Source organism: Simochromis diagramma, unplaced genomic scaffold (genome assembly GCF_900408965.1).
Source record: "Simochromis diagramma unplaced genomic scaffold, fSimDia1.1 OVJJ01000802.1, whole genome shotgun sequence".
Taxonomy (NCBI): Eukaryota; Metazoa; Chordata; class Actinopteri; order Cichliformes; family Cichlidae; genus Simochromis; species Simochromis diagramma.
In genome coordinates, this window is record NW_024387492.1 from 13,659,295 (window position 1) to 13,731,383 (window position 72,089).

Sequence of the window (72,089 nt, forward strand, 5' to 3'; positions counted from 1 at the left end):
AAATAAATAAAGATTTTTAACTGAAAACAAAAATAGTAAAGCTCTTCTATTATTGTCAATACTGTTTACTTCAAGGATTGGCCAGTAGAGGGTGACTCCTCTGGTGTTAAAGAAAGAAAGAGTAGATTGACATCTTTGCAGTAGCCCGCAGTATGAAATTTTTGCGACCGCTGAAAAAAAACACAAAACGAAACAAAACATTTTCTGCCATTCTTAAGTCATAAATCAGGTTTTTATTTGCTTATGAGCTATTGCTTCTTAAATTTACACAGCCTCCTGCAGCTTGTTGCACACCTTCCTGACTGAAGAATTATAAAGTATCATTATGTATAGTTATGTTTTTCTAAGGTTTTTTTTTAAACTTTTTAGAACCATTACTTTAGTATAAGTAGCAATAAAACACCTCATCTTACTAACATAAAACTGTAGATTATCAAAAACAAAAGTAATTACTCTGCATAGAAATGTTCCCTATTGGTATGATATAGATCAACATTATAATTGCAGATTTAAAGAAGTAAAAACATTTTTAAAATAAATCACAGCTGAATTTAAAGTCTTTGAGCCTTGTGATATGGGTAATTGTCAATATCTACAGGAGAACTGATATAGATTCCAATGTAAACACAGTGAAGCAGACTTAATTCTACTTCCAGAGACCGTAGCCAGATGCGGCCACAAGATGGCAGTGATTTAAAGAATGGATGCCAACAAGAAACTCGGTGCGTTCCATCTGAAATTGGAAGTCAGAAGCTGTGTCCCAATTCCGAGGCTGCATTTGAAGGCCGATTACGTCACAGTCAGGCTGTCCAAATTCGAAGGCTGCTCTAAATGTGGCCAACAAATGTGTCCTTCATTTCCCCGGATTTGAAGGATGGGTCGGGTGTATCCTTCGTGGGCAAACCTATCCCAGAATTCAAAGCGTAGCTCAGCCAATTCCAGTTTCTAACAATGGCGTCAGCTACTTAGTTTTAATATTATCTTTCTGCGTCAAAAAATAAACTTTTAAGATATTTTCAGGCGAGAATGTAGCTGTGTAAACCTCAAATATCTGCTCAATTTATCAAGACATCACATATTTGCAAAAGTGCTCAGACGTTTTCAGAGAAGTCTGTTACCCACCAACTCGATAGCTTACTGGGAGTTCAAGGCTCACTAGAGCCGGAGAGGACAGCGAACTCCCGGCACATCGTTTTCAGACCCCCACCCTGCGGTCTTTCGCTACTCAGATTAAACATGATATGTAAGTCACTCAGATAACTTAAAAATGTTATTGTTTGACTTTTTTCAGTGTTTTATTTGTTCTTGAGTAAATTGGTTTGGCTGAGATTATAGTTTCCACAAAGCTGAATAAACGTCAAACAGAAAATTGATTAAACAGAAGTGTGAGATGGTAGAGAATTTACTCCAGTCTCCTGTTATATTTTATGGAGCAAGGAGCAGAAGGCTGAGTTTATTAAACTCCACCGAGACAGCTGGTGACGCAAATCTGTGGGCTAGACCGTCCAATTTCACAGCCTCGCACTTCCGGCCTTCTCAGTCTTCAGAGGACCCGGCCCTAATAGACTGCGAAGGCCTGGTCCTTTGAAGGATGCAGCCTAGGAATTAGGACACAGCTAGAATTTCACATTCCTAGTTGCCTTCACAATCCAAGATGGCAGTAGTACACCCCAACCTTTTGTACCCCACCTTTTAATCTGTGCAGCCATTGTTGTGCCACTGGAGTCCTGTGCGACAAGAGAATGCCAATCTACCTCAAGGCGAAAGTCTACAAGTCGATCGTGCGCTCAGTGGCGCTGCACGGGTCAGAGTGCTAACCAGCGATGAGCAAGCACGAGCAAGTTCTTCACACCATGGAGATGAAGATGCTGAGGTGGCCCCTGGGTCTCACACGACTCGACCGAGTGATGAATGAAGATGTCAGGAAACTTTATGAACCGCTAGGAAAGAAGAAGTCATTGTTGTGTATTTGTGACTCATTAAATAAACCATACACAGAGAAATGACCAGTCACTGTCTGTGAATGGGATGCAGTGATGTTTTGAAGCACAAAAAACAACAAGAAAACCCCAAGCATTACGCTGTATTACCAGTGATATAATGGCTCTATCTTGCTAAGGAGCAAAAAAATTTTCCGACATATTACTCGACAACACTCAGCTCCAACACGCTCTGAGGTATATAGAATGCATTTGAGGCAGAACCTTTTCTTTGTTATTTTTTAACTGAGGTATAGAAAAGTACTGCTTTCCTTGCTTGCACTAATGGAACACAGCTACATCCTCCTGATAATGTCCCTGCTTTTCACCTAATTTTGTTTAACCTACCTAGTGTACACAGTCAGCCAGAACATTAAAACTCCCCACAGATGCAATGAATGACACTGATTGTTTGGTTGCAGTGCAATGTTTGCTCATCTAAAAGATTTTACTAGTTCATAGACTAAGAGGGAAATCCTGTCAAAGTCAAGATGAGGTTTGCCAACTTTTTTAGAAGGTCATGGCACTTCTTCCTGTTCAGATGGAGTCACGCACAGCTGCCTGCTTACCTACCTACATCTATTGTTTCTCCTACTTAACTTTGAGTGAGTGCTCTAAGATCATCAGAGTGCCTTTGCACATCACAGAGGACACATTTCAGAGAGGATCTCCTCTAACTGAAGACCTGTTTGAGTGAGAGGGGATGACTCACAGGTAAATCAGTTTAAAGATGCACAGCAAATATGGTGTGACTCATTATATCTGGTGTTTTCCCCTCTGTCTCCTTGACTTACTAAGTTGTGCAATTAGTAAATAGCATTTTGCAGTATAACATCATTTACTGTGCGCAGTCGGGAGATTCCGTTTAAAGCTGAGTCATTAAAAAGTGTTTACAATTTAGACATTGGCATTAAAGACCCAGAGCCTAGAATAAATAAAACAGCTGTGAGTCCAAGTCTAATGACCTTTAAATCTGTTTTTCTTGGTTGATATTTGCCATTAGGAGCTGAACCAGTGTGGTTTTTAACATTTCTGAAAATCCATGATGTTCAAAGTACATCAAAGCTCTGACTTCTGTGTGGAGCCTCTTCAAGATCACAGTAATGAGGGTTCAGTTTCGATGCCCTGCTTAAACTGCCGCAGGTCAAATCCTAACACGGGAAAACTTTTTATGACGGGCCCATAGCTGCAGGAAGTGCTCAGACTCATGAAGATGTATTGGTGATTAAACAGCGGAGGGAGAAAAAAAACCTGATCAGCCTGCAGCAGGTCTGCAGGACTTTGCAGCTGAGGCCAGTTCTCAGCTTAAACATAATAAAATACAAAATAAAGAACACCAACCAAACAAGCCTCACATTAAAACTGTTAGTGTTCTTAATGAATTGTCAAATCTGATTACATCCATAATTTTTTTCTTTAGAAAACCCTCAAACCTAGTAGGTTTTATTTTAACTCTATTGTTAGATGTTCGTTTTTCTAATCTTTTAAAGCATCAAATTAATGTATAGCTAAAATCAGTTTAGTAGTAGAGGGAAAGAAAAAAGTTCATATTATATGTCAGTGTGATATTTAATAGTACAAGACTATAGCATCTGTGTGTTTTTATAGAATATTTTATTATTTAACCCTGAAATAGATAAGTGGAAGAAAAAGGATGCATTTAGCAAAAGTTATTATGTAGACCCAAAATGCCGGACACCCTAGAGGCACATCGGCAAAGCATAAATAAAGGAGGAAAAGGGCATTCTAGATAGAGAACAACAAATCTCCAAAAGACAATGAATTGCACAGAAGACCTCGGTAAGAGCATAAGGTAAAATTCACAGGAGGGTTTGTGTATGGTGTTTGTTTATTTGCTCATTTGCAGAAAATCTAAAAAGGTTTAAAAACAATGTGAAAAGACAATCGGACAAAGAGAAAGGCAGTGGGTGCAGTTAAAGTGTCAGTTGTGCTTATGAAGGTTCCTGAGTGATAAGACCAAGAAATATCTGCATGGCAGCCATAATAAACTATTCAAATTCTCTCCGCTCTTGGAAAATGTCACCTGCAAGCCATCATCTGTAGCAACAAGCCAGCATTTAAGGGCGAGCCCAAGCCTACTCCTTGCCAGATTTTCTGCTACCTTATCCTGGTGAGTCAGGGCCCAAGCACTGTTAGACCTGTCTAAATTTCTCCTCGTGTTAACGTAGTCTCTCTCCTTGTTTCCCCAGTATCCACACCCTGGTTCAGCATTGGACCCCCACCCCCCGAACACACACACACACACACACCACCACCTTTTATTGCGTTTACATTATTTTAATTATCTTGCATTCTTTATCGAACAGGTGTCTCCATAGTGTAGTGGTTAACAGATTTACTTGGTCACAAATATCCTCTGGTGTTGTATCAGGATGAAGAATAGTTGAAAGTAGATGATTGGTCTTTTTTTGTCAATGTTCTAAATACTGACTATAATAGGCTACATCAATATAAAATATAATCCTTTCAACTATTAGTTTCCCAAACCCATCAGTTTGCAACATTTATTTTGCAATTAAAGATTTTGAGAGGGATAGAAACCCTGTTACAAGATTTTACATTGTGTTAATCATTCTTCTTGTGTACACATGATTAAAATATTATAATACAATAATATAAAGCATTGCTATTCACAAAAAATATATATATTTACTTATTCTGTTAAAGTGCAGGTACTTTTAATCATGTAATGAGTCTCTACCTTTCAAAGAGCATTATTTAAAATAAAAAGTCACAGGTTTGATCAAAGTGTCATGGATTAATTGACGTATTGATCGGCTGAGGCAGCACTTCGGTTTGTGAAGGGAGGATTTATTCAGGCTCAGTCACGGTTGACTTGACTGACCTGTTTATTGAAGCCAGAGCTATTTTTAGCCTGGCTCACGGTGTGGAACTTAAGATTGGCCAGAATCTATCAGTCAGTAATCGAGGCAGCGACGTGCAGTACAGATGTCATCGTCTGTCACAGGCTGGCAGAGATAAAGTTAGAGATACAGAAAGGTCGTCGAGTTCCTGACATGCTGTGTGTTATTTCTCAGAAATGGCTCACTGGGGAGTTAACAACTAGTCTCACATTCACACAGAAATAGGCTTTATATAGCTAAAAATCAGAAGAAATACAACCACTTTGTTCCCTGAGAAAAAAAAGCTATTCCTCTTGCTCGGTATGTCTGTGTTCCTGTGTTAAAACATTTATTTGAGGCAGTGACGTGCAGTACAGTAATTTGTAAGTAAAAATGAGCATTAACTAAATAACTGAAAGCAGCAAAATCAAGATTGCTCGATATCCCTAAACAGTGGCTGCATCTCCCGCTGACGTACAACATGTCAGAGAACCACTTACTGGAAACCAGTGACTCTGGAGGTCATCAAATTTGGCCCAAGTGGACTTTTCACTTGACATTTTGTCCGTTTGTGTTTGCGTTATTGCCGTCATGACTTCTGTCTCAGCTTAAACATTATTTACTTCTCGCACACCTCTTGCGGCTAAATTACCCCTCAGTCTAAACATGGAATATTTCAGTAATGCTGAAAACTCTGAGGAGCAGCTTCTGGTTTTGCCTTGGCGAGCTGGGAAAAGCTGGGGTCAAAGAGCAGACTTTTGAGTTTTTATTGGAGCCGAAGAAACAGCTGGATACTGTGGAAATGTATTGGTGAGTCATGTTGAAAGCATCGCTTATAGATGGACATGAATCCTCGATGCAATAAAACCATCTCACAGCTCCCAGCAGCGAATGTGAATGAAAAAGTTTGTTTGGTTTTTTTTAAACCCCCAGCTGCTCTGCTGAAGTAGGTCAGTAGTCACCAAAAGCAGCTGTGGTCTGTCAGGAATTCACCTGATTCCATCTTAAAAGAAAATGGGCTGCACTATGTTTCTATGTCCGATGTCTTTTTTCTGGAATTGAAATGTTTTTTTTTTCAAATTGTAGTTTGAGCGTGGAACTTCATTATATGGCTAAACTAACAATTATTGTCCATTATTAATGAACCTGATCATTACTGCCTGTATAATTCAGGTAATAGATGATACAATTGTGATACGTGTTCATCAAAGCTGAAAACTGAACAAAAAAAAAAGTTTGCTGAAGAAAACAGCTTGGATTTTCTTTTAATGCTCTCCATGGTTCCCCCCTTTTAAATCTTGCCTGCTTAAAATTTAAGTTTCTACACAACTTTAATACCCACCCCCCCCTTTAAAAAATGCAGTGGAGTAGTTTTACATACAATATTTTAAGCCAGGCCTCTGCAGCAGCCTTCAGGTATGTGGGTCCAGTGAGATATACCATTTCTTGGTTACTTTTTAGAGTGACATAATTAGCAAGGAGACAGGCAAAAAGATGTTGGCACTGAAGTACTGCTTTTATAATCTGTATTTTTTCCATGAATAGTTAGTGTAGCTATGAAACCTGGAGGCAGAGTACTTGCAAGATTACAAAAACAGAGAGAGAGGCGATACGTTGCAATGAGTGCACAGCATGCTGCTACAAGTGCACGAGATAGAATTAGTTCTTTATTGTTTTATGCAATAAAGATAACTTCCCTTTTACTTTTGGCCTAAACCAGCCAAGCAGAGGTTTTAAAAATAAAAACAATAAAATAAAACGACACTCTTTTTGTTCGTGTTCAGAGGATATTATGACTTGTATCCTAAAAGTTTTGCAGGGGTAAGGGGTTGCTTTAGGTAACAAAACCCACATTGTTTAAAGATCATTATATGGTACTTTCAGCTTCTCTGGTATTTCCCAATTGGTTGCGCCAGCGGATGGATCAGCATGTTGATTTTTGATCAGGACTTGGAACTGGCACAAGGAGTACACTAGCTTGTGGCTCCTGAGGCTGTGTTTGCGTATTCCTCTCTGTCACATTTAAGGTGAAAGTGCAAATAAACAAACTCATCTCAAGCCAATGCAGAGCTTTTCAGTATTCATCACAAATTCACTGGCTGACGTTTTAAATCCTTCATATATGCTTTTGTGGTTAGAGTTCAGCATGTACAGGGAGATTTTCAGATTTATAGTAAATCAGGTAATAGATCATACTATACATTTCTTCTTTTAGCTGCTCTCTTTAGAAGTTGCCTGAGTTATTCATTCACCCTATCCCAAACATCCTCTGTCCAGCCAATGCTCTGCATGTCCTCCTTTACTACATCCATGAACCTTCTCTGTGGTTTTCCTCTTTTCCTCCTTATTTTGCAGCTTCATCTTAAACACCCTTTGTCCAATATTTCCATCATCCCTCAACTGTGCATGACCAAGCCACCTTAGGCCTGCCTCTCTAACTTCGTCTCTAATCCGTTCGACCTGAGCTGTCCCCCTGGTATGTTCATTTCTAATCTTGTCATTCCTAGTCACTCCCACTGAAAATCTTAGTATCTTCAGCGCTGCCTCCTGTCTTTGTGTCGGTGCCGCTACTTCCAAACTATACATCATAGCAGGTCTCACGTCCATCTTGTAAACCTTTCCTTTCACTCTCGCTGCTGTCCTTCTGTCACAGATCCCCCCCTAACACTCGTCTCCTCTGGCTCCACAAGGCAAACAGATAATTCTGTAAATATTTCCAAACTGTTATTGATTGTTAAGTATCATTTTTTTTTACATTTCATTTGTATCTCATTAAAAATTATTTTCTACAAGAGGTTTTTCTTTACTGAGAAGTAAACTCTTCACCTCTCTACTAGTGCCTGTAAATCCTGTAAAAACATTTTGCATGCGGATGTCTTGGGTTATTCATATTTTTTATGATAAATAAAGTAAAAGGAAAAATTAAATAGTCAAAATCAAGTTTTTTTTCGTTTTTCGTTTTTTCTTGGTTCGCATGTAACGTTTTTTTTCTTGTAACTTAAATACCTGAAAGTTTTTTTTTTAAAGTGAGATTATTTATCCTCCATTTCTTTTTCCCTAATGTGGGCATACATTTTTTCGCTGTGCTTCATTAAAGGCTGACGATTTTTTTTTGTAGCATTGGGGCACAGTGTTCTCAGTTTCTCAGTGAGTCCACAGTATTTCATAAGGAGAATTAAAATGGGATTCATGCAGTCGGAGAGAGAGTGTGTGTGAGAGAGAGGTGGGATGGATGCGTGGAGGGGGGTGGGTTGGTGGGTGAGGGAGGCGTGGTGCTGAATGAACAGCTCCTCGGCTCATAAAGTAATCAGAGAGCTCCTCTGCTCCGTCAGAGCAGCACAGCCATGAGCCAGCCGAGTTCCCCGTCCTCAAGACCCGCTCTGACACTCCGCCTGTCCCCCTAACACACACCACACCACCATGAAGAGGCAAAACGTGAGGACCCTCGCTCTCATCATCTGCACCTTCACCTACCTGCTCGTGGGAGCCGCGATCTTCGACGCCCTGGAATCTCAGGAGGAGACGGCCCAGAGGATGGAGCTGCACCTGAAGAAAGGGGAGCTGCTCCAGACATTCAACTTGTCCTCGAAGGACTTTGACGAGCTGGAAAAAGTGGTGCTGCAGCTGAAGCCGCACAAAGCCGGCATGCAGTGGAAATTCGCCGGCTCCTTTTACTTCGCCATCACTGTGATCACGACAATAGGTAAGAGAGCAACTTCTTAGATCCTCTGCGGAAACTCGGACTTTAGTTTGACTCTCGGTTATTGCACAAAACGAAGAAAATTCGTCTCGACTATCAAATAAACCTGTGGAGCACAGTTTTAGATTATTGGGAGTATAAAGACAAAACGCGATTGAATATGAGGGAGGAGGTACCCCGATTTAAGTAATTTTTGTCCAACACTGCTGATCACATTAAAATATGATCACTGCACAATGTCCTGGTCTAATCAGTGATAGCACAGATGAAAGAAACAGAGCATAAAATATCATGTTATTTAAAAACATATCAATGCAACAGGTTTATAATAAAATAGATACAGCCAAATCTGCCAGGAGACATGAAAACCGAGTATTTTAAGAGTATATGAAGGTAGTATGTGTGTGTGTGTGTGTGTGTGTGTGTGTGTGTGGGGGGGGGGGTCTTTAACCATAAGGGTTTAAATAATTTATATTTGTTTTATTCATAGTTAGGGAAATATACTTAATGTGATTGCTACATTTCTGGAAGACTACTGAGGGGCAGGCTCATCCGAGAGTTGTGCCTCAGTATCACCAGTCCTTATGAATACGTGTGTGAGGAAGGTGGGAGAACATTTGGAAAACTTCTGCTGTCAGGAAATACCAAAGGTAACGTAGGAGTGCTGTGCCTGAATCAAGAAAACAAAAACAAAAAAGTAACCAAAAAGTCAGGTTAGAGCTCACTGGGAAAGCAAGCTTTGAATGTTACATCAGCTGAAAGTGGCCACATTTATTTTGAGTTCCAGCATTATAGAGGATCATTTAAAAGTCAGATTTGAAGCCAATGAGTGCGTAAACGTTAAGTGCAAACTTCTCTCCAAAGAATTCTTTTGCTCACAACTTTGTCATTAGACATGAGCTTCAAAAGTCTGAAAATCTCTCTGTACATGTTGAGACACAATATGAAGGATTTAAAACTTCAGCCAGTGAATTTGTGATGAATACTGAAAAGCTCTGCATTATTGGGACCTTCATTTGCCTCTTCATTTGTGCTCAAAAGCATTTCTCCTGTTCCGAAGGGTCCAAGGACAACACCACAAGCCTGGCAGCTCTTTACTCAATTTTTATCAGGCTTGAAAATTAGCCTGTTTGCTTTAGTGGTTTCACTGGAGGTCAGCTTTACTCATTTTCCTCCATAGCACTCTCCGTGCTTTACTCAGTCTGACATCATATCAGAAAAATGGAACTCAAAAAAAAACTTTAATTACTGTAATGAATCAAATTGTCTTGTGATCTGTGGCCAGGTTTACATCAGCTCATTTTGCTTTTAAAAGAGTTATAACCATTTGTTTTATCATTATGCTCAAAATAGCCATGAGAAAGTGCATCAGAGTGAAAGGAGGGGTGGTATTGATGCAAATACAGAGAATTATCACCAAATTTGCAGCTCCCTGCAGCTTTAGCACATCCTTCACTGTAAATCTGTCCATACAGTAGATTACGGCTGCAACAGGTAGCTCTACTCAGTGTAGGTTCTTTAAAATGCAATTATATCCATTGAGAATGATTGAATTCCCATTGAGATCACAATGACATCTTTTACAGGAGAGAAAAGTCGAGGTGGAAGTTGCATACAATCACAATCACTCTACAAAGTCTGGATTTTCAGGTTGTCAGTTCAGACAAAATATCCTCTGTACAAAGGGGAAAGTGAGAAAATGCTGGTTTCCCCACATAATTCACACCATAAAACACACAGTTAGTAACTTGTGGATGACTATGGTAGGTCATTTAGCAGCTGATGAGCCACATACTTCCCCAGTGATTTGGTAGAGACATAAAACAACGATAAAAAGCAGCGAATGTTAAATAAGTTAAATATTTAGAAAAGTTAAAGCACTGTGCAACAAATTGTTGATCTTTTTTGATATTGCCTGAATTTTCAAAGAGTCTTTAAACAGTCCACTGTTCACAGACTTAATGCTTTTCCCTGACATACTGAAATAGCAGAAGTAATGGAGCAATTGATTAGCTTCTGTGTGAACCATGCGTGCACTTAAAGGCTGTTTTAAAACTGCACATTTTGCAATTAAGAAAAATAATTGTACTACCATAGTAAAAAAAATGGTTTGCATATGAATATATAGCAATAAAATGTTTCATTAGATACTAATAATTCAAAAACCATATCCAATATAAGTCATAAACCATAGTTCTTAAACAGATAAGCTACCTCTGTTACTAGACAGCCAAAGTGGCAAATTCAGATTGTTTGCTCATAAAGTCATATTTTTATAGATTACACCACCTCATTTATTTCTATACATTTTTTAAAAAGGCTTCACTGTCTCCCTACATCACATTGTCCTTATCTGTCAGAAGCTGTTCTTATCTTCATCTCCTATCTGAGTCTTCCTCCTGTATTTAGTGGCCGGGGCAGCAATGACTATTGATCTGTGACTTGTAACCCTATCAGATGCAGGCAACTAATTGCACACTACCCCAGCCCCCGGGTGGCTGTAACTGCATTCTGTAATTGCGAGCCTCGAGGCTGCTACAAATACAGTGATTGGCGTTTCAGTCTGCCATTAAGTATTAATGACAACACCAGAGCCTCGCTGTTCCACTGGACTCCTGGCACATGAAATCAACAGTACGGACACTGTACTGTACACATAATATCACGCAGCCGTGGCTTATAGCAAAGTCCAAATATTGCTTCAGGATATGAGAATGGAACGCCTAATTTGTTAAGCTGAAGCGTAAAAATAGACAAGAACCTCTTAATTCCTCGCTTATTCTTTGAATCTATAATTAAAGTCATTTTCAGAATGAGGCCTCAGGACTTTCCGCTCCAATGCAGGACACCCCCAAGGACCAGAGAGCTCAGTATGATGTGCAAACAGCTCAGTATCAAGAATAAAATGGGGAATTTTCCATGTCAACTGCCAGCTAGCACATGACAGAATCAGTCCCTGCAAGCCATAATGATAATTTAAGATAAATCAATGAGCCACAATATTAAAATCACTGAAAGGAGAAGGTAATAACAGGGATCATCTTGATACAATGTAATGTTGTGCTAAATACCCCAAATGACTTAAAAACATTTCAAAGACTTTGAGTAATTGACTCGTCTGTGAGATACACCTTTAAAAGCCCAGTACATTAAGTTCCCACCCTGACCTTCAGGAACAAAAGGCCCTACAGTCAGAACACTCTTCGAGGTCCTACATCCAAGCCACGATTTAGCATCACAAGGGGGAATTGCACAGTATTAGACAGGTGGTTTTAATGTTTTGGCCGATCCATGTAACTGACAAAGGCAGGGGAAGCTACAGCCAGTAAGCACACATCGTTTTCTAAAAGAGAAAAGGGAAGGAAGAGGTTGGGGTGTATATTTACTAACCCAACTGTGGGAGTAATATGGAATCAATGTGGGATACACCTCTAAGGAAAAAAATAAATGAGCTTTGGGCAAGAAAATTGCTCTCTAAATGCCACCTGGGGAGCGCCTCTGCACGATTTCGAACTGAGTATTATAAAATGTGGGGGTTCGCGGGGATCTGAAACAGAGTCATCTTCCCTGTATCCTCACCCCAGGGGTGAACTTCTTATCACTGCCACACCACAGGGCAAACCTTGAACTCTACCAGGCAGAGGACTGTTACATAACAGAAAGAAGGACAGGGGCATACAATTGGAGGTCATGAGAAGCAGTCGTGGGCAGATGGCCATCATATAATATGTTGACTTACACTACAGAAGTCTTTGTGTAACAAGCAATATGATATCACTGTATGATTACACAAGCCAAATTAAACGGTCGGTTCCCCGGAATTACGCTCACACATTCACTGAATTGACTTTCACTGAATTCAGACAGAATTCTGCAGAAAGAAAACAAATGATATTTATTGTTCTCACAAGTTTGAAAAACACATTTAAAAAGCAAAAATAAAAAACTAAGAATTTTTCTATTAGTGTTGTATGGAAGGCCATTTCCGCCACAAAAAAAAAAGTATCCATAACTCGAAATTTTGACTTACTAATTAAAAATTTTGAGAAAAGTAACTAGACATTTTGAGTTAGCTCTGCCAATCAGTAATCTACGTGAATGACGTCATTTTCCTGGTATGGTGCAGAGGAATGCACACTCAAAACCAGATCGCAACAAGTTGGCCCTTTCAAGAGTACATTTGCTGATAGTAACACCATGTGATTCAGCTAATAACACAAGGATTTCATTATTTGTGAAGCCCCGCTGAAAATACTCAGCAATTTGTGCATTCATGACTGGCTATAATACTGGTAGCTTAGCTGTAGCATTTGTAGATGAGGGCTTCAGCTTCCAGGTAACAAGGAAATGACATCATTCACGTAGATTACTGATTGGCAGCGCTGAATCGAAATTTCAAGTTATTTTTCTCAACATTGATGTTTTTGGATGTTTGATAGAAATCACATTTGGTGTCACATATACAGTGAAAGCTGCTCACATCGCAGATGCACAAGATGTTCTTTAACACTGGTCCTGTGATGCACAGCAACAGACAGAGACCAATTTCTGCAAACTACAATCTTTTAATCAGCCTAATCAGGATGTTGTAGTGTCTAAATGGAACAGAAATGAAATCATCTGGCACCAAACCACAACTGCAGTCGCATCAAGGCACTTCATTCTGTAAGATAGTGATCCTACAATAATAGAGAGAAAACCCAACAATCAGACAACCCACTTTGAGCAAACACCAGGCGACAGTGGGAATGAAAAAATACTTTTTAACAGAAAGAAATCTCCAGCAAAACCAGGTCCAGGTAGGTACTTTGCTGTGACTGGTCGTGGTAAAAAAGACAGCAAAAGTAAACAAAAAATCAACTGACCACACAGCTGAACAGGCAGAGCTGTGAGTAAAACAGGACGCATCTGACCCGTCACTAGGTTCAGATTTTGTGACATCACTGGCACCTCACCCCCCTACTTATATGGTCTTTGAAACACCGTAATAAACTTTATAATAACTTCCCAAATAATGTTTATAGGTGCACAAAATACCATTAAGCTGCAATTTTTTTAAGTTTTAGAAGATTTTGTTTTTGTAAATTTGTAGCTTTACAAAGATCTAATATTTTCATGCAAACTAAATATTAACCAACTGATCAACATTATTTACCACAATTCCTTTTTAACACTATAAAACAAGCTGGTGCATTTTAATTTAATGCAGTTCTGAGTGTCAAGACAAACCTACAATTGAAATGAGAGTTTTTTTTTCTTTGTTTTAACCTGGAAACCCATCAGGCCCAGCTTTAAGGGCTTTCATTGCAGGAAGTAGTCATGCTGCTCTGTGCACCAGTCAGTGTTTATAAATCCAGACACCTTCACAAAAGCTAACACAAAGCTGGATAGCATAGTGGCGTGGACTGGGTTTAACTGGGGCCTTTCTGTGTGGAGTTTGCCCCATGACAGCTGGGATAGACCCTGATAAGGATAAGTGGAAGAGAATGAATGGATAATACAAGGCTAAATTGTAATTAGATTACATCCAAGGGATTACAAAACTGCATTTTTTCACCTTCTTGTTCAGTTACATCCACCTAAAGCCTGCATAAAAGTGACTGGTCAGTGGAAGTGGAGCTACAGGCGAACTGCAAGGCTTCTTTTACCTCTACTTCCTGTCCTTTAAAATCTTGTCTCCTACCTACATATTCACGTGCATGACTTTATAGAGATTAACGGTATTGTTAATTCACCATTAACAATAACTTTTCTCTAACCACACTTTAACTACATGAGCAGATACTGAAAAGAAAAATGTTGTTTTATATGTTCATAAAATAATTATTACAATATATTTAGATTAGCCGTCTTAAACACTTGGACCACCTAAAAGAAAAAGAAACAAGCCTTTTCTAAAACATGTCCTATAATGGTGTGCCTTCTCTGACCCAATGACAGCTTGGACAAGCTCAAGCCTTCTCATAAGCCTGAATTTAATCAGCAATCAGTGGAAGAAATCTTTCTTTGCAGTTGCTGCTTCCTCTCTCCAACACCATCATATAAATAACTACAATTTTCTGAGGTGATTTAATCATGCAAAAAGTCTCATAAAAGACGGAAAATTCAACAGGAACATGTCCCAGTAACTCTGAATAAACCGCAGACCTCACTGTGAGTTATGGAGCTGGTTCCTACAGATGGAATACTCTCATTAAAAACACACTCTTCAGTAGATCACTCACTAGAATGAGGAAAACATAACTGGAAAGAGAAGAAAAAAATATGCAGGACAGAAGAAAAATGCATGAACGAGCTAATTGAAAATGAATAAATAAAAACCATTTCAACTTCAAATTCTTGTTGATTGAAGTTTTTTTCCTCCCACATGTGTAATATCATATCATGTACCTCAAAAAAATAAAATAAAATAAAAAATCAAGACCTTGGTTGTACTGCTATAACTCACTTGGTCAAGCAGGCGACCCATACACCGTAAGGCTGGGTTTGAATCTCCACTGTCCTATCCCAAAAATAGTTAAAAAGACCCCCAAAAATCAACATCTGTATTTTCTTTTCATGTCTTTCATTGGGCTATGTCCAGTTCGGTCTGCAAACTATTTTCTGCAACTGTATTATTTAGGTGAATGATGCAAAAAGTTAGTTTTTATTTTGCATTTTCAGCAAAAAATTCAATATTTCAAAAGAGGAAAAAAACAAATAAAAAAAATAAGCATTTCTTTTCCTTAGGATCATCTAATATCTAATCCCTGATGTCATTAACCTTCGCTTTGGGCTCATAAAAACATTTTTCTTTTGAATAGGATCTAAACCCACATGGTTATAGTTAGAAAACCATTACTTCAAAAAAAAAAAAAGAGCATGTTTTGCTTGGATTTTTATGACAGTGAATCACCTCTTGTTAAATAGTTCTTGTATAAAGATCATTTGGCTGTTTGCCTATTGTTGATTCAGTAGACGTGAGCTCATTGTCTCAATAGAGACACATCATCATCTGTATTCTTTAAATCTTTAATCTTCTGAGGAGAAAGAAACTGAATCCAAATGTGTGCGGGACATGCTGTCTCTACTAGTCATTATAATCCCAAGATAAAGCCTTGGAGTGTTAAGGAGAATCCCCTAGTTTGTTTGCAGGACATACTCTGCCATCACATTAAAAGTGGCTTGGATCACAGTGCTGAAAGCCCTTCCAGCGCTGGTTTAGTTACTCTGTCACCAGCAGTACATCAGTTCTTGATGTGCTGGGCAGTTACCAAGTGCGTAAGCACATTAGTGTATGCATGTGACGTATGCTGCTGCTTAAAATGAGCAGGCGTGCTCAGCAAATCCTCTCTGGGTCAATGACTCTAATGTTTCTATATGTGGGCTGGCACTGAATAAAATATCTGATCATTTCTCTATCTCCATTGCTGGCAGCAGTTTGATTTGGCAGCAGGCATGAACCCGTCTTTTAGCTGTTGCATAATTACGCACGAGGGCACGTGTTGAATTATTAATGCAATTAATTACTCACATTAGAATCACCATTATTATTCAGTCAGCTTAAGAGGTTAGTGCAGTAAGTGGTTGAGTGCACAAAGAACGTAACTCTCCGTGGATGTTCCTCGTGGGCGCACCGAGACGAATACTTCAGCTCTTCTCAGAGGAGAGCGGAGAAAGTGTCGGCTCTGGGAAGATAAAAGAAGGTGAAGAGACAAGTGAAAAGACATCAGCAAAGATAAAAACAATTATTTATGTATTTATTTATTTATTTTTGTTTGACAAATAGTGAACTTTGAAAAAAATTGTTTTTATTAATTTTGAATTTTACTCCACATGTTTCAGTCCAGAGGTGTTACCAGAAAATCCTTATCCACCTGTTTTCTTCCGGTTTTCTTATTCAGTGACAGTGGCTGGAGCCTGCCTACATGAGGCGCACAAATACCTACAACTTAAAAAAAATGATTGTACCATCTGCAAGGCTAATGACTCAAAAAGTCATTGGTGTTATGGCCGATGTGATCCCATCTTGGTGTTTGACATGTGCAGTTCCCACTCATTTTGTAGTGAAAGTTTTTACTGAATTCCTAAAACATCAATATGAGAAAAGAAAACTGGATGCATATCTCCGTCCACTAGTGTTATGCAAGCTCCTTAAGGTCCAAACTCTCTGTGGGTGCCACTCATGGATGAATTAAGGAGAACTGGATACTAAAAATGGTGTCTGCTTGCTTGAATGAAAATTGTTCGCCTGGAGCCCAAAAAGTTTCCAGCTTTGAGGTTTGCTTGTGCAGCAAACTGCACATATGCATTAGTGTTTTCCCTCAGTGGCCCTGAGTGTGGCTTTCTGCTTCCTCCGCTGGCTTTACGTTATGACGCACTAGCATTTATATAGTGCTTTTGTAGTCTTACTGCTCACTAAAAGTGCTTTAGAATACAGGCCACATTTAGTCATACATTTCATTCATACTTTATTCTATAGTCGTTAATGACTTCATCTACCTCACGAACTTAATGAAGTTACTACGTGAGCTAATGATATCATGTAAGAAACAACGTTTATGGGGGGAGAAAAAAAAAAGAGTAAAGATGCATACTGTATGAGTGTGAGGGAGGCTATACGGTAGTTGCCACATTACACCCTTCTGGTGTTTTCACTGGCCACAATTTTTACCCATGTCAACTAAACCAAGTCATAGTAATTCCTGGCCTGCATCTGCACATACCTGCAGATTTAGACATAGACAAAATTCAGGCGTTTCAGTCCTGCTGCAGCAGATGTATAACATCCAACACCATGCAGGCTTTCTTTACGAACATTTGTGAAAGAAACGCTCATTCTAAACAACAACTAACTTCCAGTGTAGTACTGTAATAGGATGCCACCAGTGCAACAAGTCAGTTTGTGAAATTTCTTCCATATCAGACATGAGTTTCCGACCTCCTTTGGCATTAACATCAGCACAAAAACTGTGCATCAGGAGCTTCATGGCATGGGCCGAGCAGCTGCTGTAGATGGCAACCATAGAAAATGGTTTGTGCAATTAAAAATAGGATGAATGATGAGTAATAACTTAATGACAAATATGCACAAGATGAGTATCCGCTATGCTTTTCTAGCACATGTGCATGTCGCACCAATTTACCAGATGCCCATGACAAACTAACAAAATAACTCAATGACAAAATAAAGAATTTATTTTAAGTGTCAAAATTTATGCAAAATTCATTTTCATATGGATTTATATGCACAAACTGAATGCGTGACAGAAACACAATAAACATGTAGAGCACACAGTCTGACACAAGTAACGTGTCTAATCAGATTCAAGAAATCCTTTTTTAATCACATTAAAAAGGGAACAAGCTTTATTTTGGTTTGCAGCCTTTTTCATCCTTCAGGTCGCTTTGCACTTTATTAATAACTAATCAAGATCATGTGTTTTCTCTAAATTAAGGGGAAGAAGACACGTAAGATGACAGCTGTATTCCATATTAACACTTGAATTATTTTTAATGCTGTTGATACATAAATGATTTTTAATGAATCCTTGTTTTTTTTTATTATTTCAAAATATCAGCGTTGCTCTTATAATGAGAACTCCCGAAACACAGTTTTCAAATGAAAAATAGTCAAATATTATAAAACTCATTTACAGCAAATAAATAAAGAATAGTTATAATCAACCAGAGTGGTTTTAGTTTACAGTTTAATTGAATTAGCGGTGAACTGATCCCGATGCTGCTGGGGAACAGCTGCTATCTTTTCGGAGATTTCGGGGATAAGGTAACTTTAACTCGTCTGTGCTTCTACAGAAGGTCCCCCAAACAGAACAAATTACCTTACATAACCCAGTGTTGCACTCTGAATGTTGGGCTCTGCCCTCCAAACCTATCATGCAGACACACTTGGATGTAATGTGACATACAGCTTGAAAAAAAAAACACAACCCTTTCCACTTCTCATTTTTACAGGAGTGACATAATACCAGTGTATTTCCATAGCACATACAAGTTCCAAGCCATAAAGATCACAGCAAAAAGTGTGTATATGCATGTTAGTAATAAAACAAATGATTAGACTGAGAGTCAGTCAGACAGTGTGTTCACAGGGTCGTCTTTGAAAGCCTGAAGAGTTGAACGGATGACTAAGCTTTCTTTGTTTTATTCGTCCAGCTCTGTGTCACTGAGGTTACAAGCAGATCACAAATCTGGAAAGGAAGACAGTCATAAGTGTGCAGCTGAATAAGGCACACTGGTTAATGCAGATGATGGGGTCACTGAGGGAAACATCATCAAAAAAGGAGAAATATTACACAGAAGCCTCTGTGTAGGTTTTCAAATTGATATAATGTCAACTTTTGAGTCCTCCCACCTGATGCGTCTTTGTTTTCCAGTTTGTTTCAAGCAAAATCAGTTAAATAATCTCTATCATCTTAATTGGCCATGTTCTGATGCCTCCGTAAAGTCCCAATCACTGTGAACAGTGAGTTTAGCTGAAAAATACATTTTACTCTCACTTCCAGTCAAGCAGAGTTATGTAATATACTCCCAGACTCATACTTCCAGTAGTCTTAGTATGAACATATGATTAGAAACTGTAGTATCTCATTGAGCGGATGTGGCTCACTAATGCCGAGCTCATGTGACATACTGCAATGCACATAAAAATCCCACCGACAGAGAGATAGCTCCTTTTAAATCCCCTTGTCTCCTTGTGGTGATGCTAAATATTGTTGTATTGATCTATAATGGACTTATGGTAATGATCTATGTTTTTCCTCAGGAAGCCGCAAACAATTGTGAGCTATAATAACATAAAGCTTGACTTCACTTTGTGGTGGCTGCTAATTATCTGCAATTACACGGTTATAAGTAAAGGGGTAGCTTCCCAAACAGGTTTTCTAAATAGAGATGAATGTAATGTTTTCCCTTTTGTCATGTGCTGGTGGAAGTGATGAATTGGCTGAACTCCCACAGAGTTGGTGTTCTTTTGGTTTACATCTGATGCCACCCATTGTTTGGATGGAAAGCTTTTAGAAGCCAGAGTGGCGGGCTGGTATTTATAATTCCGTTTCAATGATTTCATGTTGTTCTTTGCGTTACCATGTGACTTTTCCCCAAAATTCGCCCTGTAATTTATGATAGTGTATTTTGCATCCATGTTTAAAGCAAATCTGTCCTAACATTCTGCAGATTAAAGTGCACACTTTCTACTCATTTTCAGTTCCATGTTTTTTATTTGTGGACTCTACTGGAGTACAGTCAAGCGCTGTTCAGCATCTGTTTGTAACAAACTGTTTAACCTGTTCTCCTTCTAAGCCAACCTTCTTCTGATTTGTTACCCTTTCAAACAAAACATTTAAGCAGGATGTGGGTGGGGCTTCTGTGCTTACAGAAAGGACTGTGTTCCTCAGCCATGTGCCTGAAATCCATAATAGGAATACATACATATATATTATATATAATATAATATATAATATATACGTTTTAGAGGAGCCTGAAGCCTGAGCCCTTTGGCTCACAGGGGCTTCTTGCACATATGTGTTTTGACCCACTCTTCTTCACAAGACTGCTTCAGCTCATTGAGGTTTGTGGCTAGTTTTTTTATGCACAGTGCTCTTAAGGTCACACTACAGAATTTCAGTCAGGTCGAATTCTTTGACTTGGGCTAATGATATTGCAAAATCTATTGCTTCTTTTCTGTTTTTAGCCATTCTCTTGTACATTTGCTGTTGTGTTCGGGATCATTCTGATTTTCCATGACTCACTACTGGCTAAGTTTTGGCTGTGCGAAAGATGGCCTTTTTGACTCTTGAATACTTTGGTATACAGAGGAGTTTGTGGTTCCTTCAATGACTGCAAGGTGCCCTGGTCCTGCGGCTGCTATGCTATGTTTGGTTTTCCCAACATGTGATGCTGTGCATTATGGCCAACTATCTCCACTTTGGCTTGGTCTGTCTAAAGGACCTTTTTCCAGAAGTACTGTGATTTGTCTAGATGAGACTTTGGAAACTTAAGATGTGTTGCCATGTTCTTTTCAGAGAGGCAATCCTTCCAAACAAGCCGTACTTGTTCAGTCTTTTTCTAATTGTGCTGTTATGAACTTAAACATTTAAAATGCTAACTGCCTGTGGAGTCTGAGATGTAGCTTGTGGAGTTGTTGAAGAGTCTCTGAGCTTTGTAAAGTAAGACCTTGGGGTGAATTTACAGCAGTCCACTCCTGGGAAGAGTGGACTGCTGATACCAGCAAAGTCCGCAAAACTTCTGCCTTTATAAAGGTTATTAACTGCATCTGATTCGCAGCACCTGTCTGCTACTTGCCCACTTAATTCCTGTGGTCACAGTAAGTTTTCACTCGACTCTATATACTCTCTTCTTTTTCATATGACTGTAGGTCTGTTTGACTGTTAGCTGACTTCTTTACTATTAAAGGTAGACCAACAATCAGTTGTCAGTCAGAGATCTCTTTTCTGCCTTCGCGATATTATTGGCTGATGTAACTTTAAATTAAATACGAAATCTTCAGAAATTTTAGTCAAAGTGTTTGAAAGTTGGCCAAACTTTCTCTGTTATGAATTGGGTTAAGCAAGTAACCAGCTTTTTAATTATGATGGCAGCACGCCACATAAACAAACTTTTACAAGACATTTTGCATCTAAATTTCAATGTTTCAAATTAAAAATACAGCGCTGTATAATCTTTGCATTAGTAATGAAGATGCAAACCTTTACACTCAGCCACAGGCACAAACTAAGTGCATAAATACTGAAAGATGCACAGCTGTTACTGGCTGAGGCAGGTTGTTGCTGGTTTGGATGTGAAGGAGTTAGGTCTGAGAAAGTTGATAGAAGTCACTCTCATTGCTGCTGCTGCTGCTTCGTTCACATGACCAGCCAATGTTTACCTATTGTGCGTCTGCTTTATGCTCCGCTGCCTCTATGGAAAGTTGAGTACTTGCCTGACTCACTAAACAAAACATGACATTGTATTTTTTAGACTTTATATCCCAGCAGGAGCTGGCTGGAGTTTAACCAAATAAAATAGTACACAGTAGTGAGATCTCCCACTGATTCTGTTCCAGAGTATAAATATACAGGATACAGCATGAAATCTTTTCTATATTGGGGCAAACTGGCTGTGTTATGGTTTATTTGATCAGAAATATGAACTCTTTCCTGTGTTTTTTCTCCAAATGTAAGAATGCCTATAATCTCATATCCTGCAATATTGAATTATGAGCCTCTTTCACAACCCAGAGCTTTTAGTGAGCGCTGGGCACTGCTGCTCGATTAATGTCCTAATCCTTCCATTGGAAATTTGAGATTAACTGAGATGTGTCCTAGCTTCATCAGACACTAAATATGTATTACAACTCAACACTGTAACAATGTAAAGAAATATTTCAGGGTGCATTGGAAAGAATTTGTGGGATTATACCGTTTGTCTGCGACAGTTTTTAAAATAAATTCTAAATGTAAAATATTGTTGTTAGATTTGCTAATTAACTCTGTTGGGAATGTGATTTATTTTAGTTTGTCTGTTTTTTTGTCTCTTAAAGTCAGGGACATGAGAAAAGCCTAATTCAGACCTTTGTGGGGAAATCTACATTATAACTTAGGATGTCACCGGAAAACCCTCCAACCTTATGCTTTAATCTTCCACGTAGTCAGATCTGTACCTTCTCAGAACTCTAACTATACATCGGGTCGACGCAAGCCACAATGACTAAATGGCATGGAAGGTAACAGCGTAGGGTTAAAAAGCGTTTCGACTTATGTTGTAAGATATAATATGGATTTCCTTCAGAAGTCTAAATCAGGCTAAATGCCTGGAGTCAGTCTTGATCCAGATTTGCTCTGAATTCAGGGTTTTATTTACCATTGTGGGATAGAGCAAAAGTGGGCATGTGTATGTACCATATATCTTCAAATACACATGAAATTAAAATGAGAACTATAAGCAGAAATTTGTGTTTAATTAGTTTAAATCAAACTGTGATTTATTAGAGCCTCCATGTGGTTATGAATGTAATAATCGGGTGAGGATCAAAACAACCGCACCAAGACTATTTTGAGATTCCAGAGACACTCCAAAGCTGTTTGTTTATGGTAAGAATGCCATCTGACCTCAGTCAAACCCAACTATTAGCTGTACGCAGGAAGTTTGAGCTAAACACCTTCCCATAGCCAGGTGTGCTTAGCACGTGTGCTGCCTCCTCTGCACTTCACTGTCTTAGACTCAGTGTATCACAGTTTCTTAAATTTCATATCAAATTCATTGTCCACAACACATCACCTGGTTTCTAGGCTTTCATTAAGCTGAAGGACACAACAGCACTTTAGTCTTTGTCAGATTTGTTATCCCAACCTCTGGTCAGGCCCATGGCGCATCTGTTTATTGAAAACATATATCTGTGTTCCTGCGAGTCAGCTGTCTTCAAAAAGTGATGCACTTGTGTTATAATATTTCCTCTGAATGTCTTAAATATACCCCTGACAAATACTCTCCATATTAGAATAATTAAGGAAAGTAAAGCTAACGGTGAAATCAATAAAAACTAGAACGAAACGAAATCATTTCAAACCACAGAAACTAAACTGAACTAAAAACAAAACTGAAAGTCAAAACAACATAAAAATAAAAAGTAATTAGGAACTATAAAACCATAATAACTCTGGTTTTGCCAATGTTTGAATTCAATTACAGCCCATAATGACTTCTAGGAACAAGATACATCAGGCTTTGAATACACAGTCTGTGTTTGTCAGCTGGACCAATTCATTTTTTTGTCTTTTGGTCTTTCATGTTACTTAATGACAGTATTAAGAACTTGTCTTTTTTTCGTTATAAAAGACAGGGCTGCTGTTGGAAGATGAGACGTGTGAATCTCTGCACAAAGCAGACTGACTGCTTGTTAAAACTGTCACTGGGCTGCGTTCGCCGTGTTTCTCTCCTCGTGACCTGAAAAGGAAAGGTATTGGGAACTTGTGCAGACAGTTGGGTCGTAACTCCAGGTGCAATGCTGGCAATAATGCTGTGAATATTACACCTCTTTGTTTTTCTGACTGGGTATGCAATGTACAGTAGAGGCAAAATGTGTGTATTACAGTGTGCCCCCCACCCACCCAGCTGGGCTGGTTTTATTTGACCGATTGATTTGGTTTTAGGTTGTAGCACAACGTGATAGGATGCCTCTGCTTCTCTAACTTCTGTAACTGAATGCAATCATTTCAGCCAAGAAGACATCTCTGTGGTTTACTTTCTATACAACAGACAGCTGTTTATACATTTTTACTTTTGGGACATCTCAGCCTGTCTCAACTTTGTCTGTTCTGTTCATCGAAGTTTGTGGATTTTTTGTTTTTGTAATCACTGATGTCCAAAAGCCATTAAAACGTTCAGTCACATATTTCCAGGTGGTATAACAGACATGTCTGAGCTAGCTGCAACCATACTCACTCATCGCTTCTGCCAGAACATGATAACGGTCCTTACATGACATAGAGATGGATGCACACTGCATACTGTTGAAAGAATCTGCATTTCTAGGTATCCGTGCAGTTATATAGACTTCATAAAAATTACTTGTAGGACAAATCTGCTATGTTCTGGCAGCATAATTTGTGCCATTTGGGCAGTTTAAACTTCAGATTTTTTTATTTGCTCTGCTACCCTTCTCTTAATGGTTCTATAAGTGAGATTTTAAATTTTAATATCGCAGCACAGATCTATTGGGTATTAAAAAATAAAGCGGAGTAATGGGGTCTTTAGCAGAGAATGAATTCGTACTCCCTTTGTGTTTATAGTTATCCACAACATCATGCCAGGTTTATTCACATAAGTCTCTCAGTTTGAGCCTGTTTATAAAAAGTGTGAACATAAAACTGAACGCTTGATGAAAGGCTCCAGCCAAGAGAGTTTAGATTGCAATATAAAAAAAGAACAAAAACAGTATTTTATTTGTGTCATTTACCTCATTTATATGAAATCTTTTCATGTAGCTCTGTCTCTGCAGCTGTTCCACTGCTTTTTGTTTCTCCATCCGAGCTACTAAAAGCTATAAGCGAAGGGCAAAATATGGAGATTGTAGAAGACTTATAAGAAAAGCAAATGTATTTAAGAACAAAAGAAATGAGATACATAATCAGCAAATCGGTGATGCAGTTAGTTTGTAGACTTACGTATGCTGTATAAGTAAACCAAGAAATAGAGTTCAAACAAAAAGTACATGGAACAGAGAGAGTAGTTGAATGCTTAGGACAGGATGTACTGGCGGTAAACCAGTGACAAAATTTACTCTCAACCAGGGGTGGGGCAACTCCAGATCTCAAGGGCTGGTGTCCTGCAGTTTTTAGATGTGTACTTGATCCAACACAGCTGATTTAAATGGCTAAATGACCTCATCAACATGTCTTGAAGTTCTTCAGAGGCCTGCTAATCATTTGATTCAGGTGTGTTGACCCAGGGTGAGATCTAAAACCTGCAGGACACCGGCCCTTGATGCCTGGAGTTCCCCAGCCCTGCTCTAATCCATCCACTCCCCTCATCTAGCCACAAAACTTAGGTTAATCTAGAGGCCTGGGAGCCATGCACAGTTAAACAAAGAGCAGAGGAGCGCAGCAAAACAGCCATAAATACATATGATGATGGTTTGCTCAAGAATTAAATTTTAACCTTGCATGTGAAAGTAATGATAAGCAGGGAGCTAGTAGAAGAGAACCTGGAGAGGTGGAGGTATGATCTGGAGAGTAGATTGAAAGTTAGTAGAAATAAACGCATATATGTGAATGAGAGGGATACGGGCATAACAGTCACAAGGAGTAGAGGTAGTGAAAATAGATAAGTTTAAAATACACTATATTGCCAAAAGTATTTGGGTGTACTTGAGTAACGTCCATCCATCCATCCATCCATCCATCCATCCATCTTTTTCCGCTCTATCCGGGGCCGGGTTGCGGGGGCAGCAGCCTAAGCAGTCTTAGCAGAGAAGCCCAGACCTCCCTCTCCCCAGCCACCTCCTCTAGCTTATCCGGGGGAACACCTCGGCGTTCCCAGGCCATCCGAGAGATATAATCTCTCCAGCGTGTCCTGGGTCTGCCCCGGGGCCTCCTCCCGGTGGGACATGTCCGGAACACCTCACCCAGGAGCCGCCAAGGAGGCATCCTTGTCAGATGCCCGAACCACCTCAACCTGCTCCTTTCGATGTGGAGGAGTAGCGGCTCTACTCCGAGCCCCTCCCGGATGGCTGAACTTCTCACCCTATCTCTAAGGGAGAGGCCAGCCACCCTTCAGAGGAAACTCATTTCCGCCGCTTGTATCAGTGATCTCGTTCTTTTGGTCACTACCCACAGCTCGTGACCATAGGTGAGGTTAGGGACGTAGATCGACCGGTAAATCTCTTCACCACGACGGGCTGGTGCAGCGTCCGCATCACTGCGGCTGCAGCACCAATCCATCTGTTGATCTCCGGCTCCCTTCTCCCATAACTCATGAACAAGACCCCGAGATACTTGAACTCCTCCCCTTGGGGCAGGAACTCATCCCCGACCCGGAGTGGGCGCTCCACCCTTTCCCATTCTTAATCCATAAGGTTTAATACGATGTTGGCCCAGCCTTTACAGCTACATCAGCTTCAACTTTTGTGGGAAAGTTTTCCACAAGGTTTAGCAGTGTGTTTATGGGAATTTTTGAGCATTCTTCCAAAAGCACATTTGTGAGATGAGGTCAGATACTGATGTTGAACAAGAAAGTCTCTGCTCTAATTCATCCCAAAAGTGTTCTATTTGGTTAAAGTCAGGACGTTATTTCTTGACTGGACTTGTTGTGCAGGTGGCATCCTGTCACGGTACCACCCTGGAATTCATTGAGCTCCAGAGAGCAACCCAAGCACCGCTCCATTTTTCTAACCTGCCGCATCGCATTGAAGACACAAGTGTATGATTGTGTTGGTTTTTTAACACCATTTTAATTATATTCCAGCACAAACTTTGCAAAAAACACTTGAAAAAGTCTTGGCTTCTGATTTTGACGACATCTCTTCCTGTGTCAGCGCTTATGCGGCAATATTGTCTGAGTGGCGATACCTATTGTTGAGGAGAATACCGCAGCAGCGGGTATAAATACAAGTGACTGTGAGATCGAGGTTGCGGTGGTGAGCGAAGCGAACATTTGTGAGTATATTGGCACCTTAATAAGAAGACAGGACAAGATTTGAAATGAGCACATCAGAGGAACAGCTCAGGTTGAGCAGTCTGGAGAAAAAGGTCAGAGAGGCAAGATAGTAGGTTCATGGATGTAGTGAAGGAGGACATGTGGAGGGTGTGTGTAACAGAGGATGTTGCTCGGGTTAGGGTGAGATGTAGGCAGATGATCTGCTGTGGAGATCTATGATGGAAGCAGCTGAAAGAAGACGATGATGGGAAAGTGGTGGCAAAAGCTGAGCTGATGTTATTGTCTTCAATTAATATAACCTTTCTAGCTGTTAATGAAATACAAAGGGAGGGAAAGATGCAGCTCGTTTGGTTTGAAACGCCAGAACTCTGTGGTGGCTGCTCTCTGCACCTTTAAATCTACTGTCATGTCGTTCAAAAGGGGCACTCATTCATAAATTATGTAATGGGCACACAGAAAAAAATGGATGGATGTTATGTTTATTGTCTCTGTCACATGGTTAAATTCAAGGACAAAAATTATCTGATGCAATTGTAACCATAGATTTGGATTAAAAATGCATCGCAAAGAGCATGTCTGCCAACTCTCAAGCACATTACAAACAAATGTTCCCTTTTCATTCCCACATCTGTAACGTAAAAACAAGCCTGGATACACACATCTGGAAGACGGTTTTTACAAAATCAGATATTAGCTCTACGGCATATTTTCAACCAAGCTACATGTTCATTATTTTAAGGGACCTTAAAAATAAAGATTTGTTGTTGTTGACTATTTTAATTGGTGAGTTCTAGCAGGAGTCCCCACAGGCTACAAATTCAATTCAACAATACTGTATATCTTACAAAAGATTTGACCTCTCAGAAATTTGAATGCGGATGACGTCCAAGCTTTTGCAGTTCATAGGTTATGAGCATTAATTTCAGAAATCCATGCAAACCATTTCACATGAGTTGTCTGATAGGACTTGCATTGTGTTTATTAAATTTTGCAGAAATGTGGTGGATAGCACTGACAAAACGTTTGGACAGACACTTTCTCTCAACCATGCAGAAGAAGCCAAATATTACAGCTCGCGTTCGGCTGCAAATTGCCTGTTTATTTAGGACAGAAATGACTAAAATGCTGATGAGAAAATTTCATCCCATAGCTCATAATGGCCACTCTGGTATGAGTGTGCTGTGCGTGAACCCTCTATAACCCATTCCATAAACATTACTGTACAGAGCCATAGCTAGATGTAGGATATGATGCATGCAAAGCTAATTCAATCAAGAAATCAGGAGCAAAACAACATCAGAAAACCAGAAATGATCTACATTTAAACAAATATTTCACCATATCATTTGTAATTACCCTCTATAGCTCTAAAAAGTCTACATCACTATCACACGACCGCACTATAAATCTCCCAGAGAAACACAGTGTCATAAAATGCACCCCTCACACAGATTTCTCTGTGTAATGGTGGGAGTGTTCATGCCAGCTGAGCCCCGATTGTGTGCCCAAAGCAGTGAGCTGTCTCTCCCGGCACCCAGCGATGGTGGAGCCCAAGTAGCCTTAGCTATTTCCCCCCCCCTGGCCTCAGAACATACATGTGGCAAAAAAAGAAAGCTCTGTCCATATCACACATAGTAGGCTTCTCAGCTGTGCGCAGTGCGTCCAAACATTGATGTGAGCGCTGAGAAGTTAATACTGCATGTTTATGGTTCACACTAAAAATGAGAGCCGTCCACGCCGTTCTTATCATAACAACCTGAAGTGATTTTTCTCACAATTCACTGGCTCCTGACGGCTCCAACTTCTCTGCATCCAGAGAGGGGGATTGTGTTGAACGCTTTGGTAACCCGGGTGTTGTATTAGTTTTACGCTACTCCAACTGGCTTTGAGCGCTGGAATGATTCAGTCCGACAGAGCCGAGCGACTGGAGCTCGCCTGGCTTATATACCGTCTCCCAGGGGAATTTGTTTTCCAATTTGTTTCCAGCATCTGTTTAATCTCTCAACAAGCCAACCTGGATGAAGTGGACTGTCACACACCGGGGCGTAATGATAATAACAATAACAGTGATAGGTGAGTCATGTTTACCCCCGAGGGCTGCGAATGAAACATGAGAATATGAGTACACATTTAATTTCCATTCGAACAAAAAAAACCAACGAGAAAAGAAAAAAAAAAACCACAAAAGAAAACAAGTGTCCTGTGAGAACCGTGGGCTAAAACAACAGACTGCTATTTTCTCTGGAATAATCCTAATATCACAGCTGTCAGAGTGTTTGCTCCTTATCTACATGCTGGTTTGTGCTGGTGGAAAATGGTGCCAGGGCATTTACACCTTTGAACTATCAAGTTACCTGATTGGTGGACGACATGCACACTGACAACAGCGACATTCATACCAGCTTCTTAGCAGGTTGCTGTTCACCTGTCACAGTTTTCAGGCATTTTCACACCTATAGTTTGATAGCTCTGGTCTGGATCAGTTGATGAATTTCTAAAGCTTTTCCTATGGTTTGGTTTGTTTTCACAAAAGCCAAGTGAAGTCCCTTCAAACCAATATGGCGCTAAAAAACCACATGAGAATAATCTGTCCGCTTATTGACCAAAGCGTGTCTGGAGCAGGAGCAACAAAAGTAAACACAATAAGAAGGTGCTGTGTTCTGGACTATTGGAGAACATGGAGAATTTACATTCATTTCAATGCTAGTTGTTATAACTTCTGCGCTTCTATTCTACTTCTGTCAGTGCGCCCCAGGGCAGCTGTGGCTACAATGTAGCTTGCCATCCCCAGTGTGTGAATGGGTGGATGACTGAAAGTGTAAAGCGCTTTGGGTTCCTTAGGGACCAAGTAAAGCGCTATACAAATACAGGCCATTTACCATATATAGTCTGGGATACCTTGCTGCATCCCAGAATACAAACCAAAGTTGTTTTTGTTTAGCTCAAACCCCTGACAGTTGGTCTGGACTGCGGTCAGACCACAAATGAAACACTCTGCAGTTTATTTGAAACCACACTTAAAGCACCTCCTCCAAAGAGCCTCTGTGTGGTCGTCTTGGTATGCGCCCAATCAAATATGGTGTTCACATCTGCGCAAACGAATCACACCAAGGGGGAAAATGAGCCAGAGTTTGGGTTAAACGGACTAAACACATCCTTAGACTGTTTTTGAGTCATCGCTTGTAGAATAACAAACACGAAAAGGTTTCAAATAAAGTATAAATAAATAAAATATAATAAATTGTTATTTAAAAAATGCATTTTGGCAGCACAGTTCTTCTGTTAAAAACAGTTTCAGAAGTATATCAAATAAGTGAAAATTCCTACACGTAATCCTAATCCTTGATAACTGTCTATATTATAATATTAATACAATATATTATAATATAGATAGCACAAACAGTGACGTTTTTTTTTTTTCATTTGCTGCTGAATTAGGATTTTTTTGCAGTCTATTTTGCAATCATGTCTACAGGGTTTGGTTTTTGTATTTCTTTTTGAGCCTCTGCTTTAGTTTTATTACTTGGGTATTTCTTATCAGTTGCGATCACCTTTAGGTTGTTTCCAGTCTTGCCTCTCCAGTGTTTCCTGTGTATTACATTGGGGTTTCTTTGCCTCTGTGTTTAGGGGCTTCCCTTTTATTTCTTGTTTTATTTTGATAGTCTGTCATGCTTGAGGTTTACTTCTTCTTTGTGATTGTCCTGATTAGTTTCAGCTGTGTCTTGTTTCCCTTCTGTTTCCAGTTGCCAATGAGGCATCAGTATATTTCAAGATAACTCTCTAACCAATTTTGAGACAATAACCTGAAATTTTGACTTATGGACAGCAAAAAAATAAAAGATTTTAGTGGTGTTAACAGCTTTCATATTCGCCTATGTGCTACCTGTTCATTTCTGGAGTTTTGGTTTTCAATTAACTTGCATTATGGCTTTCAGTGATGTGGACTTTGCAGTCAGTCTAAGTGAAGTTCAGTTTTGTGTGACCAGTCTGTCTTTAAATTTGCAAACTCTGACAGCTTCTTTATTTTTGTTTCAGTATTGGACATGACTGCATTCTCAGTTTCTCATGGCTGCAGGGCACAGAAAAGTTGATAACAAATATTTTGTCATATTGTGTGGCACAAATCAAAAACAGAAGCTGCTGTGTAGGTGCAGCGCTCACTGATCTTTTGTTCTAATAGAGAAGAAGCACGATAGACACATACCTGGGAGTTTATCACTACATTCAAAACAACAGTCTACTACAAAGCAAGTTTAACATTGTCAGAGTTTCTTTGTGTTAGCTTGCTTGACAGAATCCCAGTCAGAGATAACAGGTATCAAGTTGGTGGTTATCAACTTTCTTTGTTAACCCAGGTTTCCTGCTCGGGCTCTGTGTGCCCTCACATAAAATGACGCATTCTCCTTTTAAGCAAAATGCCAGAGGTGACAAAATTACAGACATTCTGTGCTTAAGTAGAAGTACAGATACCAGTGTTGAAAAATACTCCAGTGAAAGTTGAAGTGCTGATTCAAATTTTTTACTAAAGTAAACGTGAAAAAGTACAAGTTCTGAAATGTACTCACAGCAAGAAAGTAAAAAGTATCTCTTTGGAGGATGTTTCTACCAGCTATTTTTGTGCAAAGCTTGCTGAACCTTGTTCTATGTTAATGTAATAATTAAATAATATCAGTAGAAGGGCATAAAGAATTTGAATACATTTGCTTAGCTTGAATTATTTATGTTGAACATGAGCAGAGAAAAAGAAGGAAAATAAAAAAGCTGTATTTTCTTTGCCCCTAAACAGGAAAATAAGTACAGTCAGGAGTTAGAGTGGAATTCAGGGAGTGGGGGAACCCTAAAAACAGTTTTAATGGCTCAGCGTGGGGGAAGGAAGCACAGCTCACAATAATTTCTATTGAGAGCTCCAGTAGATTTTCTTAAGGTACAGACCTGCTGCCCTTTGCAGATTTAAACACCTGAATTCAACCAGATGTAAACAGATGTTTCATGAGTTGTCCTGGCTGGTTTCCATTCTCGATACCGACAGTACACTGTTTATGCTGTCTTTATACTAGATGGCCACTGTGCACCAGTCACACACTGGCCTTTACTTTAAATCCATCACAGTACCGCAATCTGTTTATCCTTCACTAACCTGCAGAGGATTTTTATGCATCCTTATAATAACACAGTTAGTCTACCTCAATTTGTTTTGCAGCACATTTCACAATATGAAAAAGACATGTCACATGTTTAGACCCAAGATCTGATTTAAAAACCTCAAGCTTTAAATTTCCAGTTTATCAAATACGAGTCCTCACCACCTCTTCTTCCTTTACTGCCCTGTCTTTCTTATCTTTCTCCATCTCTGAATGAATTTAGCTGTTTCTTTTCTCTCCCTGTGAAATACAGCTAGCAACACACTGTGCGACAATCTTCACACAAGCAGTTTGTGTGTTTGCTGATGTTTGTTAAACTGGTAGAAACGTTGCATTTGAAATTACCTGCCAGTTAAAAAATATTACTCCCTTTATCTTTGCAGCTCTTATTTCTTGCAAGATACTGAAGTACCTGAAACATAACTTAAAGACATTTGCCGTTTTTCTGCTGTGGTGCCAAATAAATAAAAGGAAAGAAAGCGGGTCTAATGGTAATTAATTAATATTAATAATTTTAATTTGATTAAATTTGATCATCACTGCTAAGTGGTGAAATAAATATATTTACACAAGGCAGTAAAACATATGAATGCATTTATATGATCGCTCAGTGCAGTCTGTTTATTTCTAAACTCTAAACTGCATACACATTGACATTAAAAATTACTCAGTGTTCAGCTCTTATGCTGTTGGATGGATAGCTATTCTTGGTGATAAATAACAAAGACTTGGGAGTAAATTATGATTAAACATAAAAAATGTATCCATTTTCTGCATCACCATCTGAATGCAAATTTCAGTAACAGTACAAAGCACAGTTTGCACTGCTGTAACTTTACGACTGTGCTTCATTTGGTGGTCGCTTTCAACTGATAAACTACACTCTGAACATAGCCTGCTTATGTGTTTTTAAAGTGCTATATAAATAAACTATGATGATGACGATGCTTAGGATCAGGTTGTTCAGCATAAGTTATCCTGGTGATTTTACCACGTAAAACGACACTCAGCTTGTGACAATAAAATGTAGAATTTAGGCTCAACGTACCTCCCTAATGCTTTAATCTCACTTTGTTGACACACTTCTTCTGGACGGTCTGCTTAGACCCGGTATGGTCTAGGCTCGTAATACACTCTTTTGCATTCGTATTAGATAACAGCGATGCATGACTTTGTCGCACTAATGATTAGCAAAGTCGGCCTTGCAACAAAAAATATAGCTGTTTTAAACATGGATGGTGCTGTGAGATGAAATTCAGCCCAACAAGACTGATTTCACTATCTAGTGACATGAAGAAGTATTCAGATTTAGTTGAATATTGCTGTCTTTCAACACCAATACAACTCAGGATGACAGAAATATTTTCTGTTCTCTTCAAAACATTTACAAATCCGTGCTGAAAATCTAAACATAAGACTATGGTATGACTAAGTATTGGTAACTTTTAGCATAAACTTGTTAGAGATCAAAAAGATCATCATGAAATGACTGAAGGACTTTATTAAGGTGAAAAATCATAGTTTGTGGTAGAGTGAATACTCTCTTACAGTTTTAGATGCTGTGCTGTCATCGTTGGATAAAACAAACAGTTATAGTTTCGTAGCAGATCAAACTAATTTTCTGTGATGGATTGAAATAGGAAAGAGGAACTGTTCTCATGTGTGTAATGTTTAAATAATTCATTCATCAGCACTGGCTGTTTACTTTTTAATTCATTTTGTTCACATAATATATGCCCATTCTTAGCCACATATTTTATCAGCTGGACAGTTTGATTCTAATAAATATAAAGTGTAAACTGGAGTGAAAACTGGTTTTTGTTTAACGCACTGAGTTTGTTACATTATAAGAATATAAGTCAAGACAGGATTTAAACCAAAAGTGGTGTTTTCTTCAAACTAGGATTCACCATAAGTAGTATTGACTGCCTGATGTATGGTATCAGGCAAAACATATTAAATGAAACACATGAAGTCTGGAGTCCAGCTCTCCAAGTAGGTTATCATGAATGCCACGGAGCGATTTGCAGATATTATGTGATCCAGCAGATTGAGAGGGGGTGGGGCACCCTGTCTCTTTGCTCCAGCCATATGGGCTGCCCGAGGCAGCAGTTACCTCACCAAGGTGACAAAGAGACCTGACAGTGAAAACTGGATAGTCATTCTGTAACAGTTTTCCAAAGTTACTACACTTGCAGGATTTGATTAGGAACATTTATTGACATGTAACATGTACATTTTGCAAAGGCAGGTCAGTTCAAAGGGCTGAACACCCTTCTTGTTATAAGACCAGAAAACCTGGACGAGCAGGGACACTCGAGTGTATAAAATGATTGAATAATAAAGAAAAAACAACCAGAGCTGCCCCATTAGCACACTGTCAGCCTGACTTGACTTGATATTGAAAACCTGTGATATTAAAAGGTACACCTAACCTCTAACACACACATTATATATTGCCTGTCATCTTTAACTTAACAAGGACAAGTTTAAAGAGATGCAGTACAAGCTCAGAAAATCCAATAAACATGCTGCACTTGGAAAAGACATTTGTTGCTGATAAAGACTTTTGTGCTCCCACAATTTTTATTGTTTGGCTTTTCCAGCCATTTCAATCGAGGCATTGAATCCCTGCTGCGAATGACAGCATGACTCTCTTATGAAAAACCATTAAACCAAATGCTTTTTGCTCTTTTGTTCAGATTTATCTGTCAGTTTTGCACAAGAAATATAAAATAATCACAAGATAAACAGAACAACATACTGTCTTTGCAGAGGCACACAAGGAGTAGTTAATTCTTTTTAGGGTTCATATAACACCTTAATAAGATCCATTACATGATTTAATTGCCTCTGGTCATTAAGTCAGGTGCCAGCATTAGTCTTGTGCATCACATGACACGACATATGATAGTTTTACAATGTGGCAATGAGCCTGGTCGACGGCTCAGCCAGGATGTTGATGGGCAATTGTGTCTCCAGCAGAAAGCCGTTGTCTGACGACCACACATGCTCCTATCTCTGCGAGAGTGCTGTGATGCACCCACACATTCTCTCATGTGGGCTTGTGTTTGGAAATGTCTTCATCAAATTCCATTTTAAAAATGCCTCTTGAGCTGCTGAGATCATCAGAGGACAGCAAATGGAAACCTGCTTACCTCTGACAAGTTAGTTTAACACAGGAGTCCTTTTCTCAAACTGCACCTTGTAAGTCACAAGAATGAAAAGTCAGACTCTTTTGCCATTGAACTGTACCGAAAATTAAAATAAAACGTAGCTAATGTTTGTTCTGGTGCGTGCTTAATAAGGAAATCCTAGAAGGTTGAGTCTGCTCAGCTGGATGTATGCTTTTCACTTGAATGAAAGATTTTTCTCCCAGTATAAACGCATCAGATGAACAGGATCAACTTTCTGGTAATTAAACTTTCTTTCCATCTGATATCGCTATTTATGTATATAGAGCGGCTTCTGAGTTGCACACATCATTGGGTGCCATTAAATTCTTGCAGAAGAAGTAAAGTTAACGACATGATGTTACTGTAGGGGCACCGGTTCGGTCTTAATCAACAAATCAAGCGTGTGGCATGGATATGTGTTTGGCATTTTTTCCTTGTGCCTATTAATCCTGTATCAAGCCCCCACACTACTGTTCTGGTCTTGGCACATAAACAAAAAAAAAAACCCCAAAAAGCACACTTTGAGACTTGACTAATCAATAGTTATAAACAGTGTATGGTTTAGGCATTAAAACTACTTGGGACAAGCCCACTGTGCAGGGTGGACCCCGACTCTCACTCTGTGGTAGCTGGGATAGGCTCAAGCCACCCTGCATATGGATAACTGGAAGAGAATGGATGGAACTAGCTTCTGTTCAGTATTCTTGTAAATCATAATAATGGTTCAGGAAAGACGACAGAGAGGTGGCCTACATAACCAAAAAAGGTTCACAATCCTTTAAAAAAGCCACAGGTCGGGGCTGGGTCAGATGAACATGGGCACAGTTTAAGTTGTTTACGTAGCGAGACACGTGTCATTGCACCTCCTCGTGTTTCTATGGCCTCTTATTTAGTTCTGAGTTTTTCCATATTATCTTTTTGCTTTGAGTAAATTGATCTTTCTGTGTTATGTTCCAGACCGCCCCCCTCTCCGTCTGTCAGTTTAGGACAGCATCTGCTCCCTTTGAACAACTGAACCAGTTGAACATGAGCCAGAGCGAGCACGCGTATATCACTGGAATCAGGTGACAGAGGCAGGTACAGGCTGTAAAGACAGAGCAAATACAAGACTGAATTAACAGCTGAGGGGTCAGAATAAATAGATACAGAAGAGGATAAAGGAAAGTCATAAATGCAGAGTAAATAAATGCGAAAGGGTAAGCAATAGTCATGGAAACATGATCGCAAGACAAACAGCAGCTATTTTCTAACAGGGCATTCAGCTGAATAAAATAATACTGCTGTTCAAATAAACATAAATCGAAAGAAAAGTCAAATCATAGCAGTCTTGTTATGTATTTTGTTTAACACGCTGGACTAGACAAAGCCCCTCCAGTGTGTCAGGATCAACAACCATACAGTGTTGCTCAGGTTCTGCGGTACATCTGCTGCTTTAGCTGTCATCGCACGTGACAAACACAAAACACTTTTGGAGTCCAAATGGATCAAAAGGCATTTCATAGTGTGTGGATTATAGCAGTCATCTCCTCATTCACACTTGACCTAGTTCCTAGCCTAGATGTAAGTGTGTCTGTGCTTTTTATATATTCCACAGAAAATTGTCCTCGTCATCCTCGCCATCGACACCTGTGAGTAAATGTACCAAACCTGTGATTCCCAACCTTATTTGCATGTCAGGACAGTATATTGAACTAAAGTTTGTATTTCTGACCTGATGCGACCACTTTAGAGGGGGATTTGATTATTTCAAAACATTATACCTCAACTGTTTGTGCATTATTGGTAGGTGTACTAGCGAATCCAGCTCAACCATTGCAGGGGATGGTCTTTCTTAATTAATACTGTATGAGCTATACTTAATGGCTTATGCCAAAGATCCAGTTACACAGGTCTAAAGACCAATCAGTGCCTGCAGTTTGTATGGAAGATCCTGACATGTTTGCATACAGTTACCAACTACTTTGCAACCAGTTTTACTGAAGCGGCAGTCAGAAACCTCCAGCAACCAGTCGGGGGATACTAATTGTTTTCCTATTAAACGATGGCTCCACTGGACTTTCTAAAATCCTGTTCTTACCTAAAATTGTGCCTCCTTGTGTTTTTTGCTGTCCTTTTATTAAATCTTCTTTAGTTAAATTACATATTTGTTTATTTCACTAAAGCATTCAAAAAGGTTATAATCACATATTACTCTTTTTAAACATTACTAATTCATTATTCATTACTTTTATCTTACCGGCTAGCCAATTATCCACTGCTCTTACTGCCCACTGAAAGTCACACTCTTAATTGCAACATATACATCTACTTTCCAAGCCTTGAATAAAGCCTAGTCCTAGACTGAAGAAAACTGATGAAGACTGCCATTGAGCTCTAGGATTCGGCTAAATCTATGCCTGGGAAACTGAGCCATAACACTGAGGCATACCTCTCAATGTAAAGCTATTTTTACAGTTCTAATTGATATTTTATCAAATGGGTCGAGCTTTTCGACATTCTTCACTTCCTGGCTATGACTCGGCCCAGACTCATTCAGCAGTCAGATCGTGTCATTATTGTGTAAATCTCTGCTTGTTTTGGCTTAATGCGTCATTATTACCGGCATCGATGCTTTGCACGACCCAGAGAATTTGTATCTATTCCCAAAAGAAACTCTTTGAAATTCCCGTATCATATTACACAACATATTCTCCCTTTCTCCTGATTTTTTCACTCTCCCTGCCCACACAGGCACACTTTTAAAGCAGATAGCCCAAGTGGAGCACTTGAAACAGATGCGTCTGTTATTTGAGTTGACCTCCTAAAAGCGTAGAAAAGAAATCCCAACTCGAGCTCCTACATTAGCCACGACTACAAATTAGAGACTTCCTCCCACCTAAATTAAGACTTGAATGTGTCTGTACTTCTTTAACAGCCCTTTTTTAAATTCACAACAATGCTTCAGAGGACACGATACAGGATAAAGTCATAATCTGTCTTACTTTTAAGTGATATTTCTTAACCTTGAATTTCTTCACTTCCCGTCATATTTCATCCCTACTGTCCTCTTCTGTCCTCCTCTCCGCTCTTACCTCCGTGTTGTGTACAGTGTTAGTGTATGTGAACCCATTTAAATACAGCTGTGTTGTGAGATTTAAACAAGTCCATGTCAACTGTGTATCAGGTACATAAATCACATGATTTTTTTAATTAGCTAAGCCTCCCAGAGATCTCACACTCTGCTTGGAATGCCTTGCTTACTGACCTCATGGAAAACTGTGGCCTGCCAAGGTTTCCTCTCATATCCCCTAAAAAGGAACCTAAGGAGTACGTTTGGAAATAGACGCTGATAGGGGTTTTTTTTCACAGTGAAAGCAAAACATATGACTTGGATGTTTGGACACACACAGACACAGCCACAGTGCTTTCTATTGTGGACAAAGGCGATTTGGCAGATAGCGGATGCTGCGGCTGTATGGCTTGATAGTGAAAGGGTTTTACTACGAGACAGGTATATTTGGGGCACTGGCAGCCGAGTCGCAGCTCTCACATCTGACGCCTGGTCGCTTTGGTCTGAACGCTTGTGATGCTTCAGTGTTTGGGCCTCAGCTGTGTGCTGGATGAAAGCACATGCTCCCAGGCCCACACAGGGGTAACCAAGTTAAAGTGAACCCAGACAGACGCTCTGCCAATGCGCTGTCTCCTCTGGCGTTACATCAGATTGCCTGTGATGAATACATCCCGCATCACCCACTTTTTCTCGCTCGCTCTCAGCGGCTGGACAGGCTCCTTGTTCACTGTTGAAGCATGTAATGACAGCCTGATTGAAGAGATTATTCTCACTATTTCACAGTCAGCTGACAGCATCATCTGAATAATGTAGAAGCTGACAAATCTGACATCATTATCAGTATGTCAAAGTACAGCCTTGCAAAGAAATCTCAGTTAAAAGGCCAGTTCATTATGTTGTTGGGTGTTCTGAGATCTGACGCTACTACCAGTCAAAAAAGGCTATGATTTTTACAGCAATGGGGAACTATCGTCACCCAGGCGGGCGGGTGAGCATTAACTCAAGAACAAGGTGACATAGGAATTTCAAGTTGATGCCATAGGTGCACCAACAAGTAATCTTGGATGTTTTCAAATCTCAGTGACCCTGACTTCAAGATCAGAGGTCCAGTATTCTGAAAATCTTGACTTGAGGCCAGGGCAACGTAGGATTTTGAAACTGATACCATAAGTGTGTCTGCTAGGAAGCTGAGGGGTTCCAGTGGCTATCGCCAGTATTTTAATTTATTAGCTAGAGAAATACACTTGTTCATTCACACACTGACGGCAGTGATTTACACGACTAGTCATGTGTTGTACTGTACAAAGGAGCCAGGGACTCTATAGCTGCCAGTCAAAACTGTTATTTCCTGCTCTGCCTCTCCCATTTGCAGGATAGCGTTGGGGTTTTTTTTTTTGTTTTTATAGGCACCTTTTTAAGCTCTCTTCATTGAGCATGTCCAGACAAATAACACCTGTTGATGTGTTTTGGCTTGAGTTAAGGTTTATTTAAGGTTTAATGGGAACCCATCTATCGTCTGATGACTTTGCCTTGAGATGACAAACAGTGTTTTGGGGCTGTGGCCAGCAGATATCAGGGCCAAGACTTCATGTTCTCAGTTTACAAATGTTAAAAAGCTAATTAAAAACAAACAAACATTGAATTAATTTATTATTATTAATTTATTTTTTTAAACCAAGATTTCATTAATACAATTTTTAAACCAATAAATAAAGTGAAAAATGAAAATGTTGCATTTTTAGTTCTATAATTTCTTAAATACAAATGAAAAAGAAAAGTTTAATTACCAAAAAAGTAACAAACGTTAGTACAGATTTAAATTATACAGTTGTTCATGATGTCGATTTGAGCTCAAAAATGTCTCTTTTTATAGTAAAATTTAGCGACCCCTAGTTTAAGCTAACTAGTATTGAAAGCAAAGGAAATGTTTGTGGTCATTGGTAAAAAGAAACATTGAAAGAAATGATGTCACCACCCGATTCTCGTTGGGTTCTCATTGGCTCTGCTTTGCGAGTGACCATGATTGCTAAGCGGCATATCAAAGACTACGTTTGCGCAAATTAATTTCATGTTGTGTGGTCAAATGTTTGTGCATGTTGAATGTTTTTCCCCCTTTTTGTTGTGGTCAGTGCAGTACTCCTGACATTACTTTGATTTTTTCTTTAATATGACCTAAAATACACTGCCTCGTAATTATCATTGAACAACAAAAAACTTTAGACCACAGTCCCACACATCAGCACAAATCCCTGTCCTAATGAGGACACACATACTGTATGATCTTTCTCTTAGTATTTAGGTATGAACACAAAGCTGACAACACAAGGCAAAGATGAAAACCAAGAGAGAGATACTTTAAAGTGATTGCCTAAGGGAGTCTACTTTAGGAACATGAACAAATAGAAATGGAGGATGCAGCCAGACTTCTCATCACTGACTTTGTTACCTGTTGAAGTTCAAGGTCTGGCTCCCAGGCTGGGGTCAATATTCACTCAGCTTTAATATCACTCCAGGTTCTTGGCTAGCCTAGAGCCAGCATGCTGTGCAGGTGCTTGCAAAGAGCTGAAGTTGTGTTAGCAGCATAAAGCAGTTGTTTCTGACCTGGATGCAGTTTGCACTTTACCATCATGCTCTCTTCCTTTTGTGCAATAAATTAAAAGCATTGTCCATATCCACGTTGTAGACCGAACCACTATCCAGTTCCCAGTTCCCGTCTCTTGCGACTCCTGACTTAACACTGTGTGCATTAAAACAGTATTGTTTGTGTGGAATACTACTTTTAAGTCTTGATTTAACTAACATTTAACTGTTGCTGTCATTATCTTTGGACAAGAGGGTTGAGATAATCAGCTGAAGCCAGGGCTAAAACCCTAGGTTGGTTAGCAAGATGGGTCTCTCATATAAATTGGGATGCTTTTTGGTCAAGATAAAGCACACTAAAAAGCAAATGTAGCCTTTTTGGAAAGACTGAACAGCTGATTTGGTTGACTATTAGTCCAATTATTAAATGCTTGACAAGTGAGAGATGTATTTGTCTGAGACGTCAATTTCACTGCAACTGTAACCCAACGCTCAGAATATCTGCTCCATCGTCTGTTTTACCAACACTCTCACTTGCAATTTGTCACATAAGGATGCCTGGTCAGAAACTCTTTTTTGTCACCCTTTAAAACTTGACCCATGAAATTGCAAGAGAATTCCCTTTAACAAACAAACAAACAAACAAACAAACCAATCATCAGGCATTTTTGTTTTTCAGGAAAAGTAAGTCCCACTGATAATGTAGAGGTCAAAAATCTAAGACATATGACACATGTGACACATTCACAATAACACTACTCGAAGCATTAATATCTGACAGCTATGGGTGCTGATCAAAGATTGGTATGTGAAACAATAATTTACTAAATTAACATCAAGAAGTTTTTCAGAGGGTTTGAAGCAAATGATTAACACCATAAACCCATCAGGAGTTCATGAATCTTACTTGATTCATGATCTCAGTAAACATTTTCCTTCTGGACTCTTTATCATCAGAGGAGCCACCACTGAAGGCCATTAATACAATTAATGCAGGTTTTCTTCAGACCTTCTCTAAAGTCACTAGTCACTTTATTAGGTGCTCAACTGCTTGATAACACGAATATTCGATCAGCTGAACACATGGCAGCAAATTAATGCATTTATGTATGTTCAAATAGATCATCAAAGGTGATAAGGAGACTGTAATATGGCATAGTTGTTGGTGCCAGATGAATGGTCTGAGTATTTCTATTGGGATTTTCCCCACACAACCCTATTTTCTCCTAACTGTCTAAAAAGGAGAAAATATCCAGTGAGGAGCAGTTCTCTGGGTGAAAATGCCTTGTTGATGTCAGATGACAGAGGCTGATAACCAGACTGGTTCAAGCTGTTAGGAAGAAGATGGTAATTGGAATAACTACTTATCAAACCAAAGTATGCAGAAGAGCATGTCTGAATGTACCTGTTTAACCCTGAAGTTGCTGTTGTCTACTAAAAACAGGTAACTGAGGCTACGACTCAAACCGGCTCATCAAAATTGGACAACAGAAGGCAGAAGAAAACATTTCTGCTCCGACATTTGGATCGTAGGGTAAAAATTTGGTGTAAACAACATGAAAGCACAGTTCAGGCTGCTGGTGGTGGTATAATGATGTCAAGGATATTTTCTTGCCACACTTTGTACCATAGTACCAGCCAAACATCATTTTAACAGAATATTAGAGTCTTGTTGGTGACCATGTCCTTCCCGTGACCATGGCCACAGTGTACTCATCTTCTGGAATAAGGCACCATGTCACAAACACATTAGGTGAACATGACATTGAGTTCACTGTACTCAAATTGCCTTTATGGTCACCAGATCTCAATCCAATGGAGCACTTTTGGGATATGGAATGGGGTTAGGATTGGGACGATCAGGAAACGAATCTGTGTAATGCTATTGTGTCGTCCTTCTTGAGTCTGTGCTACAAAGAATTAAGACAGTTCTGACAGCAAAAGGCGGTTCAACTCAGTAATAGCAAGGTGTACATGATGTGTATAGCGTATATAATTTACTGTATGGGAGGAACAAATGGAATCTTAGAAACTGCGTCCACTTCACATCTTTATCTTGGCAATCAGGTTGGAGCTTAGAGGTGAATTTCTCCTCATTTTGTATAAAATTAAACATTTTCAGCATATGAGAACTCTAATTTTTCAGGTCACTGGAGTTACTTGAAGTCATCAACATGCCTGAATGTATTTCTTTGAAATCCATAACTCATTTCAAATAAATAAAGCAAGCGTGTTTCTGTTTTCCCAGTTCGTGATTACACTCACTCACTGTAAATATTCCACTAAAACTGGTCTTAGAATTCCTGCCTTTCACACACACACGGACATTACGCAGCAGCTGTCAGCAAGGCCTTGTGGGTCAAAAGCCAAACGGAGTACTGGAGGGAGGTGGGAGGACCAGTGCTGAGCTGGAGTGCTTGTACTGTATAAACAATCGTGAGGTCGTCTGGAGTTTGAAGTGTCTGTGAATGACAATTAATGGGGGGGCTTTAGGTCCACATTTTAGATAAGAGTGGAATTGTATTTGTGGGAAATACAATGTCATAATGGCCTTTTAATGTGCCATCTTTAGGTGTTATTCTTCGAAAAGTTTGATGCTTACAAGTGGAGAAGACTTACAGTTTGTTGGGTCATACAATGATGTCTTTGGCCAGAGTCAACGAGAGATGAAAGCGGGCTGCGGGGAAGGCAAGCAGATTGGGCTGCTGCTCAAATACAGTCTGTACCAAGAGGATGACATGATGATGATGTGTTTATTTGCACACTTGTACAGAACATTCCCCAATCTGCTCAGCATTTCAGGGATGGTGTAAACGCAGATAAGGGTGACGTCACGCTGGGATGCCTCCTCTGGCCACCTGTACGTTGAAGAACTAGGATGGCCATATACGGCTGTATATTGTGATTGTGTCCAACACCTCAGAGCACACTTCAGCTTTGCAGAAGGAATTTGTTTACAGATCACGACCGCATTACACACTGACAGCCATTCCCTCTCAGCGCAAATTATTACAACTCTTCTAGGTATGCTGCTTCAGTAGGTCTATAGAAACAGGTGGTTTTTGTATGCACATCCAAAGCTTTTTGCAGTTTTTTCCACTCATTCACTTTTGGGTAGTTCAACACATAGCTAGATAAGAGGCACTTCCTCCCCCCAGGACTCATGGGCTGGGTGTCAAACTACTCAGCCTTTTATGGTGCAACATGACACACGAGATGGGCGGGGCTAGAGTAATGCAAGGCATGTCAGGATATCATACTTGTAGCTAGCCCTCTGAGCATCTGCTGTGTTTAGCATGTTAGTCTATATATTTACAGCATGTTCCAAACTCCTTCCAAATGCGCATCTTGTATAAATACTGTAAGGCTTTGGCGTTACACTGTAAGTGTTTCCTCTCAGCCTCTTGTTCCCCCAAAAAATTAATTAAAAAAATATTTAATTTTGACTACAGTTATATAACCACACCTGATCTTTAAGAAGTAATTTTGGAAACCCTAGTAATCATTTTTCTTTTGGGGGGGTGAAACAGAACCGAGATGACAGAAGACGATCTTAAAAGGGATCGTGTTGGCAGAATCTGACCTGGGCGGGTCTGTTGGTAGCAGAGCAGCTAAATTTCACAAATGATTTTAAATTAGAGAAATATAATAGTAAAAAATATGAAAAAGTTAAACATACATACCGCTGCTGCAGCCAGATCAGCAGTTTTTATTATTTTGCCTGCAGCCGCGCTAGAGTTTCATAACCTGAGAGCAATGAATAAATATAAAAGACAGAATTAAACTTTAGGGTTAAGGTAAATGCAAATTCAATACAAGGCTCAAAAGCACAAATCGCTGCTTTAGGATCATGTGTTTATACTTGTACAACACAACAAATTGTTGTAAAACTGTTTGGAACCAACAAGAAAAAAACAACAACAATAATAAAGTTGCTTCTAATAACTTATATTTATTACTGAACCTGTTCTGGGAAGCACAAAGACTTTTAGATGCCCTTGATGGGTCTTTCAGGATCAGTGATGCCATTTTCCAGAGACCTGATTGCTCAGTAGGCAGTGATTTCATACCTGCTGATTTCTAATCGAGAGTGTGACCGCATCTAGAGCAGATTAGGTCTGCAGCATAAGTTACTATGACAATATACCCTGGCAGGAAGTGAACTGCTGTTGTAATACTAAAAATTGGATAGACAGAAATCATGCATCGTAGCGCGGGCCTCTGTGTACTCACAGTCTGTGAATGACATCGTCTTTTACATGACAGACATTAATGTTTTATTTTGGTTTCTGACCTTTGTTTATTTATTGTTACATATTTTACTAAATAGTTATTTTAAATTTTATTTAAGTAAGATTTTCCTAACTTTTTAGATAACAATCTTTTATGCCACACAGTAAATAGGATAATATGCTAATTTTGTCAAAATATTAGCTTAAAATCTGAAATAATTCTCATCACAGTTATTAAATAGACCATTCAAATGCTTCACATGCCTCTAGAACACCTTAACATGCTACCCAGCAAACAGCATCATTTCCTCACACTGAGAGCTTCTAATTTATTCAGTAATACAAAGAAAAGAAAACCAAACCCTCCACTCATTTCACCTTTGTCCCTCAGTCTTGTGTGAAACCATACACACACATACACAGAGAGAGACTGATGAGTGCACTACCAAGTTTGGTGCTGCCTGGGCTTCAGGATGCAGAGATGTTTAAGGACGTTATCAGTCGCCTACCCTAGAGAGTGTAGTGCTGCCACCAGCATCTAAGTTACAGACTCCATATCCTGAGATTTTGGATCTTTTTACATATATGGTCGCATTTGAACTTATTGTGAATACACTTTACCTCTGTGGTGTATGCTGTGGATTAGTTGCATGCAGCCTATCCTTACAAATTACTGACAAAGAGCCCCTGATAAATGCACCACCTCTTTGAGAATCCCTTCCCATTAGGTGAGCTGATGAATAGGTTGTGCTCCTCGTCTTGCTGGCGAGAACAAATTGTGCCTGGTAATCAATGAAAATTTAATTGAGTGACAGAGAACTGGAGCCCTGGGAGCTGCATTTATGCCATTCTTTGATGTATTTTCAAAGCCCGTTTTACCCCTGCCTAATTAATCAGCATAATGAAGACTTTAGATGCAGTTGGGAAAGCGGTTAATGTTTTGTTTAAGGAGCAGGAAGGAACTGTATACACTGAATTGTTATCTGTAAAGGCAAACTAGAGTCAGAAATGAGATATGACAACCAGCACCAGTTTTGTATTTGCATTGCTACAGATGAGCAGTGTTGGAAGGTATCAAACATTTAATTTGGAAAATCTGATCGAGGGTTAATATGGCACGGCACTGAATAAAGCTGTGCTCCCATCTGCTAAAGTGAATACGGATTAAAAACTGTGAAATGAATTACAGGGTAAAAAAACCCCCAAAAGTATTACAGGCCAGGATTGAAATCTTGAAATGAAACCTCCAAATTACAAAATGTTGGCAAGGCTATCACAGGGGAATATTTCTCTCTGCAGAATGATTTGTTTTGGAGCATTTAAATTAGCACTAACCTGTTGCTAGAGGCATTCGCTTAAGCGACTGGCTGTAAATCCTGATTCTGCAATCAGAGGCAGCAGCGAGGAGGGTCTGAGTGTATGGTGCACCTGTGTTCTGCTGAAATTCATTAGCCTCCCATGCCAAATAAGTATTTAGAAAACTCTTATCTCCTTCCACAGTTATGCAATTTTCAGATTTTCTTTCACATGATAATTACAGGAATTGGGTTACGAGACAATCAGCCTCGGGATACGGCAAAAGCCTTCAGTGCTGGTTTTCTATCATGCAACAATCCCAACACAAATTGAGAATCTGAGATAATTTTAGCGGGGGATTAGTGTCCCACCTCCCCCATGATCAATCCATCAAATATGCATAAACATTTGTGGCAATTTCTTCATAACAACACTGCCAATTTGGTAAATGGCCTGTATTTGTATAGCACTTTACTAGTCCCTAAGGACCCCAAAGCGCTTTACACATTCAGTCATCCACCCATTCACACACACATTCACACACTGGTGATGGCAAGCTACATTGTAGCCACAGCTGCCCTGGGGCGCACTGACAGAGGCGAATATGAAACTAGATCTTTTCTGGATTAATACTTCAGTTTCAGACAGTCAGGGGTTGTTCAAACAAAACCTCTTTATCTTCTATTGTTTTGTGACGGATGAGGCTGCACCTTTCCTCTGCCAGTCACTATAATCCATGCAAACAGAGCGAACAGCCCTGCTGCCTTCCCCTGCATGCCAGCACAAGCCGAGGAGACATCCTGTCTCATGATAACTTTGTCACTGTTTGGGGGCCTTTTCGAAGATGATTTTGTCATGTGCGACTCTTCACTCTCTCACATGGTGATAGGACTGCTGGCGTTGTTGCCTCCAGCTCCCGTGTGCGCCGGTGACGAGTGCCACTGTCACTCTGGTCATCTCCCTGTCTCGACAGGCCACATGCTCTTTGTGACAGCTCCAAACAGGCCTACAGCTCAACTTCTGTGCTCACCTGAGCATACACTGCCCTGCTTACTCCATGATGAATGATTAATCAGTGCATTTATTTATTTTTACTTACAGGTAAAAATCTTAAAAATCTTTCCCAATTTAAATTTGGCCATTCCTTTCACCATCATCTCCCTAATGAGTTCTGCAGCATGTCCAGTGCTCCTATTTTTAGATCCCATCTTTTGGGAGTCCCAAATGTGACTGCTGCACGTGCATATTTGCGATATGTACGTCTATTATGTCAAAACAACAACCCTTCAACTGAAATTATATTTTGAGGAAAAAGAAAGAAGTCACATGGAGCCAAATGTTGTGAGCTAGTTGGATGGTGAGAAACCTACCCTACTCAGAATGCAGAAGTCAAGGAAGAATTTTAAGTGTAGAATATTTAAAATAACAAAAACTAAAAGCACGCAATGCTAACTGCCAGTGTACAGTAATAACATGTCCACAGGCATCACCGTCTTAAACGAAATGCTCAAGAAGCCATCGTAACAATGACTTTCTCGTCACTTTCCGCACTATTATTGCCTTTAACTGGATTTCCCAGTCCATTTTGCCACTTCCTCCTTGTTCCATTGGGGCCCCACCCTGGTGAGTCTCTGTGATGTCCTCTGTGATGTATCGATCCCACTGTGCCAACTGCTACGCTGGACTCCTTTTATATCGGGTGACTGAGCAGGTGTAGGTCATTCGTTGAATTATGGAGATGCAGGTTGGAAGTAGTACAATTTCTTTCAATAAAAGCATGCAAATAAAAGAATAAGATAACCTTTATTAGTCCCACATGTGGGAAATTTGTTGTGTCACAGCAGAAAGTGGACAGTGCAAAGTTACAGTAGCAAAAATTAAGAAAAACACTGGAATAGGATAAGATAATAAGAATAAACAGAACAGAATAAAATACAACATTGTCTGAAAAAGACAAATGTGCTTAGTGTTACTGCACATGTGTGGATGTGTGTATACAAAATATAAATAATCAAAATCAATATTAACGAAACCCACAACATAACATCACAGACAAGATAAAATATTAAACTTCCTTCCACACTATGACAACACTCCTGACTTTTTCAGTGTGCTGTGAGTGAGCACACAGTGACACGATGGCACAAGGCACAGCTAAGGTCATTCAAGGCATATGGATGATACAAAATGCACATTCACAGTCTCACCTACAGGGATGCATTTTACCCTGCACAACCCTATGAATGTAAAAACAACAAACACGCTCCTGGTCAAAGCTGTGACCTGATGGCGCCTTCGCCAGGCTTGGACATTCCAGACTTTTCCACTGAAGACTGATGGTTGGTTAGTTTGTTGAAATCACATATGCACATGTGCTATACTGCAGCACCTCAAAGAGGCTAGTGGCCACATTTAAATCAAGAATTATTTTTTATTTTTATGGGGAGAGCCACAAAACCCTGTATGTCGCTAACATTTTAGAGAAAGAAACACACTCAGGGATTTCACCCCAACATCTTTTCTTGCACTGTGACTAATTATGTTAACTTTCAGTGACTTCTTCTTCTTTTCTTCTCTACTAGCAGTGTGCAGGGCCTGAGGGGACAGTAATAAATAATTTCAAATGCAGAAGTAAGTTTGAGCTGCACCTTCTGAAATGAAAATAATAATGAAAAATTTCCTTAGAAGGTTATGACTTTAATATATATGCATAAAAAGTAACACTGAGATGGAAGTTCGGAGGGATGGACTGACCATATGCATTTCTGATTAGCAGCATTTGTTGGAGAAAAAGCAAGTCAGTAGTCAGTTATTATAATAATGACAAATGCACACGACTGATTACAACACTGTACAAATGTCTCATTTCATTACATTTTGATAGGAAGATGGTGCAGCAATGTATTGGAATGTGTGCAAACATACAGTATATATGGCAAAAACAGAGTTTGTATAATTCTAACAAGCTTGAAAGTCAATATTTTGGTGTGACCACCTTTATTCGTCAACACAGCCTGAACTCTCTTAGGCAAACGTTCTTCTAATGTCTTTAAGTACTCTTCAGGAATAGTTAAACAGGCTTCTTGAAGGAGATTCAAAGCTCTTCTCTGGATGATGGCAGCCTTTTGTTCTGCTCATTGTCAAAATTATCCCATATTACTTCAATAATGTTGAGGTCTGTGCTTTGGGGAGGCCAATCCATGACTGATAGTGTGTGTGTGTTTTTTGTCCAGGGATCCTTTCACGGCACTGGCAGTGTGTTTGGGTTCATTACCATTTGACAAATGAAGCCATTACCAATCAGATGTTTTCCACACAGTGCTGCATGGTGGATCAAAATCTGACAGTACTTTTCCGTGTTCATAATTTCAGAAATTTTCACGTATGTCCAACACTACCAGCTGAAATGCAGCCAAAAATCCAAGACAAACTTCCACCGTATTTTAAAGATGGCTGTAGACCCTCACTGTTGTATCCTCCTTCATTGTTAACTAGAACTTTCACATTTCGTTTCATCACTACATAAGAAATGTTGCCACAGATTTTCAGTCCAGTTCTCTTGTATTTTGTCGGGTCTCTGCTGGACTTTTCCTTATTTATTCATAAGGTCATAGTTTTTAGATACTGTTCATCTGTTGTCAATAGTTTTTTGGGCCTCCCACTTTCACTGCCACGTCACTTTTCCAGTTTCCTCTGATTTCTAAGGACACATTGCACAGCAAGTGTGCCAAGTTTAGCTAGAAGCTTCCCCAGCCGGGGAATCAGCTGGGTTATCGTTGTCATTTTTCATAGATTCAGCTAAAGCAATGGGAACAAAATGTGTTTTTACAGGTACAAAGATTGGGCTGAAAATGTAAAAAAAGAAAAAAAAGGAGCCAGTGTGCAAAGAAAAACTTTGAAAGACTTGACAGGAAAGCCTGGCTTTATGGAAGCAAAGTGTAAAGAAATTAAAGCTGACTCAAGACTTTCGAACAGTATATTGTAAGAACTGAATACAGCATGCAGGACGAGGTATAGCAGTAAGGTTGAAACATGTTAGTGAAAAGAAAGATTTAACTATCCTCAAAGGAATGGAGCGTGACTGGAACAGAGAGTTAACAACTTACGTTGTGTCCTTTAAATGGTTTATAAAACAGCAACCAGTTTGCTTAGTTAGCTCTGTAATCGCTTACAGAAAGCAAGAGAAAAATGGTTCTAATAGGTAACATTACAAACTTAGTTTTTAAAAGATTAACATTATAGACGGCTGAAATAGAGAGCTAAATGTACTGAATAAATAGCTGGCCAGATAACATGGATAAACAGCTAAAAGTGCTGATTAAATGTTTGAAATCGTTAATTCAAATTATTAAACTGTTTAAGCAGTTTGCAAGAAGTAATGGCTGAAAGCAAATAACAGTCACGGAGAACAGCTGGAAAAATTATTGCAGGCCTAATGGATAAACTGTTGAAAGACCTAAAAGTAAATTATTTAACCATCCCAACCAATAAGTGATGGAATAATAGTACGTAGCACCAGGAATGCTAATTTTATTCAAGTTTAAAAGCACTCCCGTGCAGATATTAAGCTCAACCTAAGGTCATCATTTGTCCCGAGACTCAGTCTCTTAGAAAAGACTGCAGTCAGAGGTAATTTCTCTGTCTTTGGGAAATGTGATAAATGTCTTTGTGGGGATGAGATTAAAAATAGGCAAAGCCACAAAGAAGCAAGATGTCCTCGCACTCAGAGAACAGGTCAGGTTTTTCCTTCTACTGAGAGATCCATCAGTCGTAATGACTCTCATTTTGGCGGCACAACTGGGAAAGCTTTAAACATATTTGGCACCAGACAGACAGATGGTTCAAACGCACGGATCAGCACGGCAAAAGAACCAGAGCCAGAAGAATTAAATCAACCCAGGAGTAATTACATTCAACTATTGGTCAGCCCGTTCCACTTGCCTAGCCTGTTGTTATCGGGGACGTCATCTTTCGGCCCCGGCGCGCAACAGGTCCTCGTATTGGGAACATATTTCACGCTGTAATGATGTTGCTTGCGAGGGAGTCATATCCTGCTGGGCAATAATAATGAGAAGATGATGTTATGACACAAAAGGCTGACAATTAACCTGAAAATACATCCTGAAATTTGGGAGCTCCATGCTCTGTATGGATACAAAATCTCTGAGTCAAGCCATAAAGTAGGAGGTAGTGTGTGCTTGCAGGCCATTTCAGTGAGTACACATCTCCCTGACAGTATGTTTTTACAGTAAGTGGTTTATCAGCTGCTCTCTGTTTTATGGGGGATAAATTACAGGAAATTTTTCTCCCACTTTTTGATATATTTTGTGCCATAGATACTTTTTTGGGGGGCTTTGACTGTTAACGGCCACAATGCTAACGAGTTTCTATACCATGTAGGGCAAAAAGTGGTGTTATAGAAACAAACAAAAAGACCGGTATGTTCACATTACCCTACGGTGTCCTGTTTATTTGATCTGGAAAATGTTGAGTCCTAATTAGGTGCAAATGTACTCATTAGTTGAAGCCACTCTGCGGACACCGATTGTCAATGAATTATTCAAGCTCTCTTTCTCTCCTGTACACGACATCAATACTCGGCTCTTCCCGCCGCACCGCTGTGCATTCTCATCTCCAATTGCATACTGCCGCTGTGAAATGAAGGGTTTTTGAATTCATCAGAAGAGCTGCTCAGAGAATACAAATCATTCATATCTTTCCTGCCTCCAGCCTTCTCTTCTCAGACCCCTGTCCTCTGCACTGCAGATTTAATTAGTTCTGCCCCAGTAACCCTGCTTCTTTCTCCCTTCTTCCCTCAGGTTATGGCCATGCAGCCCCGAGCACAGATGGAGGGAAGATGTTCTGCATGCTTTACGCCCTCCTGGGCATCCCTCTCACCTTGGTCATGTTCCAGAGCGTGGGTGAGCGGATGAACACCATTGTCAGGTACCTGCTCCACCGCCTGAAGAAGTGCCTTGGAATGAGGCGCACTGAGGTCTCCATGGTCAACATGGTGACCATCGGTTTCATATCCTGCATGAGCACGTTATGTGTGGGCGCAGTGGCATTCTCCCACTTTGAGGGGTGGAGTTTCTTTCACGCCTTCTACTACTGCTTCATCACGCTCACTACCATCGGCTTTGGGGACTATGTGGCGCTGCAGAATGAGCACGCTCTGCAGAAGAAGCCGCAGTACGTGGCCTTCAGCTTCATCTACATCTTGACAGGTCTGGCCGTGATTGGAGCGTTCCTCAACTTAGCAGTGCTGCGCTTCATGACCATGAACGCCGAGGACGAGAAGAGGGATGCTGAACAGAGGGCTCTACTGGCACATAACGGTCAGGCAGGCGGACACATCAACTGCTCCGTAGATCCGGCCTCTCCTTCTTCCACGCATTCTGGGTTTGTCGGCGGAGGGAGTGCGATCGGAGGAAGCGGGGGAGGCGGAGCGGCAAGCCGGGGTCTGCGTAACGTTTACGCTGAGGTGCTTCATTTCCAGTCCATGTGCTCCTGTCTTTGGTACAAAAGTAGAGAGAAGCTGCAGTACTCCATACCTATGATCATCCCCCGCGACCTCTCCACTTCAGACACCTACATGGAGCAGGGAGAGGCTTTTTCCAATCCCCTTCACTCTAACGGCTGTGTGTGCTGTCTGCAGCGCCACTCGGGCATCAGCTCAGTGTCCACGGGGTTGCACAGCATCAACACCTACAGAAGACTCAATAAACGCAGATGTTCCATCTAGAAACCCAGAGGACTTTGTGCATTTAGATGAAGTCCCACTTGAAGTGAGGGAGAGCCCTCCTACTGTGGTGCGAGATTAGTTGTGGACACCAAGGGAACTCTATTTGCATCCTGAAGAGATGTTGGACTCTAGACGTTTGCCTCTTTCTGGCACTGAAGCGGATGCATCCTTCAGACTCCAGCCATGTATTTAACTTCCATTAATTAAGCACAAACCATTTAGCGCTAACATTGTTACTGATGTTACAGAGAAATGACGCTAATGGTTGTTTTAGAAGCATTCGTTACACAACTATTGCTGTTAGAAGACAGGGAAAAAAAAACACGTGCATCTCTCTGCACCTCTGAATATCGAGTATCTTAATATTGAACTCAGTATTTTCTGTGCTCATGAGGCGGAACTTTATGTTTGAATATGAAAAGGGACAAAATACACTGTGAGACACACTTAAGTAGGGTGTACTAACTGTATAAAATCCCTGCCAAGATATATTTTATTGAAACAAAAAACAACTTAAATCCACATTTTCCAAAATAAATCTTTGGTTGTAAGGAGTATGGTCACTTCAGTGAAATTAAAGCTTGTATATATTTGGACACTAGTAGGTGTTATTGAGGGAAAACCTATTTTTTCAGTGAACGTTTAAAAGATAATTGATCTCAGTGTCTCCTGTGTGTCTACAGTTCAAGTTTAAACCAAACTTTCTGCTCTGCTAACTACTTTATTTTCTCCATCCATGAGATTAAACCACCGTGTAGGTGCTTAAATGACTGAGAATGATTGAGCAGGTTTGCTGAAGAACATTTTGGGGATCAAACCTGCGACAGTGTCTTCAACCACTAAGGCCTCCCTGACAGCCCATTCAGACTTCACTGCAAAGCGCTGTGAATTTCTTTTGCAAAGTTTCTTCGTGTGCATCAAACTATCTTATGTACATGTACTTGTCATATGTTTTCATATAGAACAACTGTATTCCCATAGTCTAAATCAGAGCATGCAAGCTCACTTACATGTAGTGGAAAGTCATTACTCAGTGCTGCACCTTAGAGGACTGTCGTACACGCTTTCATACACTGGAGAACCATTTTTTTAATGGAGTCACATTATGTTGGCGATACACCCCAATTAACTCCTCCCACTTTGCTACACAGAAATGTTGAATTCAGTACCGATGGCTGAGAATATCAGGCGTCCACCTCACTTACTGATGGCCTCACAGTTTGCACCTCATGCACTTATGGAGTCTTTGCTCCAGCCCCGTCTAAACGCACTTGGCTCAGCTAGCTGAGGCCTTTATGCAGTGCTCACTTTTGCTTCAGTCCTCTCTGAAAGAGTTTTCTTACATAATCTTTAGCTTATCATATTTTAGTTTAGTGGTTTTACTTTACAGAGTGTCACATTTCATCCTTTTTTGTACTGGAATGTTCTCATTAACTGCAATATGCCTGTTAACATTGTTCAGCATCTCTTTTGAACCGAGTGATGAACAGTCAGCTTTGTGTGTTACTATACATTAACATTATGTTTTTTCTTTAACTATAATAAAACATGATTTAATTAACATGGCTCTCATTTATTACTCTTGGACAGTGTCTTAAATTTGATCTTGATGCTTTTGGTGTATTATTTTAATTTTTAATCATGATATTGGTGTCGATCCAATACCGAGTAAATACAGACAGTAGTGTTGATACCAGTACTGATACCTTTAACCTATAAAGGCAGCTTATATATGGGAGAGCAGTGTCTCATGATTTTTGAGATGAATCATCATCACTTGAAAATTCTGCTAACACATTTCAATTACCAATAAATCCACACAACAAAACATACTTTTCAGTTTTACATTTATTTTGAAAATACATGTAACGCAATTTTTTTGTGCACAGCAGTGGAGGTATATTTTTTCATTGAATGGACTACACAGTCGCATCATCTCCATTCACTCCAATGAACCTTTTTCTATTTTTTGTTACCAGTGTTGGTCAAGTTACTTGAAAAAAGTAATCAGTAATTAATTACTGATTACTTCCCCAAAAACGTAATCCCGTTACTTTACTGATTACTTATTTTCAAAAGTAATTAGTTACTTAGTTACTTAGTTACTTTTTAAAAACACGATTTACAACCTGAATAGATGATAAAGAAATAGATCTTTCAGCCCAATTCTACTTTTTCTGCATAATCCATCATACAAAATGTAATCAAATGGAAAAGTCTCTTTTTAAAACTTGTTTTATTAGTTTTAATCTTTTAACTTTATGCATCAAGCAAAAATTGTATTATATGCAACATTCTCTTACTGGAAGAAATTTGTTTAATATTTAAACCTATTTTCTGCACATTCCAGCACATAAAATATATATATTTTTTGTGTTTACACTCACTCTTTCAAATACATGCAAGTAAAACACAGCAGAAAATAAATGAAGTCAAAGACTAGCGGTCCTGTCGCTCTATTTTCACCTGTAAAGCAGGAGCAGGGTAGGCGGAGGTTTACCCTGGTGCAGGTGTGCCGCAGCGGTCAGTGGAAGAATCCGCGAGTTTCTCTGTGAGTTTCCAAGCACTCGGTGCTTGCTTGGAAGTTTAGTTTAGTTTTTTCGCTGTAAAAAGAAGTTTTCTTCCCATGCACAACGGACACTAATGTTTTTGTCACTTCTTATGGAATCAAACTCAAAGTAAGGTCAGTACTTCCACGCTTTAAACGCTGCACGCTCATACTCTCTCCCACACTCGATATATTATCCACTGTTGATCTGCACACAGCTGTTGTCATGAACGTTGCACTTGCTTACGTCACTGTCATGAGACATTCTCGCAAAAAAAAAATCACGGTTTTAGTAACGCAGTGTTCCTACGGGAAAGTAACGGTAATCTAATTACCGTTTTTGCAATAGTAATCCCTTACTTTACTCGTTACTTGAAAAAAGTAATCAGATTACAGTAACGCATTACAAGTAACGCGTTACTGCCCATCTCTGTTTGTTACAGTAATGGCCGATCATGGAGCCTCATAATAGTTCAAATCAGTGCATTCTATTCAACAGCTCTGGTTAAGTGTCCAGACAAATCCTCACATATTTTACTGTATGTATACATATTGATGTAATCACATATACAGTTGTATCTGGTATGGTAATATAATAAATCAATACAGTTATAGATTTATAATTATCAAAATTTGACAGTTTGTCACTTAATTTAAATTTGCTGTTAAACACTGCCGTGCATCGCGTGACAAACCCAATTCTGAACGCTCGCCGACACAAGTGACTTCCTCAGTGGCTCTGGGTGTAGCACCATATACCATTCTGACACCAAATTCACCATGTAACTGCCAGTGGCATCATTCAGCAACCAATCACAACCAATTGGGGAATATATATTTGGTACCACCAGTGTCTAGGTTTGCGTTACTTTGGCCAAACAAAATGTAGTAGTTGAATATATTTATGTTGAGAAATATATCTTCATGAAAGGAAACAGAAAACTACATGAAAAATCAAGAAAGAGCAAGTTAGCAACAATGCTTTTATTCTAAATGACACCCATAGGATGGAAACGCACTTAGAAAGACATTAAAAAAAAATTGTTTAGCAGTTAAACATAAATGTAAACAACGTGGGATTTTAAATATTTAAAAATATGTAAATATTTTATAAATGGGGAAACACATTCAGAATATTATTTTACAATTAAAGGATGGCGGTCTGTGTAATCTTTGTTTGTTTACAGGAAATCTTCTGCGATAATGTTAAATAATTTACCAGTTCAGATGATTTGTCTAAATGAAAACATAACCAAACCCTTTCCACCCTCTGAAGACAGATGTTATGTGTTGCTTTTCTTTGCTTTTGTATCAAGTTTTATAAAGTTGCTTAGAAATGTGCCCCTAACAACGCCACATAGTGACTTTTTTTTTGTTTTAAACATGACAAGCTGTCTTTTATTTTGAAAAATTAAAGCACTTTACCCAAAAAATATTACCCAATTTTTCTGCAATAAAAAAAATTCTACACCTGTCTGTGTGCATATGGTTAAATGTAACTCATAGTAAATGCTCAAATCATCCAGCATTAGAGCAACGAGAGACTCTGCTACACACACTCTGGTACAGCCTCCTGGGCAGCTACTGTATGCATGTTTTTCTACATTTATTCAGTATTCAGTGTGTTATAGATTGCAGGGGAAGTCAACACTCATTGTTCTTTGTACCTTCCAGGGATTTAATAATGAATGAGATGCCCTCAACAGTCACAGTGCAGATATTCATTGAGCTGAAAATTCCTAACAGCACAACAGCTGTTTTTTCTTAACCCAAAGAGAAAATATTTTACATATTAAAGTTGCTTCAATGCAGAATGGCTTTAATAAAATATGTATTTAATGCATCATAAACAAAATGCATTAGCTTCAGGAAAAAAAGGCCTTTAGTTCCTGTTTAAGTTAAAGAAATTATCTTTTTCTATCTTAATTTGTTTTCTAGCATTTTTGGTTGTCAAAGATTTTCCTACTTTTGTTTCTACTTTGTGTTTTATCTCAATTTTGGCTTTATGGGTATTCAGAAAATAAGAGTACATCCAGATTTTTTTAAACACCCTATGTAGACAAAGCCTCAAATTTTTAGACAAATCCATTATGTTTAATGAATAATAAATCTATGTGACCCATGTTGCAAAAACTCCCTGAATCTGTATTTGACTGCCACCAGTCCTTTCATCACGACTAACTTTTCAGCCATGCAGGCTTCAGTGACATGTTACATAACCAAAGTTAGGATGGGGTGACTTGCAGTGTATTCATCCGTTTTGAAAATTATTATATAACTGTCACAGTCACACCTTCACAGCTGCAAACCGTAAACTCTTCCGCTCCACTTCCAGGGAGAAAGTGCACAGATGATCAGCCGAGATCTTCTTGTTGTTCGTTACTTTCCATCCTTTAACCCTACAAGTACTGACCTGCAGCACTGCACTCAGCACCACTCTGCGGTTCAGCAGTTTCTCTATACCTTGTCTTTATGTTCACATCACAGCATAAAAACACAATCAAGAAGCTGCAGCTAATTTAGAGATGTAGAGGTTTTCTTTTCCTTGTTACATTCTTTTAAGATAATTTAAAGGGTATATAAAGGGGTTAACGTTTACTAAGCTGCTTTTAGGTCTCAATTTCTGGGTTCTTCCCTTCCCTCCACCTTCCATGTCACTGGTTGTGGTTCAAGTCCTGCAGGCAATGGATGCCTTCCAGGGCCTACATACATTGGCTCTCCATCCAGTATTATCTTACTGTCCTCACCCATAGACCACTTTGAGAATGCAACATTCTTTAAGACATAAGTAATACATTCAGATTATAGATACATTATGTAATTTTAAAAAAAGCTTGCAAAAAGAAACAATTTAAATAATAATTAATCCTGAGAATGTGTTAATGGTTCTCTTTCTTTTGGCTTCATCTACCTCCATCTCACCCTATTATTAGCATCCTCCTCTGTTACACCAACCCTCTGCATGCCCTCCTTCACTAGACCCATGGAAGTCCCGTTTCCTCCTGGCTGGCACCTCCATATTCACTATCCTTTGCCCATTACATCCACCATTCCTCCTCTCCGCATGTTCAAACCATCTCATCCTTGCCTACTTAAGTTTGTCTCCAAACTGCGTCATTGTGGACCCTTTTAAATTTGGGCAGATAACTGAATTTATGCCACGCCGACTCATACAACTCTTGGGGAAACGTGGATGTGGAAAGCATGAATTGGGAATAAAGTGAGAGCTTTTTCAACACCTTTTTTTGTGTATGTGTTTTCATTGTGTATTTGAGGCTCTTCATGAGATCATGGAACCATACTTGCTGGTCCTAGGTGTTCTCCACTCTTTGGGTGTAATTTATTTGTTTATCCAAGTGTTACGTCTCCTCGAGGGCAGGAGGGGATAACACAACAACTCTGGAAACCCGGTACAGGTGTTATAAAAAGTTTAATAGCAGCGCTCTCACAAAATAAGTAACCCAAATTCAAACAACAAATGTGGGGGAGAAAGGGACACCAAAAAGACAAAAACAAAACTTAGCTGAGGTATTATCCTACAAAAACAAAAACAGGGGGGAAAGACCCTAAACCTCAACTCAAAACAAGCTCAAAATTACATGGGTGGCACCAACCTACTTACCTAGTGTTTCTAACAAAAAGACTCTACGTGAGTAAGTGTATGGGGTCCCCAAACTTAGTCCACTTTACTCCCACCACAACTATCAAACAAAAGAAATACAGCCGAGGCACTTTACACATGTGCCAAACAATTCAAAGGAGGGAAGAGAGCCACACCCAGCCACAGGTGAGTCTCCTTATCAAGGTGTGCCCTCCTGGTTTGTCCAATCAGGGTCTCCCTCCTCTAATTAGTTGGAGATCCCCAAATTGACATCAGCCTGCAGTCTGTGTACCTAAGGGAATGGCAAACAAAAGGAGAGGGAAAGAAAACATGCAGCCTGCAGACACGTAACACCAAGCAAACAAAAAATATATATAATAAGGATTTAGATGTTTTTTTTTTTTAATTACACCGATGATGTCGAGGTCTCAAAAACTCATGTAGGAGATATGATAGACTTGGCACAGGCTGTGTTCTCTTAATAGGTGTGCAGGGATTTAATTACAATTGAGTTGACTGGCTGTACCAGAAACTGTACTGTACAGCCACTAAACTTTAACTGTGTTGTTTATTATGGCCTGTACTTTCCGTCCATCATGTTTTATGGCTCAGCCCCACCAAGATAAGGTGGTTGCCAAGTGATTGCATTTAACTTTTTTGCTTTTAGCACCAATTACAAATAGTTGTGGTGACCAGCTGGTCACTGGGAGTCTGGGTGTGCAACAACCTTATCTTCTGTGAATTCAGCACAGATAATCACTGTATTATTACAAACTGATTGGGCATATTCATCAACTTGACTGATAGTGGACTGAGTCCACCTTATTGGAGTTTTATCGCTGTTTGACACACCAAAGTAGGTTTGAAGATGGCAGATAACTCAAAGGGATTGCAGCCCTGGTCCTCGTGTTTGAATCAAATATTTCAAGGGTAACAAGATCACAATTTCACTGCACACAGTTGCATTAATTTTATTTGTGTTGTTGGTCTCCAACCACTGTTTCCTGCTGTGACTGTAGCATTAATAATGAGCTCAGCTGGCCTTTCATAATTGCTTCATTTATTTCTCACAGTGCTGTGGTTGGGTCCATCATTGCTTCTTGAAGAATAAACAAGCAAAAATGTGCTACTGACGAGACAGTTTCTTAGCCTATCGTTTTCCATTTCCTCGTGTTTATCGTTCTCTATCATTCTTTATTGGCAACTGCTGCCTGACTGATTCATCTGAGAGAAGTCCAGCCCTCTTTATTTTTTCCTGAAAGTAATCATTTGTATTAATGATAAGATCCTATTACATATACAATTTGGAACGATGTGTCCTCCTTTTCGATTGAACTGTAAAATTTTCTTTTTTTCCTACACTGCTTCATAGGAATGTTTCTGGTTTGAAATCATTGTTAAAAAAGAAAGTCTAGCATAGGTTTACAAAATCTGCATGTAATGTTTGTGGTAATTTCCAAATAAACAAAAAAAATACTGACATTGTGTCCACTGAACGCTCAGTGTTTTGTGTTTTTGCTATGTATTTAATCATTGATGCATTTAACTAATTTATTTCTGCACTATTTGGTGAAATGGACCAACGCCATTCGGAGACAAATTTATAAACAAAACCCAATGAGTATTTTTAGGAATGTGGACACAATCAACGAAAACTACAGAATATGACAGGAAGCGTCCACAGAGTTATGAGCTTTTCGAGGACACAAATACCATCTGACAGGCTGCAGTTCTTCATGGTTGGATGGCCAAGCTTCACAAAAAGAGCACAAGAAGACTTCAATCTGAGGTGATGCTAACATTAAACCATTACTTACTTTCCATTACTTACATTCATACTTTTGTGTTACATGAACATAACAAAAGGACGTATCCTTCTCACCTCAGATAACATTAACATTGTTAGAAATGAGCAGCATGTTAAGACAATACAGGTGGACTAAATATGTTACAGTGTATTTAGACAGTAGGTACAGAACAGTAATGGCCTTCTCTGCAAGGCTGCTCTACGCTGCACTCAAGAATATAATCGGCATGCTGTGAAATCCAGGCGCTGATTTTTGAAAGGAGCTGTCAGCAGAGAAAAAAACCATCAAACTGAAGCCATTTCTCAAAACATCTGAAGGATTTGTACCTGAAAATTGGTCACTTTTTATATATTTTGTTGTCCAGCATTTATAAAAACGCTATTCCACATTATCACCTCCTTCCTTGTTCTCCCGCATTTGCTGTCACTATTGTCTCCTGAGATTGGCAACTTGTAGAATAAACTACAATTATTCCAAAGAATAGCATCTGGATGAGTCCTTTTCAGGCATGGCAGAGCATATTCAAAGAAATAAATAAAAATGAAGAGGGCGTACGTTCACCACTAAATGTCTAGCATTCAGTTCCTCTCACATCGCAGTCGCATTGCATTGCACGAGGCCAACTCATTTTCACAGGAAGCTGAAAATACAGCTGTCTGCCAGGACCCTTATCTCACAAGTGGAAAATGCCATTAATGTCCTACTCCGCTCCCTGCTGTTAATCACATAGAGAGGAAATGTCTTCTTATGTGCAGAAAACCATCTCCTTTGACAAAAGCAGTAAGCTGTTGTGCATTACTGAATGACATGTCAACATTACAAATTACAGACACTTTCCTGTCCTTTTTAAATTTCTTGTCAGCCAGCGTGTGGTATTTAATGTTTTAAACACTTACAACTTTGGTGTCAGCTACCAAACAAGTTGACAGCTATATAGTACATGTATGGCATATGTTCAAGAGGACAGTGGGTGGTTAAAAGGATTTCAAGCTGAACCTGTTGGTGATAGTTTTTGTGCTCAAGCTGTTTATTTATTTAACAGTTGTTCATTTAATGGTCTAATTAGTATGTTGACGTGACATTTGACTTTTGATTGCCTATTCTTTAAGAGGATGTAACCAACTGCAAGGTGGCTTAGCTCAGTTTGGCATAAAAACTGTCAGCAAAAGGAGAAACAGCCTGCCTGGCTCTGTCCACAGGCAACAACATCTGTCAAACCAACACCAAACTCACTCACTGACTGTGTCGAAGCCTTCCATAAACCAAAGGACAAAAAAGGATTTGTAGCATGTTAGCTTAGGTGAGGTGGGTTTTAACTGAATTCCTAGTTCCTTAATGGTTAAACAAACAAGTTATAACTACAGACAGCATTGGAGATTTATTGTGTGATGTCATGCCACATTGCTTGAGAGTTATCCACCATATTGGAAGTGGTAAAAACAACAGCTGCTTGCAAGGGATTCCCCAACTGACGAGTTGCTGGAGACTTCTGGTTCTTGCTTGGTGTAAATATGGTGGTACACCACAAAGCTATCTTACAAAACAAAACAAATCTTGCTTTTACTCACTTTTCTGGAACACGCTACATTTGACATGCGACTTCCTGGAACGCAGCATTATTCACTTGGGTTTACATTGTCACCATGACTGTTAGATGCCCACAAATGATTGACAAGTTGATATCATGTGCTTAATTGTCACATGGCTGCAAAAGGTCTGTAAATGACGAACGTATCTACTGTGACGTTACCAGTTGGCTTCTGAAGTCCAATTTGGAAGCCTCAAGATGAGCCAAGAGTACATCCCATATAAATCCATAATCCTCTCTGAAATAAGGAAAAAAAACCACATAAATTGGACTTAACATTTTAATAAAGTTGATCTGCCCTTAAACTCATCAGGAATGTGTTAGCCAACCAGGGGCCATTAAACAAAAGTTTAAAGGGGAGTCCACACAGGAAGCAGTTTGCTCGTCAGCATTGCTTTATTGCTGATGGTTGGATCCAGGCTCTGCCTGTTTAAGTAATGTATTTGCTACCATGTCATTTGTCAGTCAGCAGTATCCTTTGCTCTCACTAGTAGTCACTTGTCTCAAAGTTGTGAAGGTTTACTTTTGAGTCACCCACACTTATTCCACCTGTTAATTCTTGATGTCTCTGAATGTCATTGACTTTCTGTGGTCTTCAATTGATATAATAAGTGAACTGAATGAAAAATTCTGCATTGTTTATTCATAACAGAAGGGTTACCTTAATTGCCTTGTCTCTCTTCAGGCTGTTTGTTGTTACCAGTTTATTGATTGCTGACAGCAGCTGTGACAGTTAGCCAATGATGACACTGCTAACATCATTAGTTTAAACAGACTGATGTTTAATTCAATACAACACTGGCTCTCGTTAATACTAAATACTATTCAGTAAATCAAAGAGGATTTTATATCAGTTGAAATTTCAAAGCTTTTTTTAAAAAAAATTTTTTTTTCAAATGTAAAACTTTGCTGAAAAGGTCAAAGTTGGAGGGGTTTTTTTTAATAATGAGACTAAAACAAGGGAAAATTTACAAGCTCATTTTCAGTGGGAGTCATTTAAAGATCAAGATTGCACAAAGACTGACAGCGTTTTCATTCCTCCCACCAACACCTGGAGCTTTTCTGTGTATTTCAGCACATGAAATAATGACATGCTCGTCATTGTCGTGAGTAAACAAGATAATAACTCTGGCTTGCTATTTCTCTTTCCTCCTTTCCTGATGAATCGTTGTTTCTTGGCAAATAAATAATTGTAAGAATCCATGTACAGATGTGCATGTGTGACCTATCTGTCAAAATCAGTCACGAGTAAGTGCCTCAAAAATCGCAGACAGAATTTAATGCTACACATTTTCAAAAAAGAAGAAAAAAAAAGAACTTTCTCTTTGAAGTCAAAACACATTGGCCAGTTTCATGCTCATTTTACACCTGAATCAGCAGGACAGCAGGGCTGGTTTGAAGCGGCTGTGATGTGATTTTTAGGTAAAGGGAAAATGGCATTCAGCTACAGGGATGCTAGGGAGGGTCACATCTTATGTGAAGGTCTGACATTAGTGCTGTTATATAACTATGACCCCTGGCTCTGCCGCTGCTGAGTCTGGTACAGTCAACCCCCAACCTTCCTATCTTTGCAGAAACTCATTCTGCTTGCACGACTTCTGTCATGAGCCCAGCTTTCTGTCCAGTCAAGCTCTTGGCACTATCTTGGATGTTCTTCTGATCGGTTGAAGCTGCAACTGAAACGGGAACAAGCAGGAGAATGGGGCAGAGCTTTCAGAGCAATATTACTGATTTCACTGCAGTGAAACCATAAAAGCTGCATGAACTATGATGCCTAGTCTGCACCCAGCATGGAGTGGTTACACTTTATGTAGGCTTATTTAAGCAATTATGCCTAAAAGGATTACTTTTTGGAAAAGTATTGCAAGGAAAAATATCCATCACAAACAAAAATACAACATACATTATAAATAAGTACAGTTTGCTCATACAACATATGTGGTTGCCTGCACAATTCATTTTCTGGTCAGATTTCCTTGCATTACGTGTTAAGTTATTTTGCCTAATATAATTATGTATCAACTTCCTTGTATGGACGCCAAAATTTGGATTTTCATCTTTGTTTTTGTCCAAAATATTCTGAGTGACAGCTATCGAACTTCCTGCTAACTAACCTCTTAAATCCTCTTTTCTGTGGAACCCTGGATGGTACACTTGATTGCATCACCTGGGAGAACAGCTATACTGATCACTTTATTAGAGTTAAACGAAGCTGGACTCGAGGTGCCTCTGCGGTTGTTTGCTTTTGGGAGCTGAAGGAGCATTTAGATCCGTGCTTGGCTAATTATATCATTCTTAACAAGCAGACAAGCCTATGTGTGTAGTCACAAATGAGACTTTTGCTGATTAAAGTATCTGGTGTCAGTGGCTCTGTGTGAAGTCAGACATAATATATGACTAATGAGGAGGTTTGCCAGAATGATTTGATAGAAGAGCTCTGCAGCAGCACGATCAAAAGAGACATTCACAGCCATGAAACATCAAAAACCATGCATCCGAGGAGACAGAAGGCTTTGCAATTAAATTAATAATATATCCTTATACCTGAAGCTAATAACTCAATGTCTCAATTCAAGATTGTGGCAGCAGGAAGAATTTTAAATCGGTTTTAGAGCATCTCATGTTCTTCTCTAATTTGTTTTTGCAGGAGTCTGTGATTGGGACAGGTAGCGCTACTAACTACTAATATTGTTAGAATTAATATCCAGCTTAATTTAAATTGGTCTTGATGTATGTTTTGTTCTCCTTACCTATTCTAATCTTTCTCCAGTGTCACAGTGCATTGAGATCAAAACTGAAAAAGCAACACCAGCTTTTACAACAGTGGACAACAGAGCTGCAGGGAATCTCTGTCATATGTCAACCTTGGAAACTCAACTCCACTTTGACAGCCAAAAATAAATAAATAAAAAGTTTGTGTATGTGTGTTTAACATCCTTGCCACATTTTATCACAGTTCTAATTTACACATTTTTGAATTAGGAGATAACTTCTGGTGTGGAAACCGAGAGAGTGCCGAGTAGGGACTTAACATCTAGCACATTCTTCAAGGTCAACAAAATCTGACATTCAGTGACAAGCGGAGCACCACATGCTAGAGCGACAGGGAAAACCTGCACGCAAACAAGCTGCTCTCAGCTCTGCCCTCTGGGAGATTGGTATAAATTCAGTCTTTTTTCCACTTTTGCTCTTTTTCACTTTTACCGTATGTAAATGGGTGAAATGGGTGTCATATCACAGCCTTCATAACATCATTTCAGTTGCGCCCTTTTCTCTAGAAAGCTCCATTGAGAGCCTTGGAAATGTTTCTGACTTCAGGATGGATTAAGATCAAATTTGCAGTGCTGCTCTTGTGTCACTTGTGATTAGGTGTCCTCCAAGAAGATCTGCAGGAAAATTGGCCAGGCCCTTCTGTACACTGAACAGCCCAGCCATGTTGTGAAGCACCTCATTGGTTAGATAATCAGTCCAGATATGAGCTGATGTGACTGAAATCCATACGCAGTGCTGATTTAATATCAGGAACAAAGAAAATATAACCTATTTCTAGGCAGTGAATAATGATGTACTAACTGCAATCACACATAATCCTGTTTTACAGCACTGTTAAGGATTACGAATAAAAACATCACACCCATATGACACAATCATATTTTTATTACTTCATCAAAATGTCACAGTGTTAAATGGACACTCTGAGCCTTCAGCGTTTTTTATAAGGATTCAGATTTTGATGAAGCTTCCTATAACCATAGATATGAAACTTTTGCATTCAAAAAAGAGGATCTAAGCATCACCCTTTCAGCCACTGAGAACTCCCCCCCCCCCCCAAAAAAAAACAAAAAAACAAAAAACAAAAAAAACAACAATCAGCAATATTAAAACTACTGAGAGGCATTGCACCCTAATCCCGGATAAGCCCCCATCAGTCACAAACCAATCATGACAAACAGGGGAGGCAACTTCATATTAAATTTTAAAAAAGAAGTGTGAGTTTATGAGTTTGAAATTGGTGAAATCGTGCAAAATCACAATCCAAATATCAAACAAAATACCATGGCTGCCAAGCACCAGAAACTGGGCTCTTTTACTTTACTTTACTTTACTTTACTTTACTTTAAAATAATCGCCCAAGTGTTGCTGAAGTATGAAGTAGTCATATTTACTTTAAAATGCACAAACAGCAGACAGACAGGGAGGAAGTTAGTAATTGAATTTTCTAATTTCCCACTGCAGATCAGAGAGGACTGTCAAGTGTTCTCATAAGAAGAGCCAATTAAAATCAAATAATGGCTTCATAATACATGATTAGCCCAAAACAGCACCACACCTCTGAGTTCTTAATGTGAAGTGGATCTGATGCAAAATAAAGGCGAATAATACAAATCCAATCCCTCACGTGGAAACCAAAGGGTGGATTTTCTTTAAGTACTATTTGCTCAAGGGCCTCTTCGGGTCACTCAGGGACTTGAGAGAGCCCCGGTTCCGGCTACTAGAACAATGAGTACTGCTGGAGAGAGATTGCATAACCAGTGACATCTCTCAGTGGCTGATACATAATCACGACAACTGTCCTGCTGTGCTGCTGATACAACAGATATTAGAGAAGACGAGTGGACAGGCGAGACAGAGGGTCGCAGGTCAGGACTGTCTGTGTCAGAGATTTGGGTGTTTTTTTTGTTATTTTAAAATATGCAGCATTTTATTAAAAATGTGCAAACCAAACAGTAAATTTGCTGTGAGAGAGGAAATGACACAACCTTTAGTTTGTGTGCCATTACAAAAACCATGAAATTACGCAAAGATTTTACTTGTAATTTGCATTGAACACACTTTAATGTAATCTGTCAGAACAGATAATATTAAAGCCTGTCCTCTATGATTTAGTCCTGGTTATGAAAGTGGCCAACTCAGATTATCGCAACTCGCCTTCAGACAAAGAATCTGTACCCACGGCCAAATATGGACGAATTTCTGATCTCACATGTGTTGCTGTTAGCCCTGCTCTAACATGCAAAAGCAGTGAATAATGCTTCAGACATTTAAATAGGTTTAAATAGGCTTCCTAGAGTTCCAAAGTGGAAACTTAACCTTTGTTCTTGAATTAACTTCTGTGTTTATTTGACCTTTCACTCACTCATAAGATTTCTCATATGGAAAGAATGATATTTAAAAGCATGGCTCTGTCTGGAAGTCTTCTTCTGCACAATTCGAGGTATGTATTTTCCATTCTCAGTATTCAACGCTCATGCAATAAATTTCAGTCCAATAAACTGATGTTTAAACAATGTGAGACTCTACAACACAACTAAAGCACAAGCCTAAACCCTTTTTTAGCGCAACTAACTACACTCATTGAACATTGAACATTGCACAGCCTGACCTTGATGTGAATTTGCTGGAAAGATTGTGCCATCATGTTAACATGCACCTAAATCCAGACCAGACTGCCAAAACTTCTGCTTTCATAGAGGTGCTCACACTTCCTGATTATCAGTTTTTCAAGTGGAATTGATTAACATGGTGGCAAGATGGTATGGCGTGGACATTCTAAAACTGCCACAGCGTCTACAAAAATGCATCGACTGAAATGGCGATTATGTAGAAAAATAAATAATTCTTCAACCTTTTAAATTATGTAAGTATTATAGAAAATAAATGTTTTTTTGAATTTCTAAATAAAAATAGGAGACTTTACTTTTGGGATTGTCCCCGTAGTTTGTCACAAGGCTTTGTAGAGCAAAAACACAATACCTCAGTAAATTTATATTTTATTATCTTCAATTCTAGGTCCAGTACATCTCAACAACTGACTCAAGGCACTTTATATTGTAAACACCCTACAATGGAAAGAAAAAAACTCCAAACATCAGACAATCTCTAATGAGCAAGGACTGGGCAACAGGGGGAGGAAGAGCTCCCTTTTAGGAAGAAGAAGAGGAGAAGACACCTCCTGCAAAAAAAAGAAGAAGAAAGAAATAAGTTGCTGAAGTTTTAAAGCTATTAGCAGAAAGTGGAGCAGGAGTAGAAAGCAGAACGATGTAGAAATAGTTAAAGTATCAATACATTCACATTACTTGAGTAAATGAAGTGAGACGTGATGGACAAACAATAAAGTTTCATTATTGAAAAGTTAAAAAAATGCTAAAGTAGTTTGTAGTTTACCAAGTGAATGTAGAGATGGTCTGAGTGGTAGTAATACTAATAATAAGAGAGGCATCCACTTTAACAGATCAAGTGATATTAAAAAAAAAAAACACTAGCAGTTTCTATTTAATCTAAAAGTTTTAAAAGTATGTGTCAGGGTACCACTGCTCAGTAATTAAAAAAAACAACTTGCAGTTCAGTCCACAGTGACACATTTTTGCCTCATTTACATGTTTTAAACTGTGAAAGAGATGAAGAGGTCTGTCCTTTACATCAAGCGTCATACAACAGGCTCTTCATGACTAAAGCTGAGTTAGTACTGTATGTCAGCAGCACATGAGTCGTGATGGTTTCCAGCTGATGTTCTTTCCAGTTCCACCTTACACTGAAAAAACAGGCCATGTTGGATTTACTTGATTCAATAGTGGACATTGGTTGCACACAAATGTTTTGCTTTGGCAGAAACTTAAACAACTGAGTTAAATCAACACAACTTTTTCATATTCAGTAAACCTGTGCATTTTGTGTTCATAAAACGCGATTGAAACATGTTCAGATGAAGTAAGTTGAGCTCTTGGAATATTTTAATCCTTCACAATTTTGTCATTTTATTTCAACACTATTCAATAACTTTTACCCCAATACTACTTGGTCACTTAAATACTACATGCTGTCTTCATATTACATAATGTTCAACAAAGTCTAAATCCTGGTTACCATAAAAATTGAATGGGTCTTCAACAACTACCATCCTTCTATCTTTATCCTGGTTGCAGGAGGGCTGGGAAATAACCCTGAAGTGATAGGTTACGGTGCAGGGTACACCCTGGACAGCTCACCAGTCTATCACATAGAAACAAACAACCATTTACACTTACATTCACAGGTAATTTAGAATCACCAGTTAACCCTAACTCTAATAACTGCATGACTTTTAACTGCGGGAGGAAACCAGAATACCCAGAGAGAAACCTGCAAACTAGCCAGAATGTGGATTTGAACACAGGACCTTCTTACTGTGAAGCAACAGCACTAACCAGCATGCCAACAATCTAGGAAATGTAGGAAAGCTATGATTTCCTGTATTTGATGCAGAATTGTTTTGTTTTTGTAATAATACACAATAAATAGCAATAGCATGCACGTGGTGCGTGTGTAGTTGCCTGCCTCTTATAACTCCAGTGATTTTCCTGCAGTTAGAAATCTTGTGCGATCTTGTGAATTTCATGAGTTTAGCAACTAACCACTCTTACTAGATTGTATCATGTCGTCTCAACAAGAACAAATTAAGTTGTTGAATTTCGTACAGATTCTTCATGATTTAATTACGTTCATAGAAACATGAAATTATTGTGTTCAAATTACAAGTTAGACTTTTTTAATGTAACAACCACCCAATTTACTTTTTTTGGTATACTAAAAAAAGTAGAGGTGGCTGCTCAACTTGACTGAGATGGATGCCTTCCTGAAACCACGATCTAAAGAGCGCGAGTCTGAAACCCGTGCAGTGTCGCGGGATTTAACATTGATATATTATTGACTTACTTCACTTGAACATGATATGAACAATTTAATCTAGCCTCTCTGCATATCATGTAGTTTCTACACTATGTAGTTACACTTAACTTTAAAGCATGAGGCAATTGTGTTAAATACACGCAAGATGCTTACGTAAATCCAAGAGCTGGCCAATCCCTTTTTTTCAGTGTAACAAACCGTTCATCCCAGACAGCGAGAGGACCCTGTGGGAATATCTCTGTCTGTGTTGGGAATAGCAGTTATTGTTGTTTTTAATGATTCACAATGATTCCTGGCCTGTTCCACGAAGGTCGAGAAAGAGCTGTCTAAGCCATTGTGTTCAGCCGCACAGAAAGCAGTGCACATGCAGGGTTGTGTTTACACTTCATTCATCCAGGTGAGCTTTGTTTGAGGACTGTAAATGGATTCCAAGAGAGGCTGCGTAGATCCACTTCACCTGAGCCCACTGCATGTGAAGGAAGGCTCAAAGTTTAAACTACTTTCACCTGGGGAGGGCTCAGTCATTGCTTTATTTTTCCTGTTATAATTATTGGATTAGGTAACAGACAATAAAAACGATTGATACTGTCCCAGTAGACAAAATGACCTGGAGATAAATATAGCGTTTAATCTTTCTATTTCTGGTTTATTTCTGTCTCTTAAATGAGGTCACAGCCTGCATCACAACATATTCCTATAGCTCCATAAAGTAATGAGACCACTTATATATTCTGTCGGGCCCCTGATCAAACTAGTTCATTAGTCTACTTATTGACTGTGGCAAAATTGGTATGGATTTCCACAAGGTGATAGGGTTAAGGGATTGATTAAGTGATAGTGCTGAAAGAAAATGAAAACACAGACAAAAGCAAATAAATTCATTCATTCTGTTTCTGTATTGGATAATACACAAACAGTGGTACTGCTGATCCAATCTGTTGATTCAGTTAATTTAATCAATATGGCTCCAGCAGTCAATCTTTACAGTGTAAGTGCAGATACAATGCAAGTTGTTCTTTTCTGTGTTTTACATAAAAGGTTAAGACTTTTCTGTCCTTAAAACAACTGAAAAAGACACATTAGGCAGAAGATTACGCCTCCAGTCGCTTATTTTAAACAGCCAGCCCTTATCGTGTGCTAGGCCTTTTTCTTTTCCCGTTACAGTTCACAAAGACTTCAAAGAAACAGATTTTGCTGCCCTAAACTGTACATAGGAAACACCATAAACCAGCAGTGGGCGACATTTTTTCCTCAGAGGCCTGTACTTACTAAGATAAGGTAAGTGAAGGCCCAAGCTTTAAAACAACTTAAGGGAAACGTGATGCACGTAGTGCTGAATTATGCTGAACTCCATGAATTTTGGCAGGTATAGCAGGTAAACCTGGGTCTTGGGGTTCTGTTTTCATTAGAGATAAAGCTATATGCTTTTAGTGATATGCTTATTGATGCATGAATAAATATATTCAAATATTACCCGCTGGGCAGTTTTACTTAAATCTAGTTTAAGTTCTTGTTACAGTTTTTTTTTTAGCATCACTTTAAAACTAATGTGTTTAAGTGGGAAGTAGATTTTGTTTCTGCTGCAGATATGTTGTCCAGAGAGGATATACCTCACCATGGCAACCAAGAAAAAAGTTTAGAAGAATGTGGAAAAGTGATTTTTCTGAACCCGAGTAGTTTTTATTGCCGAACCCTGACCAGGTAGCTGGGAGGTGGTATGATCATTGCTAACCCCATCTGCCTCCAAATACAGAACTTTTTACCCCCTTAAATGTAAAATGTATTAATTTCATGTGCATTGGCACAGATTTGTACATTATAGTCCATTCACATGAGAAACTATGTCCAAGGACATGAAAAAATTTTTAATATTCATTCCCAGAACGATGAAAGAGTAGAGTAAAAGTCATGAAACTGCCAGGAGACTGTGCAACGTGATATCAGCTATTGGTTTGTGGTTTGAA

General features: G+C 39.3%; 1 protein-coding gene across 1 annotated transcript; it reads left to right on the forward strand.

Annotated features, from left to right (window-relative positions):
* Positions 1-8,130: 8,130 nt before the first annotated feature.
* On the forward strand, positions 8,131-53,215 carry kcnk3a (potassium channel, subfamily K, member 3a). The gene is made up of 2 exons (XM_040017678.1): positions 8,131-8,546; positions 51,990-53,215. Exons 1-2 carry the CDS (start codon positions 8,264-8,266, stop codon positions 52,913-52,915), a joined length of 1,209 nt encoding a protein of 402 aa, XP_039873612.1. The 5' UTR covers positions 8,131-8,263; the 3' UTR covers positions 52,916-53,215.
* The last annotated feature ends 18,874 nt before the right edge of the window (positions 53,216-72,089 follow it).

Coding starts and splice junctions, on each gene's coding strand:
- kcnk3a (XM_040017678.1), top strand. CDS start 8,264: ATGAAGAGGCAAAACGTGAGGACCCTCGCTCTCATCATCTGCACCTTC. Junction 8,547..51,989: donor CACTGTGATCACGACAATAG/GTAAGAGAGCAA, acceptor TTCTTCCCTCAG/GTTATGGCCATGCAGCCCCG.